The sequence below is a fragment of the Nyctibius grandis genome, chromosome 12, assembly GCF_013368605.1.
Source record: "Nyctibius grandis isolate bNycGra1 chromosome 12, bNycGra1.pri, whole genome shotgun sequence".
NCBI lineage: Eukaryota > Metazoa > Chordata > Aves > Nyctibiiformes > Nyctibiidae > Nyctibius > Nyctibius grandis.
In genome coordinates this window covers 9865121-9937209 of record NC_090669.1, presented here as the reverse complement: position 1 = coordinate 9937209, position 72089 = coordinate 9865121, and the positions used below count along the sequence as shown (strand labels likewise).

Sequence of the window (72089 nt, the reverse complement as noted above, 5' to 3'; positions counted from 1 at the left end):
ACGCTACAAGTTCACATGACTCAGAGAGAGGAGTAATCCTTCATCCCAGCTCTGAGAATGTCTAGACGCACAGGATGCCAGCCACAGAGCCTGCACCACCGCGCTCTTGTCATATAATACTAAATCCAAAACAAGTTTGCCAAGTCAAAAGGGACATCCTTTAAAATGATACCAGTAAAGTGTTCAGTGCCATTAATGGAAAGGACCGCAATAAAAATTTGGAGATATGTATATCACCTATTTTACTTAAACAGAATAGAGGTATCTGCCTACTTAACAGCAAAATTAGAGAATGTTACTACTGCATGATATGGTAAGATACAACAGGGACTAAACTACACACTGCTACTGAAAAGTTTGGGACATGTTTTTAAATTATAGAATGTGATTGTTCACCTATGAAGCCTTCAGTTTTGCATTTTCAAGTGCCAATTCAGATTTTATATTGTCATAAATCTAAGCCATTTGTTCAGCTACATGGCCTCGTGCACAGATTTTAAAACATCTTTTTATGCAAGTGTCCAGCACATGGACTCCAGCTAGCCTGAAAGATAGGAGGTAAGTAACACTCATAATGAGGTCACGAAGGTTTTCTAATTCTTACAGTTAGTCCTCCTTTGAATGAAACTATTAATGGCATTATAAAAAATTAAAATTTAAGCATTCAGCTCACCAGTTGCTGCAGTTGTCCAAATGACAGCTTAGTATTCATCTATCATCCTTCAGAGGTTGCACCAAATTCAGGAGGTAATGTCAGATAGAGATCTATAAAACTCAGAAAGTAAAGTGTTTTAACAGCTTCAAGCTATTTCTACATTGCCATGCTATATAGGTATTGCTGATAAAAAGAATGCCATATCAGTCTTTCAGCTAATATGAAGTTATACAACTGAATTGAATATAAAAATGAAAGTCTTGGTATCTGTCAGTTAAGTATTAGCCTGAGTTAGTCTCAGAAGAAGATTAAACTGTAATGGACTGTCTTGATCACACAGATGTAATGTGAGCCCAATTCAAGCTTGCTTTGCTATAGGATTTTTTTTACATTATTTTTTAAGCCTGTCCTGGGGATTAGTTGTCCTGATATGAATTGCTGGTTGAGGAAGCCACGTTCCTGGTCCCAGCTATAAGACTGTATTGGTCCTACAAAATCTATGAACAATGTTACACATTCTTGAACATCATTAATGGCACTTTAGAAGCTTGTTCACAGGCTGACAAAGAAAGAAACAAGACTGAGCCTTTTTTCTGAATTGGAAGAGAGCAGAATTTTCAAATGCAATGGCAGCCAAGAAACTGATGACTAATCCCACTCAGTTTTATTTCAGGAGTTGTTAAATAATTGTAGTACAAATATTTGATATATCTAACATAGTGTAAAGAATTACCTGGTTTATTTAATGTTTCTGTGAAATCTCTCAAGTCACGAACTTTGTATCAGCAAATATCAGCAAAAAAAGAGAGCAATGACAGAAAATGAGGAGAGGGCAGGGAATAAAATGGTTTCTTTGTCTCAGTGTTGATCATACAGCTGTCCAGCATATAAGTCTCCTCAACGGATTTTCTTCATTGAAGCAAAAACACATTTTGTTTCGAGTATGCCTGAAGAGACACTAATACACAACTGTAGTGCATCTGATGATAAAGTTGGTTGATTAGCCTCAGTTAACTTCAGGTAAAAGAATTAGTGAAGACATGCAAACAGGGAACTGACCCCCAGACTGACACACATCTATGCGAAGGCTAAAGATCTATTCTGCTTCTTCATCTGTACTATCTGTACTTGATCCTTTGTCATTCCATTTTCATCACTTTTATTATCTATGCTAGCTATCTGCTATCAAGACATTCATACTTTCAATTTACTCTCAAGACAAACCTCCAATGAAACAAATGCCTGGGTGAGATAATACTACTAGGTGTAGTGTATGGGAAAGTCTTAGCCAGGAGATTAATTACTGAGTTTAAAAATACATTAAGAAAAGAAAGAACAAAATATAGGAATAAGCTTTCAACAGTGTGGTGAAAAAACACTCTGTTACAAAACCTCTGTATATTCCATAATCATCAGTTATCTGGGAAAAGGAGCAAACATTCAAGTGTTAAACAAAAGTGCCAATGGGAGATAAACGCGAACATAAATCCTTCTTAAACAATAATACAGCATATAAATCCTCAAGAGGAACATAGGAAAACAAACAGTGAAAGCAGTCACTTGGTGAAAACCCATGCAGACGAAGTTGTATCATGCATAGAAAAAGAGCAAGTATAGACTCAATTTAGATAACTTCAAGTTTTCTTAGAATCTGTAATCACTCTGAAAAAGTGATGCAGTGTGACCAATAAAAAAAGCAAAGTAAAAGTGGCAAATACTTGCCACTTATGAAAACTCCACCAACTGGAGAAAGCAGTATTTCTTAAGGATTATATAGCAGATTTTGCGTCAAACAAAATATATTGCTGTATCCTTGAGTGCTTCAAGATACCCAGTTGCAGTATGTGCCCCTTGACACTGTATCAGAACAAGACTAATGCATAGGCCAGGCCTGAACACTGGGTTTTCTAGAAGGATGCACAGACATGTTTTTAGGGAACCAGGACCCTGGAGGTGACAACAGACATGGATCAACCTAAACCCAGCCTGAGGGATTTTGGCAATATATGTTCCCCAGACAACACTGCAAATGGGGAAATCCTAATGCCATTTGAAACTATCCTCACAGTCAAATAATGGTTGTTCTTCAGCTGGAGTCAACAAAAGTTCACGTAAAAGCATCCTGAAAGAAAAAGACGTTTCAAGATTAGTAAGGCTGTTAAGCACCTTTAAAAGACTCATGAATATATTAATGAGATACATTGAAATGGAATTGCACTGTGTTTATTTCCATGAAACAGAGCATTATAGCAAAGGGTGATACTCACTCCAAAAGATAACTATCTATCTTTTATAGGTGTGAAAGGCCTACTATATAATTTATACAGCATGGGCATCTTTTAGAGTAATGCTCAGTGTAGGTACCTTTACCATGTCTTTACACATAAGAGTTATATACAGCCATCTTCACAGTTATAAACAAGGCATTTATGGCAAAGCCAGCAAACTTTCTTGAAAGGATTATTCTATTTCCACATATTAAATATAATGAAAAGAGTATTTAATTTGTACCATTTCTTTACAAACACAGCTTCTTTGGCTGAGCCCTAGACAAACCAATATATTTGTGAAGCAGATAATTTTTTAAAAGGTCAAATATCAAGGACATGTTAAAAATGTGTCCCTTTTTTCAAACAGAAGAAAAGTCCTAGCCAAGTGGTTTGTTCATCATCAGCACAGAAGAAAAGTAGGTAAAGATGTAGCAAGAGTAAAAAGAGAAAAGAAAACAGTATAAACCTCTTCTTTGGTTGGTGATGTGATCTCCTATTGATTTATGTATTATTTCCCCATTTATATCTTCCTCCAGTAGATATTATCAGCTAGAAAGATATTGTTGAAGAGCTTCTATGCAGAAGCAGATTCCACATCCAGTATTTGATGTGCCACAGAATTCCCCATTTCCTTTCCATTGCAGGTGCTGCTCCTAACTGACAACAGAGTCACAGAAAAGACCAGTCCTCCTCTTCCCTTGTCAAGCTGGAGATCTGCTGCTTAGGATCCTTCTGGCCACACACATCTACTCACTCCTCAGCTCTGCATTCACAGATTTTAGTATGTCACAGAAGCTATATGCAATGACTGATGCTTATTCCTCTTTCTCACATGTGACAGAAGTGTATGGTTTTAGAATAACAGACCTTGTGTACGCAAATAGCTACTTACTTCTTTAGCCACAGTGGTAATTCAGTTATCTGTTTCCTCCCTTACCTAGCTTGTGTAAGGTCCCCAGAATAATGGCCCAGGCATTGCCAAAGACTGCACTGGTAGCATAGTATTCTTAATACTGTGTTTGTTATCCATTCAAAGCAAATACTAACCTCAAAAGTTGGATGTACTGGGACAAATTTCAAATGCACACTGTTAGCCAGTACAGTAAACTGTTAACCAACTTACTTTCAAAGCTCTTACCTCCTAATCAAGAAGCTCCTCTTTTAGGGCAGAAACAGTATTGCATTGTCAGGCCTAAGACAGGCTACTATGACCAGCTGGAATCCTTGCTGGAGTTAATGCCACTTCCAACCTCAATTATACCAGCAGAACAATGGCAAAATACATGAACACAATGGAGACTTCAGCACGAGCTGTCAAACCCCAATGAAGGAATCTATCTAATGCAAATATGACCTGATTAAATGATACAGAACTTGCTTATTCATCCAAAAGCTCATGCATTTGGATTAGACTTCGTGTATGACTAAGATCTCAAAACAAACCTTGGGATAACACTCAATGTTCAAGTCACTGCACAATAAGACTTAACAACATACACATTATTTCACGTCAGTAAAAACTTTCTGCTTTTTAGTAGTACAGACATGGCAAACAACTTAATCAGACAAAATACTGTTGTTGTCTGTAATATTCTGGTATGCTCCTCTTATCAAGCAGCCTGGACTCCCAACAGCATTATCAATAAACAAGAAGAAAACATCACTGGTAATTTACTGACATTTGTGACAACATGCTATTTGTTATTAACTGAAGAGTAAAAAAATATCACTGACATCTTAATGTCATTAATGATTTCAACTAAATGCTTAAAATAGAAGCTGTCTATACAACTCTTACATAGCTTTATCTGAGGATGCTGGGAATTCACTATAAACAATTACAGTTCCAATGAATCTGCTGTAATAAATCTGGACATAGCATGGGATGGTTAACTTTGCTGACTTTCATATTTGAGCAAGTTTCTCTTTGCACTGAAGAACTCACTGTTAGGAGAAACACGGTTTATAGTGCTGTTGGGGGAGATACCCACATCATAACAGAGATACTTGGCAATTATGCAGTGAGGGAAACACAGAATGAAGTACTGCAGTACTGGGCAGAAAACCAGAGTTATGTTTTTACAGAAACTTGTTGGTGTCTTCCTCTTCTATTACAATTCAAGGCTCATAATTTCTTTGCTGGGGTTTTCCACCCCTCTCTTGTTAACTTACTTTTTGTGTCTCAAGGCCTTTCTACTCCCCACTACAGAAGTGCTCCAAGTCCCATGGTGGGACAGTTTAGTCTCTGAAATTAGAGTTCATAAGAGAGGAGCTCTACCACTGCAAACTTCCCCAGGCTGCTTCCAGGGTGTCCCACATGACGCAGAAGAACTTCTGAAGACAGAATACTAGTTCTGTTACATACAGCTCTTTCCATCCTACGTGTCTGCTGACAATTATTTATTGAGTACTACATTAACAGTCTTCCAGAGTCATGTATGCCACTAAGTAATTATCAGAAGTAACAGAAAGGTTTAGGTCCCCACTACTGAAGTATAATCTATCATAAAATCCCAGAAGAAAGATTTTGAAGTGGATACAAAATTAGCACAGATCCCTTCTCAGCTGCTTGAAGGAAAACACTTCACCTGCAGTCACAGAGATGAACAACACCTCTAGCATTCAGCCAAAGCAAATTACATTTTGAGATATAAATTAATTTGTAGTAATCTGTTTTTACAAAGGATTAAATTGTTTCAAAATTACCAAAATGAGACATTTTTATTATCTTAAATAAGAGTTTTTTTCTCCTCTCCAGATTATCTTTTCAAAACCATCATCAAACTTCTGGTCTTCTACTTATCCAAGAAAAAACAGAACAGTGGAAGGAGATTGCAACCTATTTCCTTAGATGCTGTTTTTAGTTGTTTTTAGATACAACTTCTTTAATGTTATTACTGTAACTGAAATCTCAGCAAATATGTCAATGATTTTTAAGATACCATCCCAGGATTGTACATTGTAGTTGGATTAATCTGTATAACATTTCTTGCTGCCCTTTTACCAATGCCAACAGAACATAAAGTATATTCTGTGTGACAAGAAGGCAATGACTTTGCCTTTGCATAATTCTGTTTCTGCCCAGAAAGTACAATAGATGAAAGGGGTCTTGGATGAATTGTCCATTCAAACAGAAGTATTAAACATATTACTAATCCATCATTCCTTGTTCCTGCTTCATGACTTGTTAGAAAGTCTTTGTACTGACTCTATTCCTTTCTTGGTTTTTTGGGGCCTTTTTTGGGGTGGGTGGGGTAGGGTTTGTTTTTTGTTTTCAAAGATATTAAGTATAGAAGCATGGTAGAACTGCTCATATCATAGAATCATAGAACGGTTTGGGATGGAAGGGACCTTAAAGATCATCTAGTTCCAACCCCCCTGCCATGAACAGGGTCACCTTCCACTAGACCAGGTTGCTCAAAGCCCCATCCAACCTGGCCTTGAACACTGACAGGGAGGGGGCATCCACAACTTCTCTGGGCAGCCTGTGCCAGTGTCTCACGACCCTCACAGTAAAGAATTTCTTATATGTATACCAAAAAATTTTCACATGCTTGGCATTCTCATTTGAGCACTTGTCATATCCACAGTATTGAAAATTTCCAAGGAGAAGCCCATTTGTAATGCTGGAGTCACAAAGAAGTTTAAAGGTATAAAACAACACATGCTCAGATAAGTAAATTATAGAAAAAGAAATAAAACCCTGAAGTCATAGATGACAGCATTCTTCTTCTGACAAGCATATTTATTAAGACATTAAACTTCCTTATTCTTATAAAACATATCAGGAACATTGTGACTACTTTAATGGAAATAAGCTATGACAGATTTTGGTTAAGAAAGATACAACTTACACTGTGGGGGAAAATTATTTTCTCTATAATATCTTAGTATAGAGATTCCATAGAAGCATGTAAATCCAAATGAGGACAACTTGACCAATAATCGTCATCCTGCTATTTTTATAATTCTTACTTCAACTGTAGTCAGATATATAATATCTACAGAAGGCAGTGGACACTGTAGAACTTCAACAAGGAAATGCAGTTTAAAAGATTCAAAACATTTGTTTCCTTTTCAGTGATTTCCAAACCAGCATTTAAAAAAAAAAAAATATTCTTATAAAAACCTTTTGCCCTGCCAATCTAAGAAACTTTTTTTGCTTGGACAGACTCCAAATGCTGTTAAAGATGTGCATCACTGAGATTAATAGTGATGTAAAGGGAGTTGTGAATTTTATTACGAGAATGTACTGATGTATTGTCTAGGGGCAGCAATTAAGCACTGGCAAGTATTTCTATGTCCTAATTCCTGGTAACAAAAATTCAGAGAGCTTGAAACTAGTACTTGGGTAGAATGTAAAGTTTGATACCATGCACTTATTTGACCTGGAAATCAAGAGCCCGGTACACAATCCTAAGTCCTTATACACACAACCAGTCTCTCCAATCACAGTACACTGAAGTATTTCTGTGCACTCGAGTTTTACCTGGAAGAGAATCCTGCTGACATTAAAGTTTCTTTGCACAATTTGACATACTACTTTGATTTTGAAAACTCATTTTGCTGTTATTTCATCTATTACCCCAAAACTTCTTTGGGACTTAAATCCTTTGCAAAAGCTAACCAGCTGGAAAAAGGATTTTATATCTAAAGAGCCACAGCCACACATAGGCCTGCCATGCCAGACGGCTTATATAGGGCATATATATTCTTCACTCTTCTGCAATAACACTTCTCTTTTCTGACATCAACCTCCTCCTTTACTAATATTACAATATCACTAGGCAGGGAACCGGGGAGGGGAAATAAAGACTACTGTCCACTTTAAATTCATTTCTTGCTCATTGCACGTTACTCAGTAAACGAAGCATAAATACACCCTTCACACAAGAAGTTTTCAGGATTCCCCGTGCAGTTCTGTAGATACCAGTGCAATCTGTAAGAATCTGGCTGGTACTGGGCAAGAGTGAGGAGAGAGTCTGGGACATCACAGGGACGTTGCACAATTCAGTTCTGAAGTGCTACTACCTGCTGCAAGACAGAAGCACAGACAGCTTCCATGGGGCAGCACACAATAACCAATATTAATTTTGTTTGGTTTGGATCATTAGCAGAGAAGTCAACATATCCCACGCACACCAGCTGTCGGGGACTATCCAGAGAATGCTTCACTGGGCACAGAACTGTAGAACTTACAGATAAAAATGAGCCAGTCCAGGCCTCTTCAGAGTAAAATTGTTTCTTACGCAGCCCCTGCCTACAGCTTCTGCAGTTTAGTTTTAAAAGCCCCTGATAGTAACAAAGTACTCGATATTCAGCTTACCTTTCCCTTTTTCTTAATTTCATCTTGATTCTCCTAATTATATTACCATGTACCACACTAATTGGTGTTCACACATGGCCAACTCAGCTACAGTCAGTCAAATTTACTCTGTCACACATCTAGCACAATTTGGGATTCCTTAAAATCCCAGTTGTGTTAGCTAAGCATTGCCTATAAAAGGGAAAATACAACTGCACTATTTTCACAGTTCTTTTCCTTTTTCCAGTGGTTTGTGCTAAAGGAAAGACAGGATCTCAACTTGCATTTACCTGTTTCCCCCTCTTCCCCCCCATGTCAATTAGCTCAAACTACCACAGATGTATTTAGGCACTGTCATAACAGAAAATCCTGATGAGTGGAGAGAAGCCCTCCACTTACATCCCAAACACCATACTCCCCGACCCCCCAGCATCCAGGATAACTCTACTAGCAGGTTTTTTTGTGTACTGTTATCAGATAATGATAGTGCATTTCACCAAGAAGAGAGCAGTCTGCAAATTTAAACAAAAACACATATCTGCATTAAAGTCATGGTAATGCATTCTAAAACGAGCTATAACAATTCTACGGTACTAACATCTCCCTCGCTACCAATGTAATTGTTTCCCAAACTTAAGGTATGATTGTGTGCTAATGTGACATATCTGCAATGCACGGAACTGCTCGCAATCCATTTTACAGGACAGGAGGCCAAGCGATGTAACCAGGGTTACATGGACAACCTGTATTAAAGCACAAATCAATCTCCTGCTAACACCAAGCCACAGAAAATTTCTTCCTCTGAAAATTAAGTTACAAAACTCTTGTAAATTATAGAAAGTGATAGGGTTTAAACAGATGACCGCTTACACTCATACAAATACCTTGCCACTAAACTACCAAGCCAGCACCTTTTTTCTCCCTTTGTCTAATTAGCAAGAACATAATAATCTCCATTTTAGTATGTTAAAGGACACAGCACATCTCTGAGAGGTGCAGACTGAGATAAGGTCTATTCCACCTACATCAGGTGACAGGGAGTAACTAACGTAGGTTAACACACAGCAATCTTTGAAAAAAATCTCTAGGATGCTGACAAGAAAATTACTTTTGCCCAAGGCAAGCAGGTGGCTTGTGGGATCTCCCCAATCACTTTTTCACCTCTCCATATTTACCTCTGAAAAACGTCTCCTCCATCAGGACAGCTGTACACAATAGGAGACCGATTTAGAAATTCAAGGCATATCAGACCAGAGCAGCAAGGCCATGCTGATTTGGGGAGTACTGCATCCATTTTAGCACCACACAAATTCACAAAATAGGTCATGATCTAATCCAGGTTACACAAGTTTCTACAGACTCAAAATCAGGCAGAAGAATCATAAGGCAGAAAGCCCACAGGAGGGAAAGGTGCAGCACTTGAAAGCAGGCTTTATCCATCCCAGTACTCACCAGGTTACTCGTACAAAGCCATGCAGCCGCTGTGTCTTTCCCAGAAAGCTGCAAGGCTTTCTCATGCCCTCAGCAGCAGGAGGGCAGGCAGGCGGCATGGCCTCCTCCAGAGCATGCCGAGCTCCTCTCCCCAGCAGCCACGTGAATTCAGTTAGCACAGGGAGGACCAGAAGACCATCTTCTCATACAACAAAACTCTCCTGAAATCCTCGCTGAGACATTATCATGTAGCACAGGTTGCTTCAAAGAAGAACACATTAATCTTGAGTACGTCACCAGCAATTACTAAGATTTAGATGGCAGCACCGGAGCACAGACACCAAAGAGCGTCACTGTTCACACCTCAGAAGAACAATGTCCTGTGGGACAATCTCTACCCACACACCTTCACCCAGGGTTTTGGGTGTCCATGCCCAGGCACTGGCAGCGGGGGCTGCAGGTGGGTCTCTGTGAGGAGAGGCTGGGGCTGTCCAGGGCCGGTTCCAGACGGTTCCGCAGCTGCCCCCGCGGTGGTGGCGCCTCTGTGGAAACATGTTTGAGAAAGGGCAAAACACTACCCGGCAGCGAGGGAAAGCGTGAGGGGGAGGCGTGAGGGGAAAAAGGCGGGAAGGAAAGGCGGGAAGGAAAGGCGGGAAGGAAAGGCGGGAGAAGCAGCCCTGGGAGCGCCCTGCGTTAGGAGGGCGGGAGGCCAGCTTCATGGCTTTCCTCTGCCCTGCTGACTGCACTCCTTGGAGCCCACTGAAACCAGAGGTAAGAGGACATCAGAGAGGACACAAATGAGTCTAGCAAATGTAACAGAGCAGCAGGCTCCTGTTTTACTGGAGAAAACAAAGGGAGACAAAGTTTTTCCTCTCCCTCTGACAGGAGCTGACGCCTGGTGTGACACCATTGCAGTTGCTCTGCCCAGTCCTGCCGCCTTCCACCACAGCCACCACCAGCCACGGGGACACTGCCAGCCCAGACATACAGATAGATGGTGACATTCAAACCTGTCTCTCATACGGTAAGCTCCCCAAATTGTCACACTCTTCAATTTCTGCATCTTTCTGAAAGTAATGCATCCAAGAAGCAGACAAATGAGCACATCTTAAGATCAACCAACCAATGTAACAAGTAGTCATGAATACCTAAGAAAAAGCAGTGTCCAAGCAAATTCCAGCACTCAAACACACTGAGTACCGTATTACACCACACATCACACCCCAGCAGTAAGAAAAAATGGCAAAACCCAGATTCAAAGGACTCTGCTTCAGTGTCTGTGAGTACAGCTAAAGAAATAATTCTGCTAATCAAACACTTTTAGCATTCTCACTCCCCTAGAACTATTTGCATAGCTCTGAACTGCTTGGGTGCTAGTCAAATGGATTTGAACACACAGAAGTCAACCTTTTACTTTCATATTTTCAAAATGCTTCAGAGATTATGTAATATTTAATAAATTACACCTAAGATTCAGTAATATTCATATCTTTTACACTATATGGCACCATTTTTATTGTGCATGCAATATTTTTAATTTATTTTTTTCATTAAAGATGGCAATTGGTATTATACATTTTTACAACAGAGGAAATATTAACCTATTTTTCCTTCATGCAAATGAGATTTCCAAAATATTAAAGAAATCTGAAATTTTTTTATAGATTTCTGATTACTGGTAGTATTCATTGCCATTGAAGTATATGGAGAACAAAAAAGGAAGAAACCAATTCACCTTATTGAATGTGTCCATAAATCTACTATATTAAAATTCAATTCAAGCTGTAAAACACAAATATATTTCACTTCAGAAAAAAAAAAAAACCTGGGGGGCTGAGAAGTAGGATGAATTTTTTTTTAAATCATGTAAGAAAAGAAGTGATAATGAAACGAATAAAAACATAATAGGCATACTGGCCTATACTCATTGACACAGGGAATGCCTTAAATCTGCACAGAACTCCATGGGTCATGATATAGTTCCCATCTATACAGACTATTCCTGGGAAATCGGGATGCCAAGGGAAAGTAGGATGCTTACTGGGAGGATGTGAAGACAGAGCAGGCAGTTAAACTGCACAGTCACCCCACGAAAAAAGGTGGAACTGGTGGTTCCCATTTCAATTTTGTAGCAAGATCCCAAGACTTAAAAAAGGAAAGTGGTGCAAAGCAGATTTTGCCTCTTGAACTGCTCTCAGCTCACCGAATCCCAAAAGAGATGGACATTAGGAAAACATATAAATGTGTCAGTCTCATGCAGTTAGGTATTTTTGCTATTTCTGTGGTGGCAATACTGTCTTCAGCTACAGGTTCTTATTTAATACACCAATTGCCAAACATACTGCACTTTCATTTATCAGAGATGACCTCACAACTCTGCTAGGGCGGGTTCTTGTGCTGTGGGTGTTATAGTTGACACAATGAAATTGCATTTTCATCTGAATCGTCTACATTTAAAGTATTTTTTGCTCCTCCACTTCCCTAGGACGTGTCTCTACATAAGAGCAGTTCCAAGTGTAAAGTCTGGTTTGGATGTCTCTGAAGTTCAGAGCTGCCCTGAACATTTAGATTCAAGACAGATAATATTTGCCTAATATATCCTGACAAAATGTTTAGTAGCCTCAAATTCAAGTTTTTGTAAAGGTCTGTTGGCCTTTGTGTTGGTCCATTCCTATTTTCAAGGCCCAGCCCACTCATTTGTTTTCCATGTGCAGTACAGAAACAAAGTAGACCGATAACAGTTTCTGACTTTTAACACAGCATTGCCTTTTTTTTTTTTTTTAAAAAAAAAAGCAATTTTAATTTTAAAATGCAAGCTATCATTTGTGTAGAACCAGCAACAGCATGGATATAAAGGTAAAAGAAAATTATCAGACCACATAAAGTTAATAATGTGGTGCTAGCAAGAACATTTAATTGATTTACAGTTCGGCTCAATGTATAATCACTGTGCTATAAGTAAAGCTATAAGGTAGCCCACCAGTTCTTATTGGTCTTCCTCAACAGTTTCATTCACAAGCCTACTAATTAGCTTGAGTCCTTCAGTACCCACCATTCAGATTTAAATCACTTGTTTCCCATTTTGCTGTGTACTATACACTGCAAGCCCATAAAATCAGGCATTAATATTTCTATCAACAGGGCTTCTGGAAGTCAACTTTAATTATTATAGGTGAAATCTTCCTAATCCTTGCAAACAAAAATGATTAAAATACAACAAAGCAGTAATTCCGGGTTAGTGTTAAACACTGGAGGATGTTATGGTCAAATATCATAAAGTTCTTCTTCTTAGTAGGAAAGAACATTTAAGATCAATATATTTTAAAAAATGCCAGAAAAAATGACATGTTTTTTCCAGCAAATTTAGATAGTGAATTGATAAATTTAAGAGCCTTTCAAGTTCTTTAAAGGCTGTATTTTTCATCATACCCCTTCTAGACTTTATGATTCAGTTCACATGAAAAATAAGCCAGACTATATATGTGGCTAAAACTGACAGCAATATTTGCTAAATGTGTCACATGCACAAAACAATTATATAAAATTATATTTAATTATTTTTAATATTTAGTTATTCATTCAAATTGAATACTTCCATACAAAATGAATTATTGCATTACTTAATGTCATATTCCTCACTTGTGTTTGAGCATGGCTTTGATTTACATTGCAAACTAAGATCTACAGATTGTCAAAGTCAGCTTCAACAAATAAAAAAAAACCAAATAGGACAGGATTAAACAACAATATAACAGTCGCAAATCAAATGCTCTCTACACTTCTGTGGAATATAAACAGCTGTTTCCTGGGTTTTTAAAAACATCTTATGATTTAAATCTCCTTAACAATTTGACAAAATAATTTGATAGCACTTTAAAATATTGCCTGCAAATGAATCTGACGAGCAATGAAGAAAAAATGTTCTCGGTATCATTTAAAATCATATTTGTTGTGCCACAAAAACAACAAAATTTAGAATCTCACTTTTAAACTAGAGCTACATCATCATCTGTGACTTGTGATACCTAAAGGAATATCAGAGAACAGCAGCCTTTCAGGCTCACATCCAGGTTCACATTTTCCCATCCAGGTCACAGATGTGACTGAGGTTCACATTTCTCAGTGAAAACAACATTCATTGGGTCAGCGCTGGGCTAAAGACAGTAAACCTTACAGATGAGAGAGAGTAAAGTGCTTATTGCAATACCTCTGAATTATAGAGGATGTATTGCATTAAAACCTGCTGAGTAGCATTTAGGAAATGCTAAAAAGAAAAAAATTGAAAGAGAAAAAAAACATATCCTGCTGCGAAGCTTACTGCAAAATTCCCATAGATGCCAACAGATAAGTCTCTATTACAGTGTGGCAGGTATGGGGCCAAAGGCAGAACTGTTAAAGATACTTTGAAGATTACACCAGATTTTGAGATTTCAAAATTAAAACACAACACAGTATTGACTACCATGAAAAGTTTGGTTAGATTTTGCAAAGCATGTATAATAAAGCCTTGTAAATTAACATACAGAAGTACCTTAATCTATTATCCCCCTTGAAGTCAATGAAAAGCTGTTGAGAAAAGCCTGACAGTTTCACTCTAGCTACAGCGTTATTATGCAAAACACCTAGCAGATGTAGTAAACAAAACCCACAAACCTCCCTTACCCTGTGTACTAGTGCCACAGCTTTGTCTGCACACATATTTTACTGTTTTCTTTCACGTGTAATTGTAGCTCCTGTTCACTAAGAGCTTTGAAAATCTCTGGGAGTCTTAGAAGGCATAAAGTTATTAGCTGGGTTGTCCTGTCAGGATTGAGACTGAAGGGTAACGCCACTTTTCCATATGCCATGTCCTATAACAGAAGTATGCAGTTCTCTATTTCAGTAATTGCTTTGTTCAGGGACATTGAAGAACAGTTGAATATGCATCTATTTACAGTATGTCAGTCAAAGACTCTAAATATAGTAACATTAAGCTCCAGCAACATTCTCACAGGGCAATACTTCTTAGTAAACACTCACGGATGGATACTGTTTCTCTTTGCAGTAAAGAGCCAAGGCTACATATACTGTCACTGTTGACAACAAATAAGATCTAGGACAGCTGATGTTCCTTTTTAGGTGACAGCATGAGCTCTGTTTCAGAGCTTTGATGAAAAAGCCACAGACCTTGAATTAGTTCACATAATCATTCTGACACTGCTGAAATCTATATAACACTGACGAGATGGTTCACTTGTCCTATTCAGGTGGAAGAGTCCTGAAGCCTGGAGTAGTTCATATATGATTTCACATGCTTTCCGTCATCAGCTCCCACCTTCAGCAAAATTATTTACTGTCTTTCACTCTAAAGGTTTATTAATTTGATCAAGGGCAAAGGATAGGTAGTATGTTCCACCAGTTAATAAAGTTTATAAAGCACTAGGGGATCTACTTGGATGAGAATCATCACAGAAATGCAAGACTTAATCAGACCAAAACCAGCTGCTAATGCCAGAGAGATGTAAAACTCATTTAGAAATTAGAAGGGGTGGCTCAGCAAGCAGACAACATTGAAAAGTTGTATTATGAGACACAGGTGCAAAGACTTTTAACCTAAGTTAAGGTTAGGCTTTTAAGGCTAAAAAAAAAAAAGTACTGTGAAATGCACCTGACATGAGCAGTTGAAAGGATACTCAGATACAAGAGATGTGCTGATCTTAAGAATTTACAAATGGAGGAGCAGGACGTTCCAGCTGAGAAAAAATATTTTTAAAAATATTTAAACACTGAAGCTCTATCAACATCATAAGATAGGAATTACAAAAGAAGTGACAAAATTAGAGAGCTTTAAAAGAGCACTGTATAATCCAATGATGATTGAAAGTAACCTGCAAGCCAGTCTGAGCAGATGCATCAGAGGTATGGTTGTGTGTTCAGAACGGTTCTGGACTACCAGTCACGTGCAGGCTTAATACCAACATATCCATCTGTGTAACAGCATTCACTTGTCAATAAAGCACTAATATTCCAAAGGAGCAAATGAATGAAAACACTAACTTCACTGCTCTTCACGGTAACTCCATTGGTTCAGGTGGGGGTTTTTTGGTAAGCAAATCAGGTGATGTAACAAGTTTTATTACAGTGCCATCTAGTGCGAATGAGGCGTTTGAATGAAGATGGCAGATGGGTGAAACCTCTGCTGCCCACAGCACCACCACTGCCTGCCCAGGAAGGGGAAAGCCTCTCCACTGGGGCCATGGCAGCTAGGGAGGCCATCCTGCTTCTTGAGAGGAGTTAAGGGATCTGGCTCAGAGAGCAATTAGAAAAATATTTCCGTTCTTGCTTTAGGGTGAATTGTCGCTCTGAGTATCAGTGTCATATATTTAGCATTTTTAAGTATCCAGATTATGTGCTGGGCTCCTTTTCTCCATCATAGTCACTTGCTTCTTCCTCAGTCACACAACTGAGAAGAGCTTTGTGCTGACAAACAGAAAATGCTCCAAACATAAGAAAATATGATTTGCCTGTATGAGAAAAGGCTATGATGAACTTAACAAGAAATAGTCTGTGAAATACTCGCAACAATTCCCAGTTCCTACAGACTAGTACTTGGTCTCCGGCCAACTCTGTACCTGCAATTACCCAGAGATATAAGAAGCCATTTCTCATGATACCTTAAATATTGACAAGGTGGTCGATGCATCAAGTGACAAGCTGAGAAGAACAATAAGAGAAACAGTGGTTAACTAAGAGTGTTGCATCTGTTAAATTCTAAAGTGAAACTCTTAGCTTACCGTACCACAGGGGTTTTGCAAACTCTTTGAAGAGGAGATGCAAATCCCAGCTACCCACCAAGCTACAAAGAAAGCCTGGTTAGTTACTGTGCATGCAGGTGACCCTGGGGCATCTCAATCAGATCCACAGGGGAACTCTATGAAGGAAGAGCCACTCCAAAATGCTGGCTTCGTTACAGAATTTTCTATTCCATCTTTTGTAAAGACAGATTTGTGTCTAAAATGAGAATGTCTGTTCATATCTTTGTCATGCTAGTGACAAATAGTCATTAAATCCACAGGAGTTTCCATATGAACGCTGGAGACAAAAAAGAAGTTCTAAGGCACAGCTGCCATTCCAGCTTCAGTGCAGTTTTGTTCATTTAACTTCTTTCAAAGTTATAGTCTTGTATAAATTTTGTAGGAAATACAGAAAAGCATAAAACTTCCTATAAAAATTCTGAGATAATTGCTTTGTGACACATGGGCTGTCCCTGCTGCTTCACAGGGAAGGGCACCCAAAACGCACATCTTGTACAGCAGGTGCAATTCCACGAAGAGTGCAGTGGAAACACCTTCTCCTAGCAGCAGTGTATGAACAAGCTTCACTCTCTTGCTATATCCACTGCTGCTCACTTTTTGATGTCAGAGCTCTGCAGCCTGAGAGATACAGGCAATGAATCAAACTTGCTTTAAACGAAATGAGAAAATTCCTCTTGAAATCACAAACCACAAATCAGAAGCAGTACACTTGTCTCCTCTCCTGCCTACACACAAACCTGCACCCGTACATATGTCCACTTTATTTTATAAGAGAAGTAAATGCTACCTGCCTAACCACCACAATGCATGCAGAAATTTACTTCCTTAAGGTCTTCCATGAAATGATGATTCATAAAAATAATGTATGGGCCCAACATGGTTTCGTTGGACACTCTCAATGTCCAAAAGCCAAAATAAAGAGAGAAGACATGTCTGGATCTCTCTGATCCTGAGCTGGCCAGAGACTTGTTTTAGGCTCTGCTCAAACTACACTTGAAACTATCCTTCCTGCATGCAGGGAAGAAACCCAGCTAGCATCCCTAGCTGCTTCCCCTTAGGCATTCTGTATACAGAGGTCCCACATAAATCCCAAATCCTTTGTTTTGCCATTTATGGTTCCCTAGAGTCATATTATAATAGCTTTGATTAAAATACAAACCAAGTGAGTAATTGCAGGCTTTTTAATTTTACAGTGTCAGTTTGTCATTGTAATGGATATGTTGGAACATGAAAGTCTCTTAATGAATTAAAGGAAATGCATATTTAGAAGGACTTAAAAACTGCCCATGACCAGCAACCACATACACTCACACAAAAATAAGAGAGGGAGAACATCTTTTCATGTCAGTGATACAAATCCCCAATAAAAATAATGAACTGTATGTCCTCCTGACTGCAGCTCACAAAGTGCCCTGTGGCTTCACTGAATAGCATTAAGCAGAACTCTTGTGTACTTGTTTTGAAAAGGCCCTTCCATTCACAGGTATCCATAATGCTGAAAAAGTTATTTTTGCAACAGAGTTGAATAGAAAATAAAAAAGAAAACACTCAGTTAATATTGTTTGTTCCCTCCAATCTGTAACATCTCATCTTAAAAGAAATAACACTTACATTTCAGAGATGTTTGTTTCCAGGAAGCAGATGCTTGTTTTCCCTTCTGCACGTTGGTCATCATTCAGCATGCGTTTCACAAAAGACACAGTGAGAAGCATATTGTAGTGGAAGTGCTGGAATACCATTTTTATTGTGAAGATCTAATGAGTAGATCTAATCACACTCGGACTACCCCTCTGATAAGCAGAGTAAACCCAAGCATTGTTAAGGAAACCGATAAGTTTTTCTTGATGTACACTCCAAACAAGTAGGAAATCCATTTTGACAGCTGTTATAAATAGCAAAATACAGGGTTGAATATTTTTTGTTATTTAAAGGACAGTGGAGTAAAATAATCATTAGGGATTTGCACGTATATTACAAAAGTAATATTGGCTGGTAGAGAGCATTTCATAAGGGAGGGACCCACTCCCACTCCACCTCTGCTACCAGCCTTTTAGAGCAACAATAGGGAACAGCAGAACTAATATGTCACTGCTGCAGTCGTGCCACAGAGTATTTATGCATCTTTGCCAATACCTCTAGCTACTATTCTTCAAATAACATGTACCAGAGTAAACTGAATTGTAAAGTGGAACACCACTCTTTCCTTCCACTTTCTGCATGAAAATTACATGCACTTGTGTGCAGAGAGAGTGGCAAATGCAGAAATTAATGCAAATTTTATCCCTTTCAGGAAAGGCATTTCTGGGCATTGGAAAAGGAACAGAGAAGAGGGAGAGGGAAAAAAACAGAAGCAAAATATGTTTTTCCCCATATTCCAGAGCTACCAAGGCAAGAGCAGGGTTTTCTTCGTGGCCCATTGCTCCCCTTCCCAGTATCTCTTGGTGCATACATATGACTCATAAAGATTTCTGGTTTTGGTGGTCTCTGCTTTCCACGGCAAAGCAATTTCTCCAGCCAAAAAAAGCAGAAGATAACACCACACTAAGCTGTTTAATGCAGCTGTAACTCTTGCCAAGACCTTCCTGGAAATTTGCGAAGTTGCACTGTCAGAATGACTCAATTTTTTTCCTGATTTTAACTTAAATCCTCAGATGTGACAAGCACCTGCAATTCGTAATGATTAGAAAGTGGGAAGTATTCAGTAACTCTTCTATTCCAGCCCTGAGATCATAAGCTTACTCCAAACGCTAAAGATTTTAATAGCTCTTCCTTAGCATTTATGCACCAGTCTTTCAGGAAAGCATTTTCCATTTCTGAGAGATGCAGCTCCGGCTGCACCTAGGCAGAGTGGCAGGGCAGGGTGACACTGGATTTGTGCATCTTCTTTCCATAGGGCTCCTCCTGCACTGACTAAGCATACTCCAAGATTATGTCATTCTGCTGCATTCCCATATCCCCAGCCCTTCTTTTTGGATTTGCAGCTCTTTACCAGTGTCAACACCACTCCAGTGTAGTCCCCAAGTTTTGCTATTTTTTTGCTATTTACTCACACTGATGACCACATTGAATAAGACTCCAATTCAGCAAACACTTGTGCACCCACTTGATTGGAAGCATGCACATGGTCCAATTAACTTCAGTGAGGTAACGCACATGGATAAGCGCAGGGAAAGGACTAAGGCTGAATGCAAAGTACTATTACTGGACACTGCCATACAATCATACTTAGTATTGCTTTACTTATGGTGACTGAACTTAACTAGATTTTTGTCCACAGGAACATCCACACCTCTTACACCAATTACTTTGAGCAAAACTATTCAATACAGTGTCTGTTAAAATGATCCCTTCACAACCACTAATTTTATAACTCTTGAAAAAATATCTCAGACCCCCAATCACTTTTATTTGGCAAACAATTTCTAATACAAAAAGGAAATAAATATACTTTAACAAATTTACCTCCCTTCACTTGTGCATGGTTCTCTGCTAAAAATCAGCCCTTTTCCCAAAAGCAGTATGTGTTTGATAAGCATAAATTGACTCTGCTTCCTTTTTTTAGCAGGGATGTATGTTAAGAAATAAAAACACAAGAAATTGTTCCTCCTGCTTGCTATTCATTGCTCAAATACTGAAAGGCTCCTTAAGAATAACACGATTTGATGCTCTTGTCAGTAACAACAATATTTAGAGAATGTACATTACATTAAAGAGGAAACCGAAAGATGTGATTCCACTAAAAGAGACATTGAAACATGCAGACTACCTTACCCTTGCAAAGTCTGCTCACCTTTTGTCAAGATGTTTTGCTTAGTATTCATAAACCTTTTGTATTTGATGTTGACTATTTAAATCAGTTATTACCTGTCAAAGTGGGTCTCTGCAAACATTTGCAATATCAGAAAGAAATAAACAGCAAATTATAAAGCATAACAAAAACCTGGGATTTTTCATAAGCTATAGAAAGTTTTCACCATTGAGGCTAAGGATGTTCCTTGTGGGAAACACAGAAAGTGAAATACAGAACTAAAACAGCCAGTCAGATTCACTAAGGTCTTTTAGTGTACCTAAGGAGCTACTATAGGCTCCATTAGCATAGCAGCTTAGTGCCAAATGGTATCATTAATATTGACATAGAGCTGATCGTGCCACAGACTACAAAGGTCCCATCAATACCAGCGAGCAGTAAAGGAAACATCATCTGAATACATGCATCTCCACGATTTTCAAGCTGGTGGAACTATGGTGCTTAATTCTTTCCCAATATTCTGTTAAAAAAAAAAGTTCATTTTCCTTCAAGTAATTCCTGAACTCATGAAAGGAAAAGAATGATGCATTCAGCACATAGTTCTTAAGGCGGACAGAAAATTATCACATTTTATTATATACTTGGAGAACAATAAATACACTTCTAGCCCAAGTGTTTTACAACCCCACAGCCATTGAAAATACAACCAAAACTCACAACTCTCAAAATCCAAATTACATTTCCTTTTCTTCATACTCAGAAGCACAATGCACCAAAATACACCACAAAAAAAAACAGTGAGAATCTAGCTTTCTTTACATGATTCAAAACATGTTTTTGAGATGCTCTTTGACCAACAGGGGAAAGAATTCTAGAGCCAGACACCTGAGAGCAGTGTATGCTGTCAGCAGTGCCCTCTCCTCTCTCAAGGAGAAATCAAACCCCTTCCCAAAGAAAGGAGGGAATCAGTTAGTTCAGGAGATGCTGATAAGCCTTGCACAGACTCACCACAGAGAGAGAGAAGTGTAAAATAGGCCCTTTTAAACAAATATTTTGAAATTATGGACTTGCTGACACAGACCACTTAACAGAACTTACACCGTAGATGTTAAAATACATCTCTGCGTAACCAACTCCCTCCACTCCAAAATACCTAATCTAAGTAATAGAGTGTAGTGAGTAAAATAAATTCATTGGGGGGGGGGGAAAAGAAAAAAAAAACCAAACTCAAAAAAAAACCCCAAAAAGCAACAAAAAAGAAAAGAAGAAAGAAAAGAAAGGGGAAGGGGAAGACCTGGAGAATGACAGAAAGTGCAGTTATTATTTTACTACACTGTATTTCATCCAAAAAAAAAGCTCTCTCAAAAGACTGTTGTAAATTAAAAAAAAAAAAAACAAACAACAACAACAAAAAAAACCCACAAAACAAAAAAAACAACCTAGTGATGCTAAATATATGCAGTAGGGGCCATGCACAAATGGAGAGATGATGCCTTCAGCAGGTTTTTCTGTTATGGTTACATTCAAAGCAGACAATTATGCAAATAAAAAGAAGGAAAACTCTGTAGAGGAAAATACTTCTCTCTCACGGGAATGAAAATGAAAACAGTATTAATCACATGGCTCTGGAGAATTTGGTATTAAGCACTGCTAGTGACAAAAGATAAAAAACAATAATTCAAATGTATTTCAACTGTCATATACATCCATTAATACTCTTTTCTCTCAAATTTTACATTTCTCATTTCTTTCCTCAATGAAATAGGAAAATGGCTTATGAGGAGGGATGGAAAGAAAAGAAAGCAAATCAAATGGAATTGCAACAGGTAGGTAAAAAGCAAGCCATGCTTCAAGCCAAGACAGCTTCTTGAACGGATTTATATTACTGCAGAACTGAAGTACTGTGCCATGATCTTGGATAGATTTTGAGGAGTATATTCCCAATGCCAAGCGGAAAATGCATAGTTACCCAGAAAATTTCATAAGAAATTGTCCTAATTTGTCCATAATAATGAAGTTGTCATGCTACAAATGCAAAAATTTATATTTTTCAGTGAAATTTTTTTTTTAAGTACGCCTCAAAACTTCATGCTTTTCAGCAATTTCCAAAATTGGCATCGGCAGGCTCATACATCTCATGGCAATACTTCGTAAACTAGACTGATGCCAAAGACACTCTCCCTTTTGCCTGAGAAAAAGAAAATAATTTTCTTCTAACTGGACAGTGAAACGATGCACAAGTCAAATGGTAGAATACCTGCAGTCAGTGCAAGAAACGAGAGCAACAGTAGAAAAATCATGCTACTTTTTTAATAATAAATCTGAAATGGAGAGTCAAACTACCCTTAACTAGAGGGATAATTAAAACATCCAGAGGTGAAGGTTCAAATCCCCTTTTGTATGAAACGGTTGACAAATACCTTCCAGTAAAAATGCTGTTCTGTTCCTACCAGCACTTCTGGTTATGGAATTCTGTTATGGAATTCTACCTTTCTCCTCTTCAGTTCTCCAAGTAAGGTGTCTCAAAACCAAGATCGATATCTATTCATATTCGCTCTCACCATCAGCCCTGCTGATACACCTAGACATCTGCATCAGGAGCATTCGTTCTGCACACCAACTCCAGCCCTTGTTCACACCTCGCCTTCAAATCGTGCTCTCGTTACTCCTCTGATAGTTCATCCCTTTCACTGTCTCCATACAGATACATGTGACTGAACCTACTATCTCCTTCATACACTGCTCTTCAAGTTACACTGTAAATTGGGACAGTTTGTTTATATAGCCATCTGCCTTTCATATGCTGCTCGCTGGCCCTTATATTTCAATAAACTACGTATCCAACAGAAATCGTACAATGGCCTTTCTCAAAACTTAACTGAAATCCCCAATGACCAGAAATCTGTATAGGGACATGTACATGGAAAAGAGGTTTTCCAGGACTTTTTGTACAGCCCAAGTGAAAATTGGATGTTGTCCAAGAACAGTTCTTCCAACAGAGAACACAACCACTAATTTAGGAATGTGTTTCTGTTTTATCAAACCCAGTATCTGCTTTATAAAAATATGATTCCCCTCCTACCAGGCTGCTGACCGATACATTCTGTTTCTTTTCACTGAAACTTAGTGTCATGCTGTGTTTTCATGTTGAGATGAAAATTGGAAAATAGGTACACAGGTTTATTCTGTTATCTTGACAATCTGTTTTTCCTTGTGATATTTTAATCCACTTTCCATACTTTCAACATTAACAACTTCTGACAAACTTTTCTTCTCCCATGAAGATAACATCCTCATAAATGACCTTACGCTACGTCTGAGGCTTGGAACATGAATTTATTTCCTTTTATCACTTCATACTAAAAAGGAAGAAAACGAACCATTATTAAAAAGGGCCTTCCTCCCCTCCTTTTTAATTATCCTTAGGAATAACAGTTTCTTTTCCTTTTATCTTTTCATTCTGAACTACAGGTACACTCCTATTATATCACTTGCTGATGCCTTTAAGCATAATATTTCAGCTCAAATGCATTCCTTAAATCAATGAAAATGAATTAAATTAGTACCTGCAGGCAGAATAAATTAAATAAAATGTACAATAATACATTTCTTACACATTTTTCTCCATGCAAAAACATTAATATTCTGTGCCTGACATTCAAATAAACAATTTTATCCCACTAAAATGAAATATCCATATTTTCAATTTTTTTCCTTACCTATTAAAAATTAAGAATTTTTGAATGACAGTATTCCAAGAGAAAAGGTAATAATCTATTTTCCCACAGACAAAAGGAAGGTAAAGGATTCTCATTTACATTTTAAAGAATTGTACCACTTACAAAAAATACTGGTTTTCTAGGACTGAAAAGTGAATTTCTTTCTTTACCCACAGAACAAAACAAAATCAATCGTGGAAACAGCAATCTGTGTTGTTTCACACACACGTTTCTGCTATCAATGTCATTATTTTTTAGGAGCAAGAAGTTTGTACACATCCTGGTCTCTGCTTGAAACAGGAGTAAGGATTTGAATTTCTGATAAATAGAATTATCCACAAGAAGCAAGGCTGAGCACACATAAACACTTAAAATGAGACACTGCATAGTCAGTAACATTGTAATCTGCCATTATTCTAGATAAAATCGGGATTTGCATCAGTTCTTATTGTTAAGTGTTCAGCATCACCTCCAACATCCTTGCTTACAGATTCTGAACTACGTGTTCTGAACCAGTTGACCCACAATAAAAACAAAAGCATCTTGATTCAGAATAAAGGTCTAACTGCATTAGAAATTCCTTAGATAAATAAATTGTGAAAATTAGCTTTTTGACAACAATCTAATCTGTGTGGTAGTCATAAATACAACAGGAATTAATTATTTTAGGAAGTAATAAGGTTGCATTAGTGCCGTGAATGGCATGCACTCACTAGGTCGAGATCAGGCAGCAGTCCCAAGGGATACTTCACTGTTCCCTCTCTCTTCCTCTGAATTATCTAAAGGGAAAGGCATTTATGCATCTCCCAGAACTCATTTTTCCTTTGAAAAATAAGGAAAGAAAGATCGAGAACACAGAACAAAAATAAGAAAAGCTTTTAGACTTGCTTTCCTTTGCTCCTTTCTGCCTCACATCTACCTAATTACCTTATTTAGCCTCGGCCTCTAAGCACCTCATGATTTTTCATGTATGAACAAGGCACATTTCAGATGAGGCACAGAGGCAAAGCAATTTGCCCAAGCTGCCTGCAAGGCCACGGGTTTCTCAAACTCCAGCCTAATGCCATAACCAACAGGCCATCCCCTGGCTTTGCAACAGCTAAGAACCCAGGGCATTTTTCAAACGTTCATTTTAAGTTTCATTTTAGCATAGCTAATGTTGCCTACAAGAGAACTCATTTTACGTGAGAGTGTGGGGATCTTCTGATGACAAACTCAGCTGATGACGACTCTTCAGAGTCCACTAATAACATGTCTGTGGACAGCCAGAGACTCCCTGCTGGGTCTCAATGCACAGCATCCATCACCCTGCTGCCAAACAGGGCCTGGTGTAGTGAAAGAAATGAGAAAACACATCCTGGCCAAATTGAAATCAATGGCAAACACCTGTTCACTGACAGATTAAACCTCACACCTGGAAGACCTTCCTTTTGAATAGAAAAAAGACAGTGTTTGTGGTAAGCTATTTTTTACATTTTGGTGGTGGTAGTCTTTTCAAAGACCTGCGCAAGCATCTACTAATTTCAGATGATGTCACATATCAAAAGTGAGTGAGCGTAATTTTTTCCCTAAAACTTGAAACAGACTAAAAAGAAAAATTATTTCCTCCTATTTTTTTAATTAGAATTGCCTGTCCCCCAGCAGGTGGAAAGACACTGGCTGCCAGAGCTTTTTTGTTGGCTAAAAACTTGGTTTATATAATCAGCATGGTAATTAGTGAGCTCTTTGCTATTAAAAGGAATTCATTACTGCTATATTTTGCTGATTGATCCATACTCATGAAGCAATTTAAAAATGTAAAAAGCATTTTGTGAACCACTTATGAAAATAAAATATTCAATATGAATATTGAGAAAGTGTAACTGACAGCTGTCTTTGACTAAACTCCAATCTGTAACTCTCCAGCAGTTCAAGCAAATCTACATGGAACTGGACCTTAACTCACATATTGTTCTCCACTACTTGTCAGATTTCCTTTGCAAGGGATTGGGCCTGTTAGACGAAATATTCACCTCGGATTCTGTGTCACTTTCACAGGTGATCTTGCAATCAACAAACAAAGCAATGAAGTTCCTACACAAGTAGTTGTAGAGTCAGTGGATTCCCCTGGATGACTCTACAACTTGTAGCAATGCTGCTCTTCTTCCTAAGGGCTCCTGGGAGGCTTGCCATGTCCATGAAGTCCTATTAGTCCCATGGAGAGACAGCCTTCTGAGAAGCCATCTGAAAAGAAAATCACCTTTACCCAAAATTAATGATTAACATGGATCTGAAAGTGTTATAGAATGAGTCACTTTCAACTTTGTACTCTCTGCCAAGTTTCTCATGCTTCAAAACAAACTGATAAATTATCCAACAATTTCTAATATTGAAATGCAAGGAGGAGGGAGAAGAATGAGGGAGAAATGACAAGAGGGTGGACACATGTCAAATGTTCAAAGAATTTCCCTTATTCAGGGACATCTCAAGTGAAATTCTTCCTCCAATGAAGTCAACATACAACTCAATGAGCTCAACAGTGCCAGTATTTCAGCCTTGACCTACTGCCTTGAACTCCATCCTCTAGCGCTTGTAATAAGCAGTCTGTTCCTTTCTCCCTCACCAGCTTAGGCGCCACTTCATTTCCAAGCTAGCTGTGGCCCTAAGGCTGAGCCCATTCTTCTAGGCATTAAAAAAAAAAAAAAAAAAAAATTCTCGCATCACCTCAGCAACCCAATCTGGTATTTACAGGCTCCAGTACAGTGCCAAATCGTTTTACAAACTGAAAGGACATCACTAGTAACTGAAATGGATACTTTTTTTGACAGGGTTCATAAGTAACTATGGCTGGCCCAATTCACCCACTATAAAGTAAAAAGCAGACTTCAGTGAGAGCTGGGTCAGACCCTACAATCATGCAGCATGGTCACATAGTGCTTACAATATGAAGGGAATATGGTTTTCAGCTCAGACATTCATAAGAATCAAGGTAGGTCACTGTCCTGGAGGGCATGAGGACAACCATATCACTGTTCACGTACTTCTGCGTATATCTGATGGGCACTTTATGTGGACAAGTGCTCTCCACGATTTATTCAGATAATTTTCATCCTATGCTCCCACAGACATGCTCTCCTGCCAGCACTAATATCACCGATGCGCAGTTTCAGAGCAATTCCTTTAACATAATGCATTTCAATATTTAAAGGTCTATTTCCCTACTCTGTTCCTTCCCATTTCCATATTTTGAAGAGGAAAGGATTATGCTATTTCAGCCTTTGCTCTTGCTTTTTTTAGTGCATTAAGTATTTTTAAGGCTCTTTTTTCCTACCACAAAAATGAGTGCTTATAACATTCATTTTGCTTCAAGAAATTTATTCTCACTTTCAAGCTGTGGAAACAACTCTTACTGAATATTATTTTTTTCTTCCTTGGGGATGGATGATTTATTTTTAATTGCTTCTTTAGGTCAGGATGCTGCTTACCACTGTGCCTACATTTACTGTGTTCATTAATTCAAGCTTTTTTAAAAAGTAATATGTCAAATCACTTTTTTTTCTCCTGGAAAAGGAAGTCACGGTAGAGATCAATTATTATCAGCATTAACCGGAAGTAAAAAAAGAAAATCCAAGAAGCATCTTAAAGACTCAAGTGCTCTTGAGTGAATGAATTTATACCAGATTGTACTTTTCCAGCAGAAGTTCTCCTAGGAAATTAAAGCACAGGGAGAGATGGAGGTCTAAGTCCTCAGCGCTACTGAGATCCTTTATTTTTATTTCAAGGCAAAAATCCCACCCCACTTAAACAAAAAAAGGAGAGGGAGTGAGAAAGAACACTCTCCAAGGTTACACAAAGATGTACATGAATACCACAGCCAGCTCTTGCAAATATTAAACTCCAGTTAATCCAAATCCAGCCTGTTCATCACCTCAAAGTTAATAAATTAATATATTCATAGAAGTACAGGATCCTAAACCCAGCAGAATAAATTGTATCATCTACAGATTTCAGTAGATGCAAGTAAATAAACCCTTTGTTATTTCCTGCATTTTAATTGAACAAATATGAAAAAAGTACACGCAAGAACCCTGGAAAAACACCACTGCTTCTCAATCCTACATATTTATTACATGAATCATAGGGGAGAGTTCATAAACATCCATAAACTGATTTATAGCCTGTTCTGCTAAGAAGCAGTGTATTGAAAAAAAGCCAGTCCAGAACTGCCTTGAAAATGTGATTCAGTGATCTTGTATTCACTATGTTTTATGTAAAGCATAAAACTAGCTTTTAACTCTGAAAACATTACTTTTGGGTTTTTTTATCCTGTATTAGGGAAAGTAAATTTAGACGTAATACTATAACTATCACACTGCCGCTGAATTTTCTACCAGAGAACAAAGTCAGTAGACAGACAAGAGTTCATCCATTTCTATAAATAAATAAATATTAGTATAACTAATAACAATTGGAAATTAAACTCTCCTAACAGGTTAATTCTAACTTTGCGTAACTAATGTTCAAAACCAGATATGCCAACATCAGCAAACTCTGAGTGGAGAGCCGCCGTGCATGTACCACGCGAGAAGTCCCCCATTTAACACTTGCAGTGAAACCACTGCACCCAGCTAAGGCCAGGCTGCTTCAGACCAGGGTAACAGTCGATACAATAGCCTGTCCCTGATAGCAGACTCTGCGGTGTGTCAGATGCCCAAAAAAAGAGTGCACACACTGTGCTGAAACTTTTCTCGATAAAGATCATCTTTGACTTCGAAGTACAGCATTTAACCTAGAAATGCAGTCACTTGTAACCGTGGGATATGCTCCTGAGCACCAATCCTTTTCCCATCACTTCCATTTCCCCAAGATCTGCTTCAGATCAGATCCCTGGAATCCTGTGACTTGTCCTATGATTGCTTACTGTTATTTCCTGATTTATTATGTTTTTAAAACTAAAGTAGTGGAGGTTTGAATGTTTGAACCAAGGACAAGGCTGTTATGGAATCATGGTGACCCCACTTCAACAATGTAATCAGAATTAAGTTCCTCTTTCGTCAAGTTCTTTTCCTGCCCTTCATGAGCTTGCCAGGACATGCTTCTGTGCAATACATTGCTTTATTTTCCTCTCCTTTCCATTTTAGTCAGTTTGATCCCATATACCATTTTCAACTGGACAAATTGTATTTCCTTATTTTTCTTAAGAAATCTGGTCAAGTATGTTCTGCAGGATCCACGGTTTTATTCCAGTTTCTCAGTATATCTTCTGTCCTCCTCAGACTACCTTTTTTTTGCCTGTTTTAACTGCTGTTTGCCTAGTAACATGCAAGTCCCTTCCTTAGAAAACATCACTCATGGACCTTCATTGCTCTATGAACCAAATATCTGAATATGAACCACTCTGGGAAACCCATGGGCTTAGGCCTCTACTAATACTTCTGTGACCTACTCATTGCTACAGGCAGTACTAGGAAAGAAAGGGAATAGGATAAGAAACCTAGATAAGAGTAACATAGGAAGAGGAAATCATAAGCTACTGCATCATCATTGATTTGTTTAAGAAAAAGCAAAGCTGAGAGCATGTGAAATGCATTTTCCTGGAAGCACTCTTCCCAAGAATTGAAAGCAGAGAGTGAGACCACAGACCAGAACAGAAAAGTCAGCTGAAGAGTCCTGCTTCTCTGGGAATGACAAGCAGGTCGTTCTTCTGAGGATGTTAGGGAGAAGTATGTCAGTCCAGCTGATAAAAGGAGATTATGAAAAAAGTCAGTAAATGAGACGTTTTCCATGAGTCCACGCAAAAGAAGAAGGCAGAAATAAACATTGCAAAAAGTGGCTCATCTCCTAAGTACCACATGTTAACTTTGTGCCAGCAGTCTTGTTTTTTGAATAACTTATTTATTCATTACTCCAGACTAAAGTGACTTTTATTACCAAAGAGTCTACACTGTCAGTTGAGCTGATTTCCTCTTTTATCAAAGAGTTTTTATTTTTATCTCATGGACCTGACCTTGTGGACAGAAGTCAATCTGTACCAAGGGGCTGAGTGTCAGAGCTGTCCCCAGTGTGGCTGACAAAGATAGCGCTAATGTGACCACCAGGAGCTGTAGCCTACTTTGGTGGGGTATTCCAGTATGGCACTGTGGTCAATCTTGCTGCAAAGACAAACCCGAGAAAAACATTTCATGTTTGACTTATGTTGCTGTCAACAAACCAAACAGCATCACCCTGTTCACACTTTTAAAAGCTTCTCTACTTACAGTGTCCCCAGAGTGAAATTCTGAAAATATAAAGGAGCATTTCAACGTCCTTGCACATACTTGCTGTATCCCACAAAACACTGGCTAAAGTGAGCCTAGACAGAATACAAGATGACTTTTTTGTTCCAAAGTTGTATTTATTTTAAATTTAGATAAGGAATAAATTCTTGCTAGTCCTGCTACACTATATTCATGCTGTTCTTTTCATGCTATTCTTGACACTGAAGAAGGTAGTGCTATTTTTTAAGATTTTATATGGGAGCCATGAAGGTGCCCCACACAAGCTAATGATGGCAAAGGGACCTATCCATTTGGGATTAGTGGAACTGATACCTTTAACCCTACACTGCTTTCATTCTGGACTGTAAGCTGCCTGCCAACATTTCACCTGCTCCTTTGGCACCTCTTTATACTCTTCATTTTCAGGACAGGTAGTAATATATTCCTTTGGAAACATGACACAGCTTGAACCATCTACTTTTTAAGAGATCCTTGCAACAGTGGCAACTCCTCTCCTCACTCTACATAAAACTCATGAAAAATGGGCCCATGATCAACTAATAACATTTCTCTTATATCGTATTATCCATTTTACACAGCAAGGCAACTTCCAAGTGCATCACTCTTGTTTTAAGAAAGCCAGCAACTTTTAGCAGGGAAAGGCCATAATATAGAATTGGTGATGTGCCTCAGTGAAGGATACTTTGGAAACTAGACCCTTTTATGAAGTATTAGCTTTTGTCTCTTCAGACTTCAGTACACAAGTGAAAATTTCAGATTTCTTCTGTCCTCAGAAAGTATTTGTCTTCATCACAATGCCACGACACAATTTGTCACTGTTCAGCGTAACTGCAGTAACTAAACCTATTGCAAAAGAAAGAAAAATGAAAGAGACTGTAGCAGTATACAAAGAAAAGAGAACTAACATGAATGGAAAGCCAGCACCAAGCCTCCTTGTTCTAGCTAGAACAATTAGTATTTAATGCTAATAATTCATATCTCTGTAAGACACACATAGTTACCACTGACAATAATGCAGGCTCCAAGAACAAGGGATAAAATTATAGGCATACATTTACATAAACACTGCAAACTTCACCCTTTTTCACCTCCCTTCACAGATAACCCCACACCAACATCATTAAACTATTTATATCTCTGGGTGGAGAAAAACAAAAACCTTTCTGCAATTTTCCATTTCCTTTGAATGAGCTTTCAGTCACAATCTACATTTTTATTCACATTAACATCCTTTGCTAAATTTATAGGGATATGTGTTTCAATAACTGAAATCAGTGTATTTGTTCTCGATTGCACTGTTCATTTCAGGTTAGTTGTTTATTTAACTGAACAAGCATTCCACAGAAACTTGTGACAACCAAGATTATCATCCAGCCCCCTGAGATTACCCACTCACCGAACTGTTTTGAAAGTTGAGTTTGGCAAATTGAGAAAAATATTTGCACATTCAGTGAGATAGGAGGTTCCTTCTACTCGCATAGGCATGCATTAGCTTTGTATAATAAAATTAATATTTCCTGTATCTACTGAAAAACTCATGTGTCCTAGTATCCCACTGACCTATTTAACAGACACATTGCACAGTTACACTTTGATCACCCACCACCTATCTAGATCTTCTTCCTTCTCCCGTCACTTCTTATAATGATCTATAATTTGTGCTAGAAACGTTTGATATGAATCTCTAAATGACCTTGTAAGACCCTGTACTCTGTACTGCTAAATTTCATTCTAACTTTTAAAGTTTTCTAATTCTTCCCATATTATATTCTGATTTTCGCTGAGCAGAGAATGCTTCATAGGTTTGCAGATTTCATTAGTATATGTCTACTTCTTGTACCAAGGATCACTAAAAATATGAAAATATGAAACATAACCAATCTGAAAACTTGAAGGAACTCCACCGGGGACCGTTAGGAACAGCCTCAGTAGCATGATTATTCTCTCCTAACTATGCACAAAAAGACAGGAAAAGGCTCTTATTTATCATTTCTACATAGAAGGACAGAAAATAAAGGCATCACATATAAAAAAAAAACAAAAAACAAGCAGATAATAAAAAGAAAATCTTTTGCATTATAGGCAGGTTTCCACAAGCTACTATTGAAGCAAATGCTTAGTAACAGTCACAAGAACATTTAGATGATTAAGACTACAGTGTGCAATTAGCTCAATTCAGGTACATGTTAATACACGTATTGTTCCCGATTCCCTGAGGCACAAAGAGATCAACACCACAGTTTGAGGCCAGGGCCAGCTTTTTTTCCTCAGCACTGTATTTTTAAAGTAGATGCTCCTTACAGTAACACGGACTGCAGCAATCCAACTGAAACCAAGGGAGGCACATGTGTTGCAAACCAGTTACAACTTATTTTAGAATCAAGTCCTACAATTCAACTAAAGCATTGAGAAGAGGCTACAGGCGAAGTCTCTGCACACCTACTGTAAGACGGAGGAAAGGGAGAAGTTATGACATGTGGACACTTTCATTGCATTAGCTCTTAATGGCATGGCTCTTTATTGCCAACAGCTCCAAGCATTAGAAAAAGCTCTTACTCTGCCATTATCGACGTCATGGTGGTTTTAAGCTTGTTAGAAGCCAAGGTCCAGCAAGCTTGCATCAGAGAAAAGCTTACGGGAGAGTCTAATGATGATCAAGATGTGTACTATACACCGTGAAATTAAGAAAAGTTATTTCCTTTGTCACCCTTTTAATGTTGTCCTTCTTATTCTGCCACTTCACCCAAGACAGGTTTCCTAGTGAGATTTTTTGGCCCTGCATCATGCAGCACGCGTAGCTCTCGTGCTACTATTCCCTTTCCCTACTTCTGCTTCTCTTAGTCCTAGAAAGGTCTCTATGCTGACTGATCAGTAATTTAAGACCCTCTAAAATGTTATAAATGCTCTATTTTTTTTTAACATTTATGCTTAATTGTGCAACTATGAGAGATTTGTTAGCAATGACAGAGTGAGTTGTTCCAGCATGTACAGCTAAAGCCTGAAATAACACCGGGGTTTTGACCGATAGAAACCACGGCAGTGCCATTCAGCAGACTGGAGGAGAGAGAGTCACTCCAAACCTCTTTCTATGTAAAGTTGTGGGGAGAATTTCTCCCTCCACCCCACACAAACATTGTCAGCTGGGCGTCAGAGACAAGATGGAGTTCTTCAGGTGGATTAACTGTAATAAATACATAAGCAAAGCAAAGGAAGTATGGATTCTCCTTTGTAAAGCTTTTCAATTTTTAGCCAAAAGTTGAAAACAGTTTGATTTTGTTTCCACCTGCAGCTATCAAAAAAGCAAAGAATATGTAGTAGTGGAGGCCAGCTGAGTGTCAAACACATGCCCTTCAAAAGGTGAAAGTCTCAGGGATTTATCAGGAAATGTGGAGAAAGAAAGAGAAAAGGAGGAAATACTTTCCCTCAAACTGATGTTTGTACTGTGTCCTTCATGATGCTCCAGGCAACTTCATTTAGCCTTCGGCTGCTGCCTTGCTGAGCAGCCTTTGATGTTGCCTGAGGCAATGATCATCTAGCCTTTGGCTTCTGCTTGGTTGGACACCTTTTGTCGCCATTTCTGATTTGTGTGATCAGATCTTACCAGTTTCACATATATATGACTCTTTTTGTCCATCTGGACAATTATGTAAATCTTGGACGTCATCTTAGGCTTGGTCTCTTTATTTTTATTTAATTCAGTTCAATGATTTTATTTTCTTTCCTCTCTATTATAGACTTAGAAAATCCCATTCTTGCTGCCCAGTAGAATGCCTCATCTGCTTTGATTTTTCTATTCTTTTCTTGGGTGGGGAGGATAAATACGCTTTCTTTGTATTTATCTCTTATACTCAAAACATCGAGTGCATGTCTGCCAGAGCCAGATGCTCCGCACCCTTCTGCTCAAGGCAATGGCCTTGAGCCTTATCAAGCAGGGTTATAAGAGATTTAGAACACGACGGCTGCTACAGCTGTGAACTCCTGCCTATTACTCCTGCATCAATAGAAAGAGTACTAAAAAGTTGCCATCAGATTTCTTCTTTGCTGATGATACTTTAACTTATTTCTTTCTTGATTGGGAAAAACCTGGATTTAGATTAGACTGTAGCAGTGAGGTGTCATCATTTCAACTAAGTTAGGGAGTGGGAGAGGAATGTTTGACAACTGAATGTTAGTAGATTTTTTTTCTCATTTGTATTGTCCATTTTTGATCCTCATTTTTCATATATGTTCCCTTTGATCACATCTTGTGACTTTTCAAAGTCATAGGCCAACTTCAAAGAACAATAACGTCTTAATATCAAAAGGTCTCCATAATTTTCACCTTAAACAAACTGTATTGCATACACAAATCTACCTTCAAACTTACTTAGCAGCTTCCCTAGTACCACACAACAACACAGAAATCACTGTAATGAACATTAATTCTGCAAAGGAACTAACTGCAGACACTTGAAGCCACTCTAGCAGCAGGGTGCTCTTATCTAAATAGTCAACGAACCGGAGGGCCTCATGTATAATGCCTGCAGGCTGTAGACCCTGACACACACTACTCCTTTAAAGATACATCCCCTGGTTTGGAAAGCTTACACAAGAAAATTACAACATAGCTATACAAAGACAGATTACTCTTAAATAAAAAAGTGCAAAGTACTCTTGCTAGAAATAGCTTTAAAAGGAAAGGCTATATAGCAGAAAGAAAGCAGAAAACTTCCATTTTAACTTCCAGAAACTTCTCCTTGCTCTGCACACTCCCAGTTCATACACCCATGCTCAGCAACGGCACCATGCAGGCACCAGAGCCAGGTGCTGCCATCAGCACCACTCTACAGGCCAGGGCAGCAATGTTTGGACTGCATTCCACAAGAGTGTCTAAACACTTTAAGCAAGCAGCTTTCCTCACTCGTTAGTAAACACACTAACATGAAAGTCTGAATGTTATAGAGTCAGAGTCACTTCAGTTGGAAGGGACCTTTTGAGATCACCTAGTCCAAACTCCCTGGCTCAAGCAGGGTCAGCAAGAGCAGGCTGTCCAGGACTCTGTCCAGTTGGGTTTTGAGTATCTCCACAGATGGAGATTCCACAACCTCCCTGAGCAACCTGCTCCTGCACACAGCTGGGCCATGTTACATCATCTGCGCCCTCCTGTCTTATAGATGTGAGATCATGCAACATGACTAGAGGCGGGGAGGGGATCACCTGGGCCACATGGCACTTGTTCTCAGTCATCCTCCACAACACAGTGTGAAAAACCTCATCTTCCAGCGTGATGAAGCACCTGCTTTACCAGCAACACTCCACAAGGGAAGTTTGGTGGTTTGTTTTTTTGTATTTTTTTTTCTTTCTGAATACTCTTATTCAGGGAGAAACTAAATGATCATCAATGCAAAACCAAAAAGCAAATGCAAACACTAAAGTCTCAAGTTTAGCAGCACTGACTTTTCAGAGCAAAAAATAATGCAAGATGGCAAAGAACTCAAAGAAAGATAAATTTCTGGTAAGATCAAATTGCCTGGGGTGACCAACGTTTTAGTAAAAAGCCAGCCAAGTTCTGAAGTTAATATCTGAAGAAAACATAAACACAAGAATAAAATACTATGAAAAGACAGGCACTGAAGCACCACTGCACATGCCCAAAATCATAACAATATGCTGCAACTATTTCATAATATTGCAACTGTGACATCTTACAGCATTTGTATTAATGCAAATGAACTTTTAAATTACTTTAAAATGTCAGGAACATTAAGCAGTATAAATTTTAATGAATTTTTCTTGTGAATGTACAAAGGAATCACAGAGGTCTGATCAGATAGTTTACACAATACTATATTGGTACTTAACTTTCAGCTTTGGCTGGAAAACACTTGCTCAGTATCGATGCTCAGGAACATAAGCCTAATAATAGGTCTCAAAGAAACACCTACACACTGGAATACGCTTAGTAATTTTAAAATTAAAATTACTCTTCTTTTAGACTCTGATAACAGAATGTGGTGCCTTTTTTTGCTGAATATTTTCATGTTTTAATCATCTTTTGACCATGCTGTAATTTGAAATCAGTCTTACGTCTTTAAAAAATTTACAACCATATTTTCAACAAAAAAAAAAAAAAAAATCACAGCTACCTCTTTTTGTTAAAAGTCTCTAGAAGTAGCAAGCACATTTTGCCAAACATCTCTTGGAATAGCACCCAGCCAGAAAAATATATTGTTTTGGACGAGGCCACGTCTGCCCCATCCCAAACAGCTGAGCTGGGTTAGCAAATCCAAAACTTACATCACTGTCAGAACTCAGAATCCTTAAAAAAACTCACAGAACAACAACCACCCCCAAAACCCACAACCGGTAACAAACCCTTCCACAAATACTAGCTCAGCTCCTCAGTCTCATGGTGAAACATCAAGTATCTACAGTGTACTATCTGATGGCCTTAGTAGAACCTCCTCTTATTTGGTCCTGATCAGATCTTCACCATGACCATGATAATTTTGTAATCTGTTAGAGAACAGAAAATAAGATCATGTTTCTGCAGCTCTTCTCCTCTTAAATGAAATGATGTTTGTAAAACTTGTGCTGTTAATATGGCAGCCACATGGGTCTTCCTAGTTTTCTCTCCTCCTGCTTGAATATTATTTCCACCTGTACATTGATTCACAGCCCCAGTAGTTTCTACAAATTACCTTTCCTCTAGAATATTATTATGGTGTCCTACAATTACTACATCACTACTACCTACAGTGAGCAACAGTACAGTGCACTGAGTGGGTAAATCATTATCCACCCAGGCTTAGATTTCACAAACTTGCTGGGAAAGAAATAAATTATAGATCTATACTACCGGAACTGGAATGACCCATCCCACTTAATTAGAACTACCATATTTCAGTACATTTCAGACAACAGTTAAAAAGATTCAGTGAATTATATGAAAAAGTCAAACCCTTAAATAGATCTTAATAAGACCAGCCCCTAAACTACCACTCCACAGAGAGAGTTTCTTTTTAATGCACAATAATAAAATAATTTAGCAGTAACACCACTAGCAACAGCTGAATTTCAAAGCAATAGCTCCTTATACAGCCAGTATGAAACACTAAAGCTTCATAGCCTTGCATGAATGGACTGGGCTGACTAGCTGAGAAATTGTGGTTAGATTTCCAGAAGTTAGTTCAGCTCAAATGTCTTTACAACATATCTCTGTGTAACTTTATCCTGCATTTTGGGAAATTTTTAGAAGCCTGAACTAGTGAAAAGGCTTGACTGGAACAGGTATGAACCTACTAGCGTACCCACCTAGTATCAAAATATATCTTAAGACTGGAAGCTGTGACAAATCAAGCACGAGACTAATGCTATAAAGTAAAATAAATTTGGAAACATAAAACCAAACCACAGATATTTATTTATTCACCCTAGTTATCAGTGGAAGAATGGGTCTTTCCTTTAGTGCAGGATTCATCTATGTGATATATCTATTGTCTTCTTATCCTTGCAATTAACTCAAACAAGTTTTGGGTGAGAATATAATCCCAAATTGAGCAGTTACTACAGCGAACTAGAACCATGCCCAGAGGAAGGACTTTCTTAGTTGGGTTGGTGCTTCCAACAAAAGTCCAAGAAGCTCCTTCTGTTTTACAGTGCCGCTGCCCGACCAGAGCCTGTCGGTACGTCAAGGCTGTAGAGCTCTGCGGAGGCAGCCAACAGCTTCCCTGTTGCAAAGGGAGAAAAGACTGCCATGGCATTCTCCCTTCTAGTCTCAATATAGCAGGAACTTTTAGAAAATAATCCATTTTGTCTTCAGGAAAGCAACTTCGGATTCTCCATAAATAATCAAAAATACAACAAAGATACTCAGAGTACTTAAATTTATTCCCTTAATGAAGAAGCATTTAAGGTGTGTGGCAGGGGAAGGCAGAGGGCAGTGGTTTTTTTCACGCTCACCGCGCAGATCTCAAGGTGCCCACGCCAGCCGAGCTTCCCGCACCGCTCACACGGCTGAATGAAACTGAACTGAGTGAACACAGAAATTGGACTGAAGCGTTCGCGCCTCAGCCCGTGTTTGTGACTGAGACTGGAAGAAATACACTTTGGGCACTAATGACAGCGGTGTGTTCCCTCACCCCGCCACTCACTGATGGGGAGTTTCTGGGGAACTGACCTCACCAGCAGCCTGAGCTCGTCAGTTACCACGGCCCGTGACACCCCCTGCGCCGTCTACACGCCGCATTCCCCTTCCCACGGGCTCCCCCAGGCCCCGCCCGCCGTTATCCCCACGGGCTCACGATCCCATTCTGCGCCCCGGGACCGGACCGTTCCCGACCGCTGCCCCCTCGCTCTCCGCACCCGGCCCCCCCCGCGAGCACAGCGCCCTATGAAGGCGGTTCCCCGCTCGCAGCCCCGCGGTCCGAGGACTGCTCCGGACGGGCAGCTCCCGCAGCCGCCGTTTTGGCGGGGCTCCCTCTCCCCCGCCGCGCAGCTGCGGTCACACAGCACCGAGACGTCCCCGCGCTCCCCAGGAACGGGAGCCCCGGCGCCGCAGCGGCGGCTCCGCCTCCGGGCTGCCACCGTGCCACAGGGAGCGCAGGAGCAAGCTGCACCGCCCGCTGCGCCGTGACGTATGACACTAGCACGCAACGGCGCTGCCATGACGCCACCACCGCGCGACAGCGTGCTCCTGTAACGTCAGCGCGCGCGCGCGCTCTCCCGCCGGCCGGAAGGTCGCAGCGGTGACCGGCCCGGCAGCCGCCCCGCCATGTTGTCCGTGGCCGCCCGCTCCGGGCCCTTCGCGCCCTACCTGTCGGCCGCGGCGCACGCCGTGCCCGGCCCGCTGAAGCAGCTGGCGCCGGCGGTGGCGCGTCGGGCCGAGAAGGTGCCGCTGGACCTGAAGCGGCCTCTACTCTGCCGGGAGTCCATGAGCGGCCGATCGGCCCGGGGGGGCCTCGTCGCCGGCGCCAGCCTCAACGGTGAGGGCCGGGGGTCGGGACGCGGCGGGCCGGGCCCTGGAGGAGCGCCGGGGGAGCAGCTCGGGGCGGGGGCGGGCGGCGGCCGCGTCCCGTCGGGCGTCCCTCTCGGCTCAGCGGGCGGGAGCCGGGCCCAGGGTCCAGCCGCCGCCCCAGGCGGGTCGGGGGCTTAGGCGGCAGCGCCGGGGCACCGCACGGCCTCGGGCAGCGGGAGCTGCCGCCTCCGTCAGCGCTGCTCCGTCACCGCTCGGGCCTGTGCCCGGCGGGGAGAACGGGGGACTCACCGCAGCGGCTGGCGAGGGTGTCCTCCGCGCTGGTCCGGCCTGGCAGGCTGGGGGAAAGAGAGTCGTGAGTTAGTTGAGGGGTTTTGGATTTTACTCCTTTGGGTTTTTTTTAGTATTTGATGCATTATTTGATTCCCAGTTCTCATCATTATGATAACGTGTATTTATAGAGTTTATAAAGTAACTATGGAGTTAAGGGCATTGAAAGCCTGCTTCCTTTAGATGACTCTCAGGCAAGATTGTGCCTCATGCCAGGTACTTCCCTGTATTTCAGGGGTGTCATGGTGCCCACAGACGTGAAAGCAGCCGCCTTTCAGAATCCAGACTACATGTGTCGTTACTAGCAGACATCTATCTAGTCTGAAGCCCTCAGCCTGACCAAGACGAGACATGCTAGGCTAAAAAGCTTTCTGTAGGGAACGAAGGATCTGCAGTTTATGTGGATGTAGTATGAGATACTAGAAACACTTCTTAAAGTGTTATTTACCCCCAGAATTAACGGACTGTTGTGCCCATTGTATATACAGTTTAAAACCGTATCCTCTACTCACTTAACAACATACAGAAACTAAATAGAAGCAGAGGGCCGCTCTTATTTGTTTGATCTGGTGCATCCGTGCCCCTTACTATTCTTAAAAGGATAAAACAGTTGCTGAACAGTGATACTTCAAACCACTTTTACCTGTTCAGCATCTTCCTCTTTTGCAGGAACACAGGAAAGGACCAAAACTTTGATGCTACCACTGATTCTTTGAGGCATGTGTGGAAGTCTGTAATGCAGATCTAGGGTCCTGTTTTCAGGAGTGAGAAAAAAAGCACATTCAAATCACTGAAATTTTGTGTATTAGCACATTCCACAAGAAACAAGTTTCTGCTGGAACGCTAATAAGCTTCCTGCACTGCTGGTGCTGGGCATGTAGTAGCAGTTTGCTTCATACTGTTACATACATGTAAGTCTGGGAGATGGCAGTGCCTTGTGGAAGGTGCTCTGTAGCGATGAGAGCTACATACTTCACCTGACCCTCAACCGTAAAAGGATATGTTCAGGTGAAAATTCTGCAAAACTATAACTAATGTAGCTGACATTTAGTTTTAATTAGCATCAAGCACGCTTTTCACTGACTATAAGGAATTTTTAGAAGTTAATCATATTGCTTGTTATTAAACGTGAAATATTTTAAGTGTTGATACGGAAATAAATTCATATGGTTTACTCTCAGAATTTTGAATTTCAGTTTAATTTCTCTGCAATTAAAATCCTACAGCAAATACCTTCTCTATGCTGAGTTACTTGTCAGTAAATGTAAATATTTCCCCATTATATTGCATACAAATCCCTGGGAGTTATTTTAAGTACTTTGAGAGAATGGTTTTTATTAACCTCTGTTAACTTTGTGCCAACTGCTAGAAAAAAATAAAGGCTAACTCATTCTTTTCAAATAACAGAGGTTGTGTTTGGCAAGCAATACGTTCTGTCTTTAGCGTGTTCTTTGGCATATAGATTTTCATTGAGGGAAGTAGCTTTCTTCTGCTGGAGAAATGAATGGAAGGCCTCTTAGTGAGCCGTCACATCTTGTTAGTTTAGCACACAGGTTCGGCATGGGAATCCTACTTTGAAAGCTTGTCAGTTGGATAGTTACTAACTTTATCCCTAAATCCTTCTAGGAAGTGAGCCTGGCAAATAGGGGACCACAGAGTTTGAAAGGTTTAAAAATTATTTACTGGGGCAGTTAGCTTTGACAACAGGTTAATACAAAGGGGGATGCCTGATACTGCATTTTTAATTGTAAAAATGCTTAACCACACGCTTAAAATATTAAAGGAGTAGAAGTTACTTGAGTCAAAGGAAAGCCCAAAAGTGTTAAGCTACAGCTGTGCAGAGTTTACTAAATGGAATTTCTTCCTTTCAATTTTTTCAGTCAAACATTTGACTGGAAAACAGGTCTGTAATTTCTCAGCTAGTCATGGTATTCTGCAGGAGTTTTTCCTTGAAATCTTCCAAAAAAACCAGTTCACTTTAGACCCAGAACTTCTCACAGATTTTTCTGCACTCTTATGAGGCTTCATGTAAGTTTCAAAGAATAGGTAAAATGGTTCACAAATCACCTGTTCATCTACCAAAAATACCTTCTGGAAACCATTTTTCTACAACGTGAAATGTATAATTAGCAGAATGCTACCCAGACTTTGGAATAACTTCTACCCATTATTCCAAAAATGCAATTTAAGAGGTGTAACTTAAAATACCATCATAATATTTTTTTACATGAAAGCATTGTCATTTGATATTCTTTTTCTTGCAGCACCTGCCAGTGTTCGTTGTGTCCATAACGATGTCGTGGTACCTGACTTCTCTGCTTATCGTCGTCAAGACGTGCTGGATGCCACCACATATTCTCAAGGCAGCAGTGAAGCTAGAAAAGGGTTTTCCTACCTGGTGACTGCAACGACATGCGTAGCAACTGCATATGCTGCCAAGAATGTTGTCACCCAGTTTATTTCCAGCCTGAGTGCTTCTGCTGATGTGCTAGCGTTGTCAAAGATTGAGATCAAGTTATCTGACATTCCAGAAGGCAAGAACATGGCTTTCAAGTGGAGAGGGAAGCCCCTTTTTGTGCGTCACAGAACCCAGGCTGAGATTAATCAGGAAGCTGAAGTTGATTTGTCTAAACTGAGGGATCCGCAGCATGACTTAGACAGAGTACAGAAACCAGAATGGGTCATATTAGTAGGTGTCTGCACTCATCTCGGTTGTGTACCCATTGCTAACTCAGGAGATTTTGGCGGTTATTACTGCCCTTGCCATGGGTCCCATTACGATGCCTCTGGCAGAATCAGGAAAGGTCCCGCTCCCTATAACCTTGAGGTTCCAACTTACCAGTTTCTTAGTGATGATTTAGTGGTTGTTGGCTGAATAGCGAGGTGCTTGCTCACTTTCCTGTTTCTGTGAATGTACACTCAAAAGGGTTAACCGAGATTCTGGAATACTGTAAAACTAGATGATCCTGAAAACATATTAACTGTCTAGATTCTCAAGCAGAAGTATGTTCGAATATTTCCCTGTGTTGAATTTCAATAAAAATTTGGAGTGAGCACTTCTTCCTGACTTACAATAACGTGTATTTATTTGTGTACTGACTTCTGGTGTGTCTAGTCAAAGAGATAATACAGCAGACCCGGAACATGTTTATGGAGCCATCCTGAAGGGCTGCCGATTCAAGATAAGACACAACTACAAAGCCATTGTTTCCTTAATACCACATAGTTTCATTATTTGTAATTTGGTTTGTTTGTTTTTACTGCATAATGGGGAGAAGAGAGATCTAAAAAAGATCTTCTTGTGAATTTCTAGCAGTGTTTGGAGTAAGTTTCAATATAGAACCCTATGAAATGTAATCCTTTTCCTTCCGGTGTATTTTTGTTTGTTTGTTTTCAAAGGAAGCAAAGGAAAAAGTAAATAAAAACCTACCTAGAAAGAAAAGTCTTTTACATTGTTCAGAGGCAGCTTGTAATTGTTTACCTAGAATGGTAGCAATGTAGTTTTATGATGATGTGGACAAAAATAAGCCTGTCTTGTTAGAATTACAAAATGATTTTTTTACTTGCAGATAAGTCTTGATCTTACATATATCTAAACATCAGATCAGATGCTTAGGACACTGGAAAACGTGTGATACTTTTCCAAAAGAGATAAGTTGAGAAGGAAGTAAAAAGGGAAATACAGAGAGTGAAAAATAAATCTTAAGAACCACTCAGCTGGACTAATCTCTAATGTTAAGACATAGCAAAAGGTTGTGTTGCCATCAGAGATATTTTAAGACTCAATGATGCGTGTGAAACTGATCATTTCTTATTGCCTATAGGCTAAGCTCAATAAAGGCCAACAGTTTGAAACCTCTCTTACCTTGATGCTGACTGAAGGCATGGAGAAACAAATGCAGCCCAAAATAGATCTTTGAACCAGTATTGATCCTGCTAGTACAAACCAAAGCTAGCAATTAATTGCCTACAGTACATGGGGAGAAACAAGGTTTGCTGTTTCCAGAACAAAAAAAAAAAAAACACAACCTGACAAACTATCTTTTACTTCCTGTTTGCTTCCTGTTCTTTCCTGCTGTTCTGAGAATGCTTCTGTCTTGCACTTCATTAATGTTCTCCTCCAGTTTCAAAACAGAAAGTAAATCCTCAGAATTCCCTGAGTCTGGAATGTTTAGCCTCACATATACCTCATGTAAAGCTGTGATGACAGCTGGGTTAAAGTTGAAGTTTTAAACAGGATTAATCAGAATATTGATGCATATATCTCACCTGTTCTCAGACAATTCAGTGAAAAAAAAGACCATAGATGACTACTACAGAAGTTCTCAGGTGTGCATTTTACACCATTTCATATATTTGAGCTTTACTCCTTATCACTATGTCCACAAAAACATTCTCAAGAATTTTTTTTGGTATAATGAATCATGCTAAATCAGTACTGACAGAGATGTTCCCAAACTTGTATCTAAACACTTGGTATTCATGTATGTGCCTTGTGTTACAGGGTTGATCTTTCCTCAAATTTTGTATTTCAAGAAAAGCAGCTTAGAACTCCTGAAGTAGCATTAGAGCATTGCTCATCTGCTCTCAAGTGGCTACTCTTACCTCATCCTAAAAATGTTTTTTAGCCCACAGGTACATTATTCAGTCCTAACCTTTGTTTACATAATCACTAAGTAACTCTGGTACCAGTAAATTTGGCCCCTCTAAAGCAAGGAATGGCCAGGGCAGCTTCTGAGTTGACAAGTGAACACAGTGAAAGCTAGAGTAGTTAATGTCACAGCTGGGCTTAAAGGGTCACACATAAAATTACTTGCCCAGAATAAGCTGCTACTTAAATTACATCAAACTGACTCGATCAAATCTTACCAATCTACAACTAGTGCAGCACTGTGACACTGAGCATGTTTAAGAACAAAACAGCAGCTTTTACTGCAAAGTTGAGATGGCAGCAATGTCTTTTTTTCACCAGACTGATGACATAACAGTTGAAGAATCTGAAATTTTGATTCTTAGGCAGTGCAGATGTGATAGTCTGCATCCTCTCTTCAGTTAAAGGCTTTGTACTTTTAAAGTGGCAAAAAATCATTCATAATGGGCCAAGCGTCCCTTAGAAAAGAATCAGGATTTACTAGAATTTGAGAAATAAGGTAAAGAGTTAACAGCCTCAAGCCTCCACTCACAGTTTGATACCGCAAGTACAGACTCAAAAAACTATGAAATTTCATCTGAACACATTAAAACACCTTTTTACTGTGAAGGCTGTTGAACACTGGAATAGATTGCCTGGACAGATTGTAGAGTGTCCGTGGAGGTACTCAAATCCAACCGGACAGAGTCCTGAGCAACCCTGCTTGAGCAAGGGGCTCGGACTAGATCACCTCAAGAGCTCCCTTCCAACCTCAGCGACGCTGCTATTTGCAAGGAATAGTGTCCAGTTACTCTATTGTCTTGTCTGGGACAAGAAACTCCATAAAGCCCAAACTTCCTAAGGGGGAAGTGTGACTCAAGCAAGGGTAAACTTCCAGTCAGTGATGTGCTGCTGGTTAGCAGTAATGAGCTTATAATTACCTTGTGGGCTAAGATGGCCTTGGAAGGAGCTCTCACTACTGCCACTAATTACTGACATTACCACCACACAAATGGGTAACGTTACCCTTTCATGGCTAGTGTACCCTCTGGGGCTGGAAGTACAAGTGTTCAAGTACACAGAAAAATACCGCTATATTTTATGAAATTCTGAAGATTCATTGTACTCCTAAGAAGCAATCGCTTGCTGGGCTTTACTACGTCTATGTATTTCCACTTTGACGTCCTCCACTTCACTCTAACGGCCTTACCAGGGCTCTATTCCCAATGTCAGATCCTTTTCACTTAAACTGTTTGCCAGTGAAAAAAAAAAAAAATCAAACCCGAACTCAGAGACTTCACAAAGCTAACAGGGCACCTTTCCCCTTCCAAAAGTGTATGAAGCCCCACTTCACCACAGGGGTTTCCTCATATTTTTGTAAGACAACTCTGTGCTCTGTTTGGTTTTCTTTTTGAGGGGCAGTATGAAATCACACTTTTCCCCATGCCTCATACTGTGCTTTAGCCAGCCAGGCCAGCATCACTCGCTGCTGTTGACTTGACAGAGTGGCAGGAGCTAAAAGCAAGGACAGTTTGATGCTGGCACAGGTTTGCCAGGTTGACCAATGTTGGGGCCTGACATTTTTCAGCAGCAAAGCTGTAAAGCACAAGCCTATGCCAGAGAGAGGAGCTGCAGTGCCTGCCTTTCATCTGTGTGCCCCTTAGGAAGCAGCAGCCATGTATCCGTTTCTTCTTAGCTAGCTAATTCTTCTCCTTTAGAACAAAACAGTCTTTATGAAGTTGCTGAACAGAGTTCATGTTTGTTTAATAAAAAGAACTCTTCAGATAAGGGGAATAAAGATACTAAAATCAAACCATAATTTTTAATATTTGACATTCTAAAAGCTTTGTCTTTCTGTATCTTTAGAAGAGGGACAATTTTGTTAATGGTTACTGCTGCCAAAGGAATAATTAGTGCAGAGATTCTAAACGAAAATTCAGAATATTAAGTCATTTTCATGGCTAATGACGTGGGTTTTTTAACCCTTCTGATTTGTTAGGTCCACTTGTCAGAACTGAAGACAGTTTCCCACACACAGCCTCTGTACAGTCGTTAACGTACATTTTTGCAAACCAAATGAGACAGCAATCATTTGTTGATCATGCTTGCAATGAAAGGAGGAAAAGGAGGCACTGAGGACTTCAACAAGGCTCACTGTATTTAGAAGATTTATGTAGAAATGTAAGAGAACAACAACTATGACACATAACACGTGATGCATTCCCTTAGGTGAACAGTTGTATTAATACCAAATTTTCAAAATTAATGGTGCTTCAATTTATTGAAGCCTTAATTCAGATTTTGTGCACATTAAAACACAAAATAAAGCTATAATCCTATTTGTAACCAGCTGGAGTACTATAAGGTGATAAGTAATAGCCTCCATGGATTCATCAAGAACAAATCATGTCAACGCAATCACATTTGTTGCTATAATAGGATAACAGGCCTTGGAAACAGGTGGGTATTAGCAGCAGCTATCAAACTTTTAAGTAAGATTTTCACACCATCTCACAAGACATTCTCACGGCTACTAAAACCTGATATAAGTGGAAGCATTGTAGAGGACAACTGCTTCAAAAATAGTCCTTACAGATGAACTACCAGCAGTTCCCTGTTAGACCAGAGACGTGCTGTGAGGGGTTCTGCAAGAACGTGTTTGGGTCCAGCACTGTTCAGTATATTTGTTAATGAACTGGATGTCAGAAGAGAGAGAATGAGCTTTGTAAAGCTTGCATACAGTGGTAAACCGGGTAGAGCTGCAAGCGTTGATGAAAAAAGGATGAGAATTAGAAACAATCTTGATAAATAATGCTCTCAAAGATAGGATGTGTTGTGATAGGAAGTAATAGCTAGGTAGCAGTTGTGCAAAAAACAAAAATATAAATAGATAAACATGAGCTATTCTCTGTAACCTTTGGGTATAAGCCAAGAACAGGCTTGAATTAGAAGCAAAGAGATTTAATTGAGACTTTGGGGGGAGGAAAACGAGTCTTTCCAACTGTAGAATATTTAATAGTTAAGAATAGTTCAAGATTGGATACCTGAAAAGAGATGTGGCATGTCCACACTGGAAATTGTGAAGAACACTTGTCAGTAGCAACTCAGGCATAACCAATGGGGCTTTGGGGACCTTCCGAGGTGGCTTCCAGCTGTACACCTCTGTGAATCTATGAAAACAGAAGAATGGATGGTTTGTAACATTTTTAATGCATCATATTTTATCTTTGAAGATTAAAATCTGTGGGGACAAAATATAATGTTGAAATGAATGGGATTCTTGATACAGGAATAGGGTAAGCTGAGGAATTGTCATGCCGAGGGACTGGACAAATTAATGGAAGAAAAAAAATGACTGAAACATTCCTCTGATCAGGAAGTTGCAAGCTACGGAGAAAAATTTGAGGGAAATATCACTGAATGCATGCTTTATTCTCGCATTCTTTCCTTAGTATTTGCTTGTAGCCACTATTAGAGGTAGGATACTGAGCTATATGGACTTTTTGTCTGACTCATTAGAGTTGTTCTTACATCATTTAACATGCTGCATCAACTACGACTAGCACCTAATGAAACGCAAGAGAGAAACAACAGATTATAACTTGGTGTTTGCTTAAAGAAAACACGGAACTATTGGCATTTATTGTCCTAACAATTAGCAACCAGTTTGTGTCACAACTATGATATATTTTCTTCATTAACTATTTAGCATTATAACATTTTAATAACCTCAAGACATTAATTATGACATTGCCTTGTTCTAGCAATGCATATTCAAAATGTAATGTACCATATTGTTTACTACATGCACAATTTTTTTTTTAGTATTAGAAATTTAAAATAAGCAATTCTGGAATTAAACCACATTAGAGATGCGTGTGTTACTTGGTTTTACCTAGCTTTTACAGGAGCTAGAAACATGAGACAGGGGAGACTGTCTCTTCTGTCTATAAACAGCAGCAGAATTAGCAGGGGAAGATAACTTCCCCATTTAACAGTATTACGTAGTACTGATGTCTGATGTCTTTTGTCAGCCAGTTACAGAATTGGCAACTGTACTATGACGTCGTGCTCTCCCATGCCAAGCAGGAGTTACACACCTAGAGGCAGAGCTGGGATCAGAAGGCAGTACAAATGATAGTTGGTCACTTCAGGACTTCGCATGAGCCTGTATTTTAGTTATCTTTAGTAAAAAATTCTGTAGTAAAAATCGCCAATATGCAGATGTCTGTGCATAATTTTCTGCAAGCAATCTAATAGTAGTGTCAGACAGAAATGGTTTACTCCCACCATGTAACATGGCAACAGAACTCCAAATTTTCCCCTGTGAGCAGTCATATAATTTTCAAGTAATTGCAATACATGTCAGCCTCTAATTCCTATCACAAATAAAAAGTGCCAGCTTCCTGCAGAGATCTATTGGTTTGCACAGCCCTAGGACGATCAAAAGAGCTATTAAGAACTGCATAATTCCCTAGTAGGTCCAGGAAATTTTATAGGTATGGGGTTTTAATGGTTAAAAAAAGGGTACTTAAAAACATAATGTAAACTACTTGAATGTAAGTCCCGAGAGGACAGACTTTGTGTGTACAGCAATTATCCTCCCTTGTCTACATTTGAAGAAGTTAAGGGAATAGCAAGAAGCAACTAAATGAGATAAGTTCTATTTCATAGGTTAACAGCACCGGGGCTTTCTATTAGTCTGTGTTTGGACCAGGAGGAGGAGGGTACCAAGCAATTTATTCTGTAACCATAGCTCTTGTGCATAGCTCACGCATAGTTGGCGACTGATGACAGCACCCTTTAGGTAACATTGCTGTTTGAAAAAAGAACACAGCTCTCCATTTGGATTGCAACTCGTGTGACAGAGCATTTCAGATGTCAGGCTGAAATGTCACCTGTGGGACGTCACCCCTACGTACAGAACAGCCTGTCAGTTGTGACAGGGTTTTTCGCTCTATTTTCAGTTCCAACTGAACTGTAATTTTGAATTAAGTATGAAAATATCAGGAGTTTCAGTAGCTTTTCTAGCAGTTTGCCTGGAATTGTATATATCCCAAAGGGCCGAAGTACACTGCAGTTCTGTGCAAGCTAGAATTTAATACACACAAGATGTGGCTCTTAGCTTTCCCACTGAAGTGGCATAACAAATTCTGACCTTAGCAATTACTTTTTCCCTGTAACGACATCAATTTTGACTGCCTGATAAATAGACTGCATATTTAGGTCAATATGATTTTATTTTTACACTTGTAATATGCTTTGATTTAGTTGGTTTTATTTGGACTTTGTTTCCACAAGCAGAAGACACTATTTACTCTTCTCTCCAGTTCTTTTAATACCTCTGCTTCAGACTACAGCACAAAATAAAGATATCTCTCTCCTAGCCACCATACTTGACACAGATTAGGAAGATGAATAACTGCTTCAAAACATTTGTGTTGCTTCTAACTAAATAAAACATTGCTATTAGCTCCTAAGGCATGTCTGACGTATATCTGCTAGACAAACTCTTGCATTATGGTATGAGAAAAGAAAAAACCTACATATACATATATGTATTTGTACATGCAAATAAATATGTAACATAATAATTTAGCATGTAATAATCTTAGAATGTAATAATTTAATCTTTACTAGTTTATTTTCTATATCAGCTTTTGGAAGGCTGGACATTCATCCAGTAATTTTTTTTAGGCCATAATCACAGTGCTACTCAGCTTGTCCTGCTCACTTTTCTTAACCTACTGCAAGAGTTATTCATGATCATTTCATTTAATTGAATATGACAAAGATCTTCTCACCTTGTGCCAATCAGTTTTCAGAAACATTTGATTTTGAAGACAGTTTCCTATTTTGACAGATAATCTGTCCTTACTTATAATCCATATCAATAGATATGGGCTGTTCTTACATACAGTCTATAAATCAACTTTTTTCAGCCTGAATTTCTTGTCATCTCTAGATCGCTCTGCTGAGGTCACTAAAGGTTGCCATTGCCAGTGCTATTTATCTTCCAAATTTTTTCTCCTCTCTACCTTTTCCGTTCATGTCATTTCCCAGGTGAACATACTTCCACTTACTCCACCAGGTCACCTGCTCTGCAATAGGTATCACACCCATCAGCTTCTCTCATAGGCAGGAGTGACACTCCATGGGCTCTGCACTGTGAGTGCCCTTACAAACTCTGGGCCCTTCACTTCAGTTGCACTCATTACCCCAGTGAAAAACACAAGGATTGATCAACTGGGTACGTTAAAAATCTGGAAGATTAGTGAGAAAATCGTGGAGGCATAGTGTAGCTTGTGGTTATGGATTAGGCAGGCTTTATATCTAGACCCCACCAGTCTATAATTATTGTCTTAATTAATCCAGTATTTTTCTACTAAGGAAGCATAAATATCTTCAAAGAGATCTAGAGTCAGCATAGAATAGGTTGTTGCAATTGAAGCATATAGCACACAGGAATAGGTATATCATCCTACAGGTACAATCCTACAGGTACAATGGTAGCCTACATCTGTCTCATTTTATGTACTAAACTGAATGGTGCTGTGGGGCTTCAATCTTAAGTGGCAAAATAAATGCACCGTGAACAGTAAAGAATTATGATTTCCTGATTGCCAAAGCCCCCTGCATACAGCATAGCCAGAGTCACAGCCTCTGTACCTTTGGTGGAAAAGATTTAGCAACCTATGAGAAAAATCTCTTGAATTTGTGACTGCATTTCTCCCCATCATGTTCATGATATTTAAGCCATTTTCCCTTCCACTTACCTTCCACAAAGCTCAGAGGCAGCAGAAATTGCCACATTCTGTGGTTTTAGCTATCTTTCATTCATCAGTAGTCTGTCATCACTATGTTTCTCTCAGGTGAGATATAATCTATTAACATTTTTGGCAGCTTCACGTGTGCTGCTTTTTTGCTGTCTTTACCCAAATGAGCTTTAAGGGAATGTTTTTTTAGCTGATTTGTATTTGTTTGGACAATAAAACACAGTTTTATCCATTTTCTTCTGTAATTAGTTTTATCAGTATCACTTTGTTCTTCATGAGAGAAAAAAAAAATCCAAACGTTGCACGGATTTGGTCTCTATCTTATATTCTTTAGACTTAATTGCAAAAACATTCTTGTTTCCTGTGCAGCTTTTGGAAACATCTACATTTATCTGTTGATATTTCTGTTTTGAAATAAATTACAACAATTAAATAATACGGAAGTCCCTGACTAGAATTATCTTTAGCAACTCATTTAACTAATGTTTATAAAACCACTTTCATCTAAGGATCTTAAAGACTTCTATTACCCTTATCTTCTAAGCTGCATCCCAGTTGCTCTGCAGTGTGTATTCCTGAGTTACATGAAGCTTTGAAGTCTTTAAACTACACAAGAAAGTCATGGCTTAGTCTTTGACAACTAACTGTAGTTTTTGATAAAACTCTTCCAACTCACTCTGTGAGAACATAAGTCTCAGTGTTTTCATTATTCTTGGTTCATATTTTATTTAGGCCAAGATTAGCTTGTCACTCACTCGTCTCCAATCTCTGACTCCCCAGTAATGTCCTTCAGTGTAACCACAGAAACCCCTCTATATGCAGCATAATTTATTTCTGTTTCATTTATGTACTAATCTTTGATATACCCCACTCATTCTGCAAAATGGTTATATTTGTACATAATATTTTTCAGATGTGTCAGTTTAAAGTCACATTTTCTTTCAGCTGTGAAAGGTAATTTAGGTGTGACATATCTACTATTTAGACACGACTCTAGGTGCTGTAGCGCAGCTCTTGTCCTTTCCCCCATGACCATTTTAACCCCAGCAGAATGACACTGTCTGATAAGGAACGGCAATACTCAAAATATAATTACTTGCAGAACAGCATGGGTAACTTGAAAAACTGATTAAGGTGATGTAGTCCACCACTAGCCAGCTCAATATACAGGTTACAGTGGTTCATACGCTCTGCAGATTCTTCATGGACTTGCACCAACCTCCCACTGGGCTAATATGTTTGATCAATGATTGACCTGAATTTAAATTCTTTTCAACTCATGTTTCATGCAGTACAAATCAGAGGAGAAGAGTATAGCAAGAAGAACAATTGACAGACATCTTAAGGACGTATATTAGAAGTAGGCTACATCTTCTCTGCCACCATAGTATTTAACACCATCCCCTTTCTCAGCTTGTAAATTGTAAATGCATGAGTCTCCCCAGACAGAGAAAGAGAATAAGCGTGTGGGAAGATGCTCAGGAAGCATTTTAGAGCTCTGCGATTACACAGACTGATGCTGACTAACACTGCTCAAAACACTGCTCCTTTAAAGACATATTTAAAGAAGCAGAGGAGAATTTTCTCGTTTCAGGATGAAGCACATCTGCCGTAACACAGACACTGTTCAGCTACCAGTTAAATCTTTCCAATGCACCATTTAGACCATCTCCAAAATTAACAACAAATAAAAGGGCAAAGGAGGAATAAAAAGCATGCAGAGAAATCATCAAACAACAACTGTAAAGCAAAAGAAAGGAAATATGGATTACACACAGTATCATTGCTTCAGAACGTGGGGAAAGCAGAAAAATACAAGTAGTTTAACAAGTGGAATAGAAAATTCATAGAGGAAAGTCCATCTGTGGTTTTTGAACACAATGCTCCAGGCTCACTCTCTGGTTCAAGAGAAGCCTACAGCAGGTGACTGCTGGGAACTAGGACCGTAACCTCAGAGGAAGGACAGCTCCAGTCTTGCGTGTTTCTTGTGCTCTTTCCAAAAGTATTTGCTACTGGTCGATGCTGTAAGGTAGGGTGGGCCAGCCCTGACCCCATACAGTATTTCTTAAGCTCCAAGGACAGCAAGGAGCTCAGTGGCACTGGTAATTATCTTTCTCAGTAGCAATAATCTGCCCTGCATTTTATATCAGTGATGAAGCAACAGACTTCTCCAGATTTATTCAGAGCTCTCTGAATAAAGTACCCTATATATAGTGGGTGACAGTTACCAGTAATGTTATTGTTATTATTATTACTGTAGAGAAGATTTCAGCATAAAAATGTTTACAGAGCCAAGGTTTGTACAGACTGATTTCACATTGCACCACCTACACTAAAATACTCCACCGAATAGAGGAACACAATAATTCTAAGATACGCTGAATGCAGAGGTTTGAATAGCAACTGTAACGGCTCCCTTAAAGCCAAGCCAATTCCAGAGCAAATCTATAGCTCACATTTCAGCTCCCAAATGAGACAGGAAAAGGCCAGTAAGAACATTCCTCATAAGCAAAAAGGTTTAAAACTTGAATATAGACTTTTAAAACTTGCATATATTTTAGCTTATTGGTACTTGGCTGCTCTGTAATGAAAGCTATGGTCAATAAATATCTCTGGGCAAGATAAGGATGATCTTTGATATACCCAACAGCGAGGAAGACTATCTCAGCATAGGATACTCTTTGAGTTTGTATCAATTCTTCATTTTTACTGTGCTCTTTGGATAGCATTCTGATCCCTGCTGCCCCACGTATCACAGGTGGTAGTATCCGAAATATCACAAACTTCTTCAAATTTTTCCTAAGTTTAACTGCACTGAGATAGGCCATCCATCATGGTTTACTTTAAAGTCTTCCAAGTACTCCTTTTTAAACAGAGGCTGCCACAACTGTAGCCAACACGCAGCCTTTAGTCAAAGTAGCTAGAAAATAACGCACTCATTTGCTTAATAACATTTGTAGCTAATGTTACATACTGAGGCACCATTTCATTGCAGAATTAGCAAAGTTAGGTCAATGTATTATAGAAGTTGCTTATGAAAATGATTGAATAAACTTTGGACCAATCCCGCAGTACAGCACCAACCTCCAGATTAAGTGGGAACAAGACTTCATCCGGTAATATAAATTTGTAGGAACTGGTCCAGTGTTTTGAAAATAAAGTATTTTTTTTTAAACTATTCATTATTTAATCAAGCCTATTTACCTTAGAATGATTAGCTACTTATTTAAATCTTGTTAATACAGTTATTATTCTTCAAGAATTTAGGAAAAAAAATAGTTAAGCTATCTGGTTCCTGTAAATAATATATTAATTAAATTTTCTTCACACAAAATAATTAATTCTGAACAGTAACACTGCATTATAAAACAATTCCTAATAAAACATGCTCTAATTATAATTCCAAAGCTCACAGTTTTGAAACTTGTGTTGGCTTTTAGACAGATTATAATAAAAGCAAATTACTGTATGTTTTAATAACATAGTTGTCAAATAAAGCCATAATGCCCAACTGATGACTAACCACAATGTATAATTCCCCATAAAAGCTAATTGACAATTGATTTCTTAAATAATGAAAGAATTCATCATGATTAACACTATTACAATGAAATCCAAAGGAATTAGAAAAGATTTATCTCTAATTGAGCATTTCTGCAAATATTAAACCTACTGAAGAGAATAACAAAGGAGGTTAGAAACACAGCATCCTCCTCTCGAGTTCACAGACTGAATATGAATTACAAGGATGTAACCGAGGGGCTTAGTGCTTTTTTGTAGGTGCATCACGGTTTATATACACAGTAGCAGCACGGTGCATTGATCTCTTAGTACTCAAGCTCTGTCAACACGCTCAGCTCTGGGATCATCATCTCGCTGTCTGCAAATCCTCGTCTGGATTTGCTCTCAAAGAAAGTTTGAAAAACAAAAAAAATGAAAACAGTAACATTATGGAAAACAAGAAGATGAAGCCAACAGTAGCTGTGCAGTTAATTCTTAAAGGCAGTTGATGTGACAGCCTTAGCTGCCCTCCAAGCACAGGGGGTGGATTTCGTCTGGAGGGGAGCCGACAAGGGGGGCACACAGTTCCTTGCTGCTCCGCATCAGCCCCGTGCAGAAGGCACGTGGCCTCGGGCACTTGGAGAGAAGCTGCGGAGCTGTGCTGGAAGCAAGGGTGCCAGTACCCAGAATGAAGAAAGGTAATATGAAATGGAAGATAATGAGGGAGACAGGCGAAGACACCCACCGCCCTGAAAATTGGATAATTGGAGTAATAAATTTTTCCATGTCATATTAAATACAAAACAGGAAAGCCAGCGAGCATGATTATTATGTATCAGTTTGTCTAAGGAACTTTAAGCTGTAATTAAAATAAAAAGACATTTCCCTGCCCTGGAGAACTTTCAGTGTGCAGCTCCCCAATGTCGTGGTGACAGGCAATTCACGTCCTTCGCTAAACTTCACTAGGGTTCTCACGGGAAACTGTAAAAAGTTGTCACTGTGGGATACGTCAGAAGGTACAAGTGACACAGAGTAGAACATAATAAAAAGGTGAAAGGCTGTTGCTGTGTGAGCACATGGCAATTTAAATTAGTTACGCACACTCAAGAGCGCTCTGTACAGCCCAGAGAACTTGCAGCCCAAGGGCAGGAAGGAATAGGCTGGCATTTAAGCTGCTTTAACTTCTTTTTAATGCTTTGATACTAGAGGAGCTGCCAGTGTCATTTGGACAGCACCTCTTCTATCAAAAACATTCAGATCTTTCCTCGTATTTAAGTACAAATCTTTTGCTTTACACTTTTTACAGCGTGCATTTCATTCCCAGCTATTGCAATGTCAACTTTTCTACAGTACCAGATTTTTTCCTTTTTTTTTTTTGATTAAAACTAAATGAGAAAGCATGTTGCTTGTATTACTAAAAAGAAAAAAGGCAAATGAGATTGTTCCTGTGCTTTAATGAGAACCTAGAAATGGTAAGCTGAGTCATATAAACTAGAGCAGTTTCGAGATGTCTCGGCTTAGTACAACTATATAAAATTAAAGAGGAATATAAAGTTGGTAACAGTCTCTAATTAATCCATCTGTGTTTACCATGTTTTTACCATGTACAAACAAGTAAACTATAGTTTTTAAATTACATTTGTTTTCCTTGCACCCAGAAACAATGTTATCAGTTTAATAGAAGAAAAAGGAATTAACATTTTTTCGTGCTTTTCATACCTAACCCATTGTGAAGCAGCCTAACCCTGCAGAGAAGGTCTAGGAAATTCTGTCATTTGTGTACCCAGCTCACCTGGCCTAAAGAACAGAAATGGCTTCACTAGAGAAGAAACACTATTCCCAACCCACAATTTTCTTCCCTATTAATTTCAAAACTGCTGTGGAATTATTGATGACTTCCTCAACAATTAGTAGGAACCACCAGATATTTGGATTTAATATCCAGCTTCCAGATGGCAACTAAGGAATTTAGTAGCCCATTTTTAATCTACCTTTGTGTAACTAACTTGACTCTGGCAGTGGGTCTAGTCTGCGCTCTGACTGCTTTACCCTTTCCCTCATTTAGTCTAGTCACACACCACTGTAGGAGTCCCCCTTCCTGGGCCCATCCCATCATCGTTCCTGTTCATTCCTCTGCTGACTTTTTTTCCCCCACCGTTATGAAGAAAACTCCTGATCTCATCTCAAAGGGCTTACAGACTTTTCTTTCTCTACTTGAGCCTTCATCTCCCTTCACTCCTATTATGGTGCATTCCCCTCCAGACCTCTTTTTCTCTGCTGCCTCCTTCGGGCTGTATCGCAGGGCTCCAGGCAAGGTGCAGCATGTGATATAGCAGGAGGGGGAGACCTGGCAAGAGCCGGAGCTTTGGTCTATTGCTGGATTTTCAATTGAAACAAGTGGTTAATTCATCAACAGGAGAAATTACACATGCATGAACATATCAGCGTTTACAAATTCCTAAAGATATGGAGGCTCAGTTGGTGGGGAATCCAATGTTTCTAAACTGCCAGGTATCAAGCTGGGAGTGTAAGATGTCTAGAAATCTCATAGTAGAAAAGCCAGATTCCCCCAAGAAATTGGCTTAAGCTGCAAATATTAAGGCATCCATCATCATGAAGCTGCAAGCCTTGAATCCAAACTTGGAGTCATAATTTGCTTCCCAGATCAGTGGTTGAGGCTTCCTGACTCCCCATTAGCTCCAGCAGATTGCACTGGAGCACAGAGCTAAGACAAGCTGGTCAGAGCCTAGAAGCCATATTCTACGTTAGTATGTACAAACACATCCGTCAGTAAATTATGTACATATATGAAACAAACCAAAAAAGCCTTAACCAACTCCATTTAAAAAAAACATCCAAACTGATAAATAACTTAAAGACTGCAATTATTCAGCAAAACCAATGTCAGCATGCAATTTTGAGATAATAGGCTAAAATGTAACCGAAAACACACCGTTCCCTGTTCAAAAGCCAGTCTGATAGGAATGCTAAATTAACAATAACACAAACGACTAATAATCCATTTGTTGTCCAATACTCTATAATGAAGTTAGAACAGTCAGATCCTTCGGAAAAAGGTACAGAGCTTTGTATAATGCACTAACTATGAAACCATAACCCTATTTACTCTTTTCCATAAAACAAGAATATGAGAGGCATTTGCTTACATGGAAAGCCACACACATCTTTGTGAGCTATGCGTCAGTGGATAATGACAGCCAGACTTCTAGGCTTCCTCTCCCTGATCAGTTCTGGGGAACTGCCTTCGGCATGAAAAGGACTAAATAATCCACATTTGTTTCTCTTCGTTGCATGTACTTTTGTATCTGTCTGTCATCGTACCTGAGGAAAATGATCCCTAGTTTAAATCTGTGGTTTATGACAAATACTGGGAAATGCTTAAAAAATAAAGCAAAACAAAACCACAGCACAATCTAGAAATTGCTTGTGGATGTCATTGTCAGAAAACAGTAGTGAAGGGAGCAATTTATTAAGTCTACTTAAATGGAAGACAAGCACTGAAGACAACTTCCATCCATGTAGAATAGTATTAGCTGTTCAACACTACCAGTCCTCATATTTCAAATTAATTACCACATGAAATTAGGAGAACCGTGTTTTTCTTTATTTGGCAAAAGGAAGAATGTCCACAAAGTATCTGGTAGCCTTTCTGCATCCCTTTATTGGAATCAATGCACTGATCTTGCTAGAAGTACAGTGTGATTATCCACAGGCAAAACAAGAATCAGAAAAACAATCAGACCTGCCATGGCACGTGAATCACACACGTGACAGTCTGCACTCACGCTTCCACATTTAGATTTTGTTTTCATTGTTCCCTGTAGGTTTTTTCCTGCCTATAATTAGAGTTAATCACATTTCAAAGTACCAAGATAATTATCTCTATGTCAAATTAGCCATTTTCAAATGAAAGACTATTTCTGCTTAATTTTTCCCATCTTGAAAGCAAAGCAGTGATCCCCAGATCTTTTATGTCATTTCTTTATAAACATCAGGTTATGATAAGCTACTTTCTGAACTACTGTTTGAATGCAATTTATTTTACATAGCTTTGCATAATAAAATGGCATTTTAGATAACTTATTCAAAGGGCAGATACTAATTCTATGAAGATTTCATTAAATCACTCTTTTCATGTTAAATCCATCTGCCAAGTTAATTTTGGAATAAATAAACCAAGATATTTAATTGCTTTGTGATAAACATGTACTACTTAGAATTTTATCATGCAGTTTTGCATTTTAAAACTCCATCTATTTCTATGTGTCTCGAGAGATTTAAATTTATATATATTTCCTAGTACACACAATAGGATGTATTTAATAAACTGGTAATTCCATGGGCATATCAAATGTAATTTTCTCTTTAATAGTTATTTTCTATCCTGTGTTTTCCTAAAATACGAATAAATGACAGAAGAGGTTTTCTTGGAAGAAGTCAGTTCTAAACAAATTAGCAGGGAAAAACTGAAGGATAATGATCAGCTTTCACAAACGGGAACTAACGTCACAAAATGCAGCTGCACAAGAGCAAGACAGCAAAACTCAGAACTGAAGCCAGACTTACTTTACCTCAGATTTCACAAGATCACTAGGGGTATGATCACAAGATCAATAGGGGTAATTTTCCCCCCTTAAGTAAATGTAAAGCTGTACTCCAAAATGGCACAATGTAAAATACAGTTAGTTGGAAACTAGCTCAACTGATTTTTGAGTTTGAGTTTCAGAAAATGGTCGGCTTTAGGTGCACAAAGTCAAATCAAAGCATAACACAACCCCTGCTCCCAGGTTTTAAAAGTCGTAAGATACTCCTTGTAGTTATTTCATGACTGATCCTGCAAGTGCTCCTTTCAGCCTTTATCACTGGGTAAACAAAAACACCACCTACTAAATCTGTGGTTAGAAAGATAAGTATGCACTGCTAAACAGTAATTAATGCAGTATCTTTAATAAGAGGGAGATTTTGGTGAGCTTTACTGGTACAAAATAAGCCAGCAGTCCAGCAACAAGGAGGAATATTTGACTTCAGATTTTAGAGCCGAAAGGCACATTTGACAGCCATCAGTAATTATTATTATTGCTGTAACAATATGGTTGGATGTATATCTGTCTTTATTTCTTGGTAACATTCCATATTACTTTTAAAGGGTACAAAAATCCATTGCAATATTAATATTTCACACTGATTTATGCAAGCATAATGTTGGAATTAGTGGTCTTTGATGTTTTCTTCTGATAGGGTCGTAAAACATTCTTGGGAGTTATTTCAATTTTTTTTATATCTTTTCAAGAAAATTATACTCAGCTCAAATAAATTATTTCATTTCTTCAGTTACCAATGAATAACAATCTTCTTATTTAGGGTAGTTTTTCAGCATGTACTACAAACTGGGGAAGGAACACCCAAGGTGAACTCTTGTACGGCTATTGATAGCACATTTTTAACTAGAAAATTAATTATTTCACAGTTTTGTAGCCGAAATGTTTTTAGTGAAATCTCTATAGAGAACAAGGGTGATACTTGCTTATATATAAGGAATTATTCTTCTGTCTGGAAAACAATGGATGCTGATCAGTTGCTGGATTGATTCTTAGTAGATACAGGGTCTAGGAGAGCTTCTCTTCCGCATAGATCCATACTGATCCAGCTGAACTTGCTGCAGTCTCTTTTGCCAGTTTGAGCAGCTCCAGCCCAGGTGAGGACACGTGGGTACAATGCACCCAGTCAGGCACACACGGAAGGAGGAAACCAGAATCTCGCCATCCTCCTGAGATTTATGTCATCTTTGTTCTCCTACAGCCTACCAGCCTCTTAGCAGCTAATGTACTACTACAACTATCCATTTTACTTTGCTTTTTCTGTGTGACATTCATTGTGCTCTAAGGATGCTTACCTCACTAACGCACACAGGGAACACCTACTTGAAGGATCACAAGCATACTTAAGCATGATCTACATGCTCTGTTCTGGCAGTTTTTGTTGCATTAAAGAGAGCAATGAGTTTCGTGACTAATTGTCCTACATGAATAGAAGAAAGCACTCAGTGTAAGTTGCATTCCTGAAAGTTCAGTTAACTTGTGTTAAAGGACAGGAAAAGTATAGAGCAAAGACATTTCATACTTCTTAATGGGATACACAAAAAAGGTATTTTTTAAGCTCTTTCAGAACAAATACAGTCAGCATTATGATAGATAATAATCCCCTATCAGAAGGGCATGCAAAACATGCTTAATTTTAAGCATAGACTTAAGCCTCTCTAAATCCAAGAGTACCAGAGCTCACCAAATTCAGTCAGTTAACTAACAATTCAGTATAATCTAAAAATTACTGAAAGTGAAGTACTTGCCCAAGTGCTTCATTGATGCAGGCTGAAATAATGCGTATGGGAAGCTCACAACTGATATCACCTTGGCTTTTTACACATATATTTGTACTTCTACAAAAATAAACAAGTATTTGTCGAAATATATCTTTTTTCCAATAGTAGAAAAGTGTGCATGCATGTTCAAAATTTGGGGATTGCGTGAAAAAGCAAAACCAGCTTGTTCTCCATCCTCGAAATACTAAAGCAGAGTGCACTCTAAGTGGAGTACACTTAGAGGACTACAGCTTATTCAGGTAAGTCCTCAAAGGGTTGAGCTGCTGGACCATTTTCAGTGGTTTAAAATTCTCTTCTCTTGATTATAAAAAGTCATTATTTATCTGAATGAAGAAGAAGAAGGAAGAGTAAACGGTCAAAGCAAGAGCAGAAAGTATACATGCTAATATGTGATCAGGTTCTGATCGGCATCCAATTGTGAACACCAGCATTTCTCAGTGGGATGAAAATTTGATGATAGGTTGCATGTGCAATTAAGCAACACAATTACCTTATTCTCAGCCACACTAAGGGCCACGGCTGCACTTCTGAAAATAATTATTTCTTTTTTGAATACACAATTTTGAGGGTCATTGCCCATAGACTGCTGAAAACGCTCTTTCTGGGAATCTAGACTTCTTTTTTTGGCCATTCCGCAGTGCAAGATAAGGCCTATTTGCTGCTATTGCCCATCACAATGTAATCAGCTTCTGTTATTATCATCGTTTATTCATTCTTCTGTAGCATACTGTGCTGTGCTCAAGTTCAATCAGAAGAGATTTACTGTAGGAATGACTTGTTTGTTGATTTGCTTGCCTCCCCTCCTCCCAGACAGCACATACATGGAGACACGTAGGTGGGCTGCAACATTTTAATGGTTTCCTAAACCTAAATTGATGTAGCTTCTGGAAAAGTCTTTAAACTGGTGCCCAACTGTAGTGTCTAATTTTCATTTTGCAGGGTAGAATTAATAACTAGCAGCTTCTGTCTCTTTACATTAACAGAAATTGTTTCAATGCAGGGTAAACAAAGTGAGAAATGAGGGCACTGCTGCCTACATCTGGGAAACGTTGCCAAAGGCAGCAGGCCAGGGCCAAAGGAAAACTCAATTCTGCAAACAATTGTCCTGTGGAGAAGGTTAGCTCTAAGATAGCCTGGCTGAGCACATTATGATCTTAGTGTAAGTGGAATTTTCTGCTGTAAGTTTTATAAAACTGTAAACCTTCTCTCCTATATTTACAGCTACCCAGGCATTTTTTCCTATTACCAGAAGCACTTCAGGGGTCTGCTAATGCATTGGAAGCACCTTTCTGATAAGCCAATGAAAACAGGTACAGCAATAAATCAATAAGCATTATGCTATTCCATGATGTGGAAGGGGATCATTTCATTATGCTGACCAAAAGAAAAAACAATGCACATTATAATACTATATGAAGGTGCATTTCTATGTACAGAGAATCTGAGGTATATTATACCTTGATAGGAGAGGAAAATAATTACAGGATGTGCTACTCACCAAAACCAATCAGTATTGCATGATAACTGTAAGGACAGGCTTATTAGAGGGGGTTACATTGGAAGACAGTATGCCTTATGAGGAAGATGGAGGCATTATTAAAACATAATGCACATGCAGAGTGATGCATGCATTACACAGTGACAAGCTAATGCTTCCCAGGAAAATTTATTGCTTTAAACAGAGCTTTAATTATTTAATTTCCTTGTTCAAATGTGCAAAGCTCTAGCCAAGAAAGCATCTCCTTCCGTATCAGTTTAAATAGCACCTTTCTCCTGTCTAGTTGGTAGCTGCTATTTAATACTCTATTGCCACTGGAAAAATAAAAACTAATTGCATTAATAAAACATTATAATCTGTTAATTGCATTAATTAACAGATGTTTTGTTTTTAAATTTCTATAGTAAAATAAAAATTGAGCTTGAAAAGTTAGACCAACATGTTAATGGTCCTATTTTTCGTTATTTATTTGGTACATTTGTACAATAGAATTGGCCTCTTCCTTTAATTAAACACATTTTATACTTTTATTGCCATTGCATAAAGTCCAAAAGTCACAACAGGGAATAGATCACTGAGCCATTACACACTTCCTAGATGACTGAAAGCACTTAGTTTCACCTCAAACATCACAATGCTCCAGAGAAGGAGAATATGATGGTGATTATTAATATTAACAATCACTTAGTATTGTGCTTTTACATTGACATTCTCCCAGTGACTCCCACCAGAGCTCTGTCTCCAGCTCGCCATACCTTGCAACTCAGCCTCTACTGGCAGCTTGTCCCCCTGGGGCATGTCCCCCTCTGCATGGAGAGGAGTGTCTGGTGTCCTGTGCTGCCAAAGCAGCTTCTCTTCAGCAATGGGGACAGAGGCTAGATTCTGGCAACACCCAGCACCAGAGTCAGGCCTCAGCTCAGTTCCAGAGAATCCTTAATCTTGAGTAAACGAAATATTAGGGGAAGATAACACCGTACCACAGGCTTTGCACTTGATTCAACCAAACTGAATGCTGAAATGCAGACACAAACCTAGTGCAAGCTGTTCTGGCCAGCCCCACAGAATACAAGCGGTCCAGAAAGGGTTTCCCAAACACTGCAGAAGGCTATTCCAAACACACTGGCATGAAAGGAAGCAAGAAGAGACAGAGGGTGGAGACATTATCCAGTTTTTGTTTGAGGTGCCTAAGTCCCAAGGACACAAAAAACCCACGGAGTCTACTGAAGTCACAGAGATATTCAAAGATATATTTCAGTGTGAGCTTCAACATGTAAACAAGCTTTACAGGACAGCACCACAGGCTTGTAGTAGCCCATCTCATCTCAGTATTCTAACTCCTTTATTTTCATTATCTGAAACACAGTGCTTCCAAGGCCTTTCCTTCTCTATTGCTTCTTTCTACACCAAAGTCTGGGCACTATCAAGATTTCTCTCTATAATAGTCTCTGTATTTGGGATGGTTAACCAAAACCTTCTTACACAATCGTGGGGGTATTTTTCTTTTTGTGTTTGTTTTTTTTTTTTTCCTCTCCCCCTGCCAGACTCTGTATTTCCTTTGGCTGTAGCACACGTGAGTTTCCCTCTGCTCCTCTTCAAGTTGTCCACTAACACTACTCATTTTTACAGCCTCCCACATCTGCCACTCAGTCTTCCAAATGAAAGATTTGCTTCCCGTCACATTCCCCTCTATTCCTTCCACCTGCCCACAAATAGCGTAGATGTTTGGACAAGCACAAGAATGCTGCATTTTTCCAGTCACATCGTTAGCATATGGGCTGTCTGGGAGACATGACACGTAAAAGGAAGGGAAGTAATTTCAGTCAAATTGTTAGGACTTCATTTTGGTTAAAAAGAGAACCTCTGAAAATGTCTATATCAATTATAATTTAATCTCCTTTGCGATCATTTAAAATTCCATCCAATTAAAGTAGTTTTTGCAATATACCTCAAAAAACTTCCTATGTGCAAAATTTCCCTCTATTTATGTTCCCTGGTTCTAAATGCTGCTGCTCTATTGATTACTATAATTCAGCTCTAATTGCACTTTTACAAAGCAGAATGAATAGATTACAGCTGAGCTAGGGGGAAGCCAAACATCAATTATTAATGTAACAGAGCTGGCCTTTACCATGTCTGTATTATTTACCTTGGGGAGTTTAGGAACCTGATGAATAATATTTATTCTTGTAAATTAACCACTTGAAAATATTTGTTTCCATTAAGAAAAGCAACCAGACTAATAAAATACACTTTCAGCAAATGCAAACAAGCCCTCAGCATCTGTAATGATATGTGAAAACCCAACGCACTTTCTCAGAAGGAGGCAGCCTTGGTATTTCAGAAAGCAGCCTATATATGCTTCACCAAGAATAAACACAGCTGGTTGATCTCCGGATTAGCTTACAGCACAGGGAATTTGGTTGCTGTTTCAGTCATTATTATTGCTAGGCTATTTTAGCCTCGACAGGGATCCAAAAAGTGGACTGTTTCAGTAAGGAGAAAAAGCTTGTGGTAAAGCTGGTATTTACTCAGTGCAATTTTTCATATTTACAAGGCAATTACACCAAGTCCTCTTTCCCAGCCCCATTCTGGCCAGCACAGTGGCCATAACCACACCCTCCCACCCCCCACTGCTGGCTCTCTCCTTGGTCCCTCTTCTGGCCTGTGCATCTTCTGCTTCTTTGCTCCAGCAATCTGCATTTCCATTCACAGCAGTTAATATTGACGCAGTTTATACTCTAACCTTATGGCCTACGGCTCTGGCTGATGATTTGGCTATATAGATTTTATTTTTAAATATATATATTGCTAAGCAAGGAAAAATTCAAATTATTCCTCTGACCTTTGTCTCTTCTGTTTGGATACTTCACCTACCCAAAGAACAGTTTCATCCCTTTTCTACCACTAGTTTGGTCACCTGCAGAATGATCTGACTTGGTGCAGAGCCTGCCTGGCCAAAGCACAGGGGCTGGCAGTTTGCAGCCACACACACAGACCCACCAAGAATTGCACCTTAGGAGTGGATTTCAGAATTGTCCACAGGCAGACTGTATCAGCCGCAATTCCCCTTCAGTATTTAACTGCTACTTTGAAGGCAGCTCACATGGAGCATAGATTCTGTGGTTGTTGTGTAGGTAGAGGTGAATTTCCTCCAGTGAACAAATACTATGCTTAAAAGCTATTGTTTCTCAAACAAAAATATTCACCAAAGCTAATTCTGTAAATTTCCACTGTATCATAATAAAGAACTCACTGTACAATAATTAGTTAGTTAGCCATTTACAGCTAGGGCTGGAGGCATTCATCATCTTTCCAAAAGCAGGCATATCACCAGCTGTAACATCCACTCAGTATTTTGGCTCTGAATGGGATAACATTTAAGACATTGGTGGCTAAAAGTTAGTAGATTTGTTACAGAACCATAAAATGTGAATCCTGTTGTGCTGCTCCTTTGAGAGCACAACCCGTGCATTTGCTGCTATGGTGCAGTCTCTCATCAAAAAGCCTGGAGGGAGTCCAATGATACCTGTGCACAATATTCAACTGCGATTCAACTGCCAGAGCATTAATCCAGCTCTTTTCTCTATCTGATTAGAGGAAATCAGTCCTTTGTACCCATTAGGCATCTTTTGTCTGCTCCTGCAATATATATGTTTCTATTTCTTTTCAATTCTTTGGAAATAATATCGGTGCAGTAGTAGTGTAGTAACTGTGTATCTGTGATAAAAACTTAGGGCTAGATTGTACCTAAGAAAGAAAACAAGATACTCCTCCTGCTTTGATTTACCCAGGAACTGACTAGAAATCCTCTGTGCAACACAATCCTTGGATACGAAGAATATCACCAAGGAGGAGGCAAAGACGACTGATAGCTCAGCTTGATCAGATCCCTCTCCCCCGACATGCTGTCCTGCAGAGGGTTCCTGGCACCTCCCAGCCTTCCAGTTCTCTCCTTCAACGTACTGATTGCCAGGGGCCCACAGGCCATTCTGCACACCCCTCCACCCTCCCCATCTCTAAATGCGTTACAGGCAGGTTCCTGGAGCTGAGGAGTCCCTCACCTCATTTTCTGAGTTAGAGCTTTCCAGAATATAATTCCTGCTGTGCAGATAAAACTGCGCTGCTTGTTCCTGGGTGGGTAATTCTGAATTTGACTGTGCTAAAGCCCCAGGGAACTGTCCTAACCAGTGAGCAGCATCAGCAAGTGCTCTGTCCTCCATCTTGGGTCATCTGCAAAATTTATCATTGGCAATTTTATATTTACTTCAAGATTGTCTGTAAAAATGCTGAATAACATTAATTTTTATACTAATTCACTAAAAGACCCACTCACTGATTCCTCGTTAACAAATATTTGTCATGATCTAAGGGTCTGGCAGTTCTTAAAGCACTTATACTTGTTCTAACAATGTTGCACGGTGCTATTTTTCCCTAAGAAATCAAAGCTTAAGCCATCACTCTGTATGTTAACCAATCTCTAGAAAAGTTTTTTAATTTATTGGCCAATTTCACAGATATTTTATAGTGCCAGAGACCCAAAACATGTTACAATCCTGCAATTTCATGAAAATCAGCAATAAAAATAAAGCTCTTCTAAACAGCCTCTCAAAGAACATGGTTCAGGGATGAACTCCTTAACCACCAGAGAAATCACACAAGGGATCAAACTCAAGAGAAAAATTTCATAGGAAGGCAGGTTGCACTGGCTTGACTGTACACCAAAGCACCTCATCAACTGGAATACTGTGCAGTGACCTAGTGTAGTTGATAGCTACTGACTTAGCAACGAGAGATGTCCTTGTTTAGGGGTTACTGAGCAGAGCCTTTAAAAACAGGTGTGAATATTCACTTTGTCACATGATGCAAACCGCCTTTATTGCAATATACAAGTAGCAGCCTATTCTATCTTGAACAGATATAATGTTATTAACAGCAAATTTCTCCTCCCAAACGAAATCCTCCCATGAATATTTATCTACATTCAAATAGGAATGTCTCTCATCTTCGAAAAGAATTCATGAACTTTAATTGCAACTACAGACAATTTGTTAGGTTTATATTTCCCTCAAGTAAAGAGCTTTGCATTAGCATATGAATGTTATTATCTATCCTTTAACTTTGCCAGACACTGACCACTTTGTTGCATTTTTAATAGCTTACCCATGAGTTTTTTCATTAAACATTTTTGATCTAGTGTTAGCTTTGATGTCAGCTTGAGAAAGAATTTTGTCTGTTTGCATATCAGTGAGCTAAAAGTTACCTAGAAACACTTTATACCAGCCTAAATTACAAAAAAGGCCTTACACAGCTAGAATTACTTCTCTGTTATAACACATGTATCTGAGGAAAGCACATTAAGTACCATGAAGGATGCAAAGATATTAGAATCTGAACTGCATGTACCATCATCCCCATTCTTATTGCAGTAGAGTTTTTTTAAAAATCAGAATGCTCATTTCACAGAAAATAGTACTTTAACATGTGTCTTTATGAATCCCAGGGGAAGTTAAATTACATGTATAAATGTGGAATTACATATAAGAGAGGAGAGAGATGGAGAGATCCCCTTTATATCTTTGAAGATCGAGGAACGTTATTTATTTACATTTTCACGTTATCTTTGCTATTAATGAACAACACATGTCTGATACCAGAGTGATGGCCAATTTTTTCCTGTGTGTAGAAGACCTCAAACATGGTAATTACTAAGGTCACTAATGGATCTCTCACACCAGAAGAGATTCTGCTCTTCAAGTTTTCTATTAAAAGTATATATTGAAATTCTTTCTAAAGAAGGGAAAATACAGGGTTGAAAAGATCCTTCCCTCCCAGCCTGTTTAACTTTTATTTTAACCTTGGTTGACTAACCTAGAAAGCAGCAAATAAGCATTTTTTTTAATATGAGAATATAGTTATCAAGAGTTGAAGACAAGGTTACACAGGACACCTTTCATCTAAGTTAATGCACACACTTAGATTATAACAAAGTCTATATTTTTACCTGCTTGAGAAAACATCTCTTTTATTCAGTATTTCTGTCAGTTTAAAAAGTGATTCCTACTACTAAAGGTGTATGTCCTCATATAACACACTTTGTGCTACATTGCTTCAAGTCTCAGTCTAAGTAGTTAATGAAAGTGACTCTTTCCCACAACAAGAAATCCTACCTAGCAGGCCTAAGCAAACAGATGTCTCAGAAGGTTGAAATAATTAGATAATCCACCCTGATATAGGAAGGGATTTGCATGCATTTGTTTTTACACCTGCCTGATAGATGTAGCCCCAGAGCTTTCTAAGATTAGCTCAATTATTCATCATCTTCTGTTTATCAGTCTACTTGTGTCTGAAATGAATTTCAGAGTAAAATAAAGCAACAAGGAACTTGCTACCTCAGTGGATTGAAATTGTTCACGACTGCTTCAATTCCTGATTTACACAGGGCAAATGGGAATTGCCACGTGAGTCAAGGTAATGGTCCATTTCATCCTTATTCTCAATGTGTCCTAGAAAGGAACAAAATGCTCTACAGTAGGAAATGGTGGGTAACCATTTAGGGAGGCAGGTGAGACTCTGCTTCCAATTAAGTGTGAGAGTTTACACCCCTTCCAGAAGAAAGTCTAGAGTTCAATTGTGTTGGGTAACTATTATGACTTTGGCTAAGAGCCAGCTGCAGTCTCTCTTGAATTTTTTCACACTTGCCAGTTTCTCCTTCTGCTCAATATTCCTTCATTATTTTCAGTACTGGTCTAGAAGTTAATCTTCCAGGATGCAGATCAGACAGTTGCTTACTGTGAATTTTTGTTGGTTATTTAGCTGTTCTCATACTTTAAAAATGTCCTTAAAATCAAGACAAAAACTTGACAGAAATACTTACTGTTTTCCTAATTAGCTCTATGCATGTACCTGGAGAGATCCAAGGTATGTTCAGCGCTTATAGCTGTCACCATCTTTTTTATCTTAGCAAACTGTTGCACTCCAATATGTATTGATAGTAGGAAGAGTGAAGCAGCTAAAAGCTGAAGCCTTCTACAGTGATTTTAATTAAGAGTCTGTCACCATCTGAATTATTATTACTATTACTTTAGGAATTACACTGCAGCATAAATTATTATAATAAAGAAGCCTGGCAATTGTGATCTCAGTCAAAGTGCCTGAAACAGGTTTAGCTTGCATTATGCCTTTTGGGCCACTGGGGAAAAAGAAATTCAGAGATTGCTTCCATTTGGAAGAGGAGCTGTGATGATGCCAAATACTTCCATGGCTTCACCAAGGGAAGTCATGCTTAACCAACTTGATAGCCTTTTATGAGGACATAACTCGGTGGATAGATGATGGTAAAGCTGTGGATGTGGTCTATCTCTATTTCAGTAAAGTGTTTGACACGGTCTCCCACAGCATCCTCACAGCTAAACTGAGGAAGCATGGTCTGGATGATCGGGTAGTGAGGTGGATTGTGAACTGGCTGAAGGAAAGAAGCCAGAGAGTGGTGGTCAATGGGACAGAGTCCAGTTGGAGGCCTGTGTCTAGCGAAGTGCCTCAAGGATCGGTACTGGGACCAGTTCTATTCAATAGATGGATGAGGGAATAGAGTGCGCTGTTAGCAAGTTCGCTGATGACACAAAACTGGGAGGAGTGGCTGACACACCGGAAGGCTGCGCAGCCATTCAGAGGGACCTGGACAGGCTGGAGAGTTGGGTGGGGAGAAATTTAATGAAATATAACAAGGGCAAGTGTAGAGTCCTGCATCTGGGCAAGAACAACCCCATGTATGAGTACAAGTTGGAGACAGACCTGTTGGAGACCAGCGTAGGGGAAAGGGACCTGGGGGTCCTAGTGGACAACAGGATGACCATGAGCCAGCAGTGTGCCCTTGTGGCCAAGAAGGCCAATGGCATCCTGGGCTGTATTAGAAGGGGTGTGGTTAGCAGGTCGAGAGAGGTTCTCCTCCCCCTCTACTCTGCCCTGGTGAGGCCGCATCTGGAATATTGTGTCCAGTTCTGGGCCCCTCAGTTCAAGAAGGACAGGGAACTGCTAGAGAGAGTCCAACGCAGAGCCACGAAGATGATTAAGGGGGTGGAACATCTCCCTTATGAGGAGAGGCTGAGGGAGCTGGGTCTCTTTAGCTTAGAGAAGAGGAGACTGAGGGGTGACCTCATTAATGTTTATAAATATGTAAAGGGCAAGTGTCATGAGGATGGAGCCAGGCTCTTCTCAGTGACATCCCTTGACAGGACAGGGGGCAGTGGGTGCAAGCTGGAACACAGGAGGTTCCGCATAAATATGAGGAAAAACTTCTTTACGGTGAGGGTGACCGAACACTGGAACAGGCTGCCCAGAGAGGTTGTGGAGTCTCCTTCTCTGGAGACATTCAAAACCCGCCTGGACGCGTTCCTGTGTGATATGATCTAGGGAATCCTGCTCCAGCAGGGGGATTGGACTAGATGATCTTTCGAGGTCCCTTCCAATCCCTAACATTCTGTGATTCTGTGATCACCTGCTTCCAGCCTGGGATGAACCTGGAAAGTCATACCCCGATGCCACCACCCCTGCTGACGCCCAGTGCACTTGAAGGATTGGGTTCTCGTTTTTCCCCCACTCCTTATAGCTTTTAGGGAAATATAAGCAATGAAACTAGAAGGAACTGGGTCACAGCTATACCTAATCACTACTTGTGTGACTCGCTGATAACAGCGGCAGCCCCAGACTCCACCTAATGAAACACTCTGAAGTGAAGCGACGCAACAAGCAGAACTGGATTGTGATCCTTAAGCTCCCCCTGCCTGCATCTGCAGGCGTGTGGCAGCACTCGCTTAGCTAAACCAGACAGAAATCTGCTTCGTGTGAAAGCCAAACAACGGAATTATTTTGTACATGATTCAGTCTTTCCTCATACTTCTGGTTTGAGATTCCTTTCCCTTTGCACCAGAAAAATCGGTTATTTAATTTACAGAAGCACGTGTCTTGGCAAATGAAATGCAGATGCAGATAGTTTTTCGGCAGACAGATGCAATGTTTTTACTGTGCCCCAAAGGCCAACCTAAACTACAACAGAGAACAACTGAGCATAATACAAAATTCAAACTCTAAATAAGACAGAAATAATCTTGGCAGCAGGTGAAGTAGAGTTGAGTGACTAACAAAAATGTGGAAGATTAAATATTTTTTAAGGAGAATTGAAGTTTTTAATTTTTTTCATATTTAGAGCTTTGCTGTCTTTTTTTTTGCTTAGCTGTACTTAATTATACAACTTTTCTAATTCTGAGTATGAATTTTAAAGCCCATGTAGGATAAGTCCTTAAAAACTGCAGTTCAAGTTACAGCATTTAATTCTAGATTGTCAGCGATGCAGCCTTCAGAAAATCCGAAGCCCTCGGGTGAAAAAATGTCACTGTCTTAGGATGGGGCCAGAGCTTCACTTCTTCATGCAAAAATTTACATCAATTGTTTCACATTTCTGTAACATGTCAGGATGTGGAGGGCATTAGAGTGAACTAATTTCTTTACAAATATAGGTATAAAAATGTGGAATTTTCCTGTATTTTTCACCAAGAAAAACACATCTTCATTTATTATTATTTTTATACGCTCACCCAGACTCCACCTTAGATCATTTGTTGTCTGAAAAACAATCTGTTAACATTTCAGACACCCGGGGCCTGCCCTGCATTACTTGTGTTTCGTTCCAAAACCAGCATTATGTGTTGGTTGGAAAGCACATAAAACTATGTTTGTACAGCTGATGTCATTTTTCTCCAGCATGGGTCTGCACAGTTCATATGCACCACCACTACCACCAATTCACAGTGCTCTCTACAAAATGTG

At 39.3% G+C, this 72089-nt stretch overlaps 1 protein-coding gene across 1 annotated transcript; it reads left to right on the top strand.

Moving 5' to 3' along the window:
• The first annotated feature begins 38878 nt into the window (after positions 1-38878).
• Positions 38879-42539, top strand: UQCRFS1 (ubiquinol-cytochrome c reductase, Rieske iron-sulfur polypeptide 1). Its single transcript, XM_068411551.1, has 2 exons — positions 38879-39142; positions 41727-42539. Exons 1-2 carry the CDS (start codon positions 38932-38934, stop codon positions 42335-42337), a joined length of 822 nt encoding a protein of 273 aa, XP_068267652.1. The 5' UTR covers positions 38879-38931; the 3' UTR covers positions 42338-42539.
• The last annotated feature ends 29550 nt before the right edge of the window (positions 42540-72089 follow it).

Coding starts and splice junctions, on each gene's coding strand:
- UQCRFS1 (XM_068411551.1), top strand. CDS start 38,932: ATGTTGTCCGTGGCCGCCCGCTCCGGGCCCTTCGCGCCCTACCTGTCG. Junction 39,143..41,726: donor CGCCGGCGCCAGCCTCAACG/GTGAGGGCCGGG, acceptor TTTTTCTTGCAG/CACCTGCCAGTGTTCGTTGT.